At 38.3% G+C, this 72,089-nt stretch overlaps 1 protein-coding gene across 1 annotated transcript; it reads left to right on the top strand.

The window, feature by feature from the left end:
- Window positions 1-852: 852 nt before the first annotated feature.
- Window positions 853-30,942, top strand: LOC129244293 (uncharacterized). The gene is made up of 3 exons (XM_054881909.1): window positions 853-987; window positions 1,071-1,489; window positions 30,855-30,942. Exons 1-3 carry the CDS (start codon window positions 979-981, stop codon window positions 30,940-30,942), a joined length of 516 nt encoding a protein of 171 aa, XP_054737884.1. The 5' UTR covers window positions 853-978.
- The last annotated feature ends 41,147 nt before the right edge of the window (window positions 30,943-72,089 follow it).

Below are 72,089 nucleotides of genomic sequence, written 5' to 3' on the forward strand. Positions count from 1 at the left end.
CTGGTGAGTTATGTGAAAAGTATTGGATTATACATAAATTCATAAATAGAAAGAATATTTTATATCTATACCAAAATTTTATATCTATACCAAAAATCAATCATCAAATTCAACACTTTATTAAACTTCACGTTTAGTACCTTAGTTCGAAATATTTAAATTCCTACCACCTTTAAATATTTCCTTTAAGCTTTCGCCGCTAAGTGGTTTGATTAGCTCTGCAATGGCTTCGTACTTGTAAAGAAGGCTGATGTGTAATGGAATTGCAGAGCAAAAGGTAAAGGCAAAGGCTACGATTCGAATATAGCCACCCCCGTGCGGCAGCTTGCGCACGTGGGGCGAAAGCAAAACGTTTGAAATACAAGTATTTACGAAAGCTTAGGGGATTTGTTTGATAGAAGATTTATGGGGCTGGTTTGCCGTGACACCTCAATCTAACTGAGAAGACACGTGGGAAAGAAAATAGAAGGCGTATGGAATTTAAAAGGCATCATTCCATGTCATGAGCACTTTATGCTAAAAAAAAAGTTAATTGAAGATAAATTTAAATTAAGTTATTAAATCTCTTATCTTTTTCTAAAGTATTAGTAGTAAAGTCGGAAAAAGCGATAATTGCGAAATGCGAAATAAGTAGAGTCGTAATAATAGGTAAATTTGAAGGGCTAATCGATATTGTTACTTCAAATTTAATTTACTATATTATTAAAAATTGAGTATCAGAAACTTAGTACGAAACTTGAATAGCAAAAAATTATTACTGAATTAACTATCAAAATCGTAGTACTTAAACTTAACTCTCAAAATTTAGTATTAAGTATTTAAGCAACAATAGAAGGCAACTCGGATGCCTTCAATTAAACCTCCACCATGCAAAGGCTGCCTCGGCTGAACTAGCAAGGAGGTTTAACAAACAAAACTTGGATATAGCTCTAATCCAAGAACCGTGGGTACGTGACAGAGTCATTGAGGGACTCCAAGATGTTAATGGTAAGTTAATCTATGCCAACAATGATCGCCCTAGAGCGGCAATCTTAATTAGCAATAACTTAACCTTCATTCCCATTTCGCAGTTCACTACCACCGATCTCGTTGCGATCTGGACCAAGGTGCCAACAGACAAAGGCGAGCACGAGGTAATCATTGCCTCTGCCTACCTTCCAGGAGATGAGGAAACTGCTCCAACAAGGGAACTTGTAGCCCTAGTCAACTACTGCAAGGAGAACCACCTACGCTGGATAATAGGATGTGATGCGAATGCCCATCATACGATATGGGGCAGCACAAACATCAATGCGAGAGGTGAGTGCCTTCTTGAATTCTTACTTAGATATAATGTATCAATAGTAAACCGAGGCAATGAACCAACATTTAGGAATGCAATAAGGGAGGAAGTACTTGATCTTACCCTATGCAGTCCAAATGTACTATCAGAAGTCTCAAATTGGCATGTGTCCGGGGAAGCATCAATGTCGGACCACAGTCTTATCAGGTTTGACTTAGGTGCTACCTTACCGCACATAACAATTTACAGAAATCCAAAGAATATAAATTGGAATGTCTTTCACTTTAACTTAGAACAAAGTGCTAACTACTCTAAGCATCACCTGGTGCTTAAATCAGAGCTTGAGATGGAGGCAAATGAACTCCACTCAAACATTACGTCTGCATTTCATGAGAGCTGTCAGGAAAAAGTGAAAAAACCACGAAGGGATGTCCCCTGGTGGAATAGTACGCTTTCAAGACTACGCCATGAAACCAGAGTATTATGGAATAGAGCTAAACAAACAGGGGACTGGGTCTCCTACTCAAGAGCTCTAACCAACTTTAACAAAGAATTGAGGAAATCTAAGAGAGCTTCCTGGAGGGATCACTGTGATAAGATTTCAAATCTTCCTAATGCTATCCGCCTCCAGAAAGCCTTATCAAAGGATCACTCAAACGGCATATGTACCCTGAAAAAGCCAGATGGTAGCTACACTAAAAACCCAGAAGAAACTAGCCAACTTCTACTGGACACCCATTTCCCGGGATGCCATGCTTTACATGAGTCCACAATGTTGGTAGAACCTACCATTGATGCTGACAGAGAGGACCTAAAGCTGGCAAATAAGCTATTCCATGAAAATCGGGTACAATGGGTTATATCTACATTTAGCCCATACAAATCTCCTGGACCTGATGGGATATTCCCTTGCCTTCTGCAAAAGGGAAGCCAATACATTGTCCCTACTTTGTCCAGACTATATAAAGCAAGCCTATTGCTAGGTTATATCCCTACGAAATGGGCTGAGGTAAAGGTCGTATTCATTCCAAAGGTAGGGAAAAAACCCGAACAATTGCCTAAGTCATACAGACCGATTAGCCTCAGCTCATTTTTCCTAAAAACAATGGAAAAAATATTGGATCAGCACATACGGGAGAATAACTTGGTTAATTTCCCACTGCACCAACTTCAATTTGCCTACCAACAAGGTAAATCTACTGAGACTGCAATACACAGTCTGGTAACCATTATTGAAAAAGCTATTGAGTCAAAACAAATCGCACTTTGCGCTTTTATTGACATAACAGGAGCTTTCGATAATACGTCCTATGAGGCAATCAACAATGCCCTATCTCAAAAGGACGTACCTAAACCCATCAGACGATGGACTATATCGATGCTGAAATCCAGAACGATCAGTACAGAATTAGGAGGAAGAATAAAGTCTATCAAGGCCACAAGAGGTTGCCCGCAAGGGGGAGTACTCTCTCCTCTTCTGTGGACACTAGTAATAGATGAACTTCTCCACAAACTGAACAACCTAGGATTCCACACCCAGGGCTATGCTGATGACCTGGTAGTATATATAGTGGGCTGGCATGAAGAGACCATCTCTAACCGCATGCAACAAGCCCTCAACATAATCAACAAATGGTGCACTGACAAAGGGCTCTCTATCAACCCATCTAAAACTGCGCTAGTGCCGTTCACCAGGAAAAGGAATATCAACATCAAATGTCCTGTCCTGAATGAATCGACTCTACAACTCTCCACAGAGGCGAACTACCTTGGTATCAACCTTGACAAAGCACTTACCTGGAACTCGCATCTTGAGAAAGTTACTGTAAAAGCCACAAGGGCATTCTATGCCTGCACAAGGCTTTTTGGTAAAACATGGGGGCTCAGCCCCAGAATGACCTACTGGACATTCACTACAGTTGTTAAGCCTATAGTCACTTATGCTTCCATAGCATGGTGGCCCAAAGTTAAGCAACGAAAGGCGGCAAGCGATCTTAACAAATTGTACCGCCTCATCTGCATCGGTATAACAGGAGCAATGAAAACATGCCCAACTGACGCTTTGGGCGTGCTCCTAGGTATACCACCGCTTCCCATCTTAATTGAAAAAGAAGCAAGATCGAGTGCCTTAAGACTAAAAGGCAACGCCGATCTTAAAAGTGGAGATATGAGAGGACATCTAAAGATCTTAGAAGACTTTCGACACACTCCTATACTACACAGGGTGGATACAATATCTCCCAAACCCATTCTCTACAGAAACTTCCGAATTATTATTAATGAACGAACAACTTGGAGAACTAATTCTATCAATTTCAAGCCTGGATCTCAATTATGGTTCACTGATGGGTCCAAGCTGGAAGATGGTAGAGCAGGGGCAGGAATCAATGGGCCTAAATTTAAAAAATCGATTCCGATGGGACTCTACCCAACAATATTCCAGGCAGAAATACATGCCATTGAAATATGTGTGAGAGAATGCCTTCGCAGGAAAATGAGAGGTACTCACATCTATATACTCTCTGATAGTCAAGCGGCTCTAAAAGCCCTTCTATCAACAACTATCACCTCTAAATTGGTAAATGATTGCCTAAACCTTCTCAACATGTTAGGAAACCTCAACACAGTAAATCTAGTCTGGATTCCGGGACATGAAGGGCATGAGGGGAATGAAATGGCTGATGACCTCGCAAAACAAGGAGCAAATATGCAACTTACTGGTCCTGAGCCTTTCTGTGGACTCACGAAAAGCCACATTAATGAATTCCTCAGGAAATGGGAAGAAAGGAAATTTGCTGCACACTGGCTAAATTGTGCCGGTCAGCGTCAAGCCAGACAATTTCTTAGTCCCAACAAAGGAATATCAGACAAGCTACTCTCACTAAACAGAGTAGATCTGCGTCTTCTAACAGGATACCTCACAGGTCACTGCAGCCTGAGGTATCATTTAAATAACATTGGTCTATCAGAGACCAATGTCTGCCGCTTTTGCGAAATGGATATAGAAAGCTCAGAACATGTGCTTTGTGAATGTCCTGCGCTGGGCAGACAAAGACTTCACCACCTTGGTGGTATCGTAGTATCTCCATGTAATCTTTGGAACAACAAACCCACAATAGTGCTAAAATTTATAAAAAGCCTTAAACTCTAGGGTTACAAAATAGGTCTTGCACAATAGATCAACTCTGGTCGCAGTGCGTAATGGCCTTCTAATAATAATAATAATACAAAATTTGGTACAAAATTTTATAAATTTTTTAGTACAAAATTTAGTACAGAAGTTTTAGTACAAAAATTTAGTAGCAGAAATTTTGTGAAAAGCTCCATTCAGTATTAAAACTTGAGTATTTAAAGTAAACACTATTCTATAATAGCAAAGATTTAGTACTAAATTGTGTACTAAATTGAAACTTAGTACACAAATTTAATAGAAAATATGTAGTACTAAATTTAATGCCCAAAAGGTAGTGCTTACATGTAACCTAAAAATAACCTAAAAAGTATTTAGTACCAAATATTTAGTACACAAGTAAAGTATCAGAACTTGTGTCAAGAACTTAATTCAGTATTAAAAATTTAGTATCATAATCTTAGCGCTAAAATTGAATAGCATATATTTAGTACTAAATTTACTACTCAAAACGCAGTACATAAATTTAGTACTACTATTTATTATTCAAAATTTAGTTGTAAGAATTTTATTAAAAAATTTGTAAATATTTTAGTACAGAATTTTAGTACACGATTCTAGTACAAAAACTTAGTAACAGAAATTTTGTGACAAGTTCCATTCAGTATTAAAAATAGAGTATTTAAAGTCAGCACTACTCTATAATAGCAAATATTTAGAACTAAATCGAGTACTAAATTTAAACAATACAAAACTTTAATGGAAAATATGTAGTACTAAATTTAATACCCAAAAAGTAGTGCGCAAATTTAACCTAAAAAGTATTTAAAGCCTAGTACCACAAATTTAGTACAAAAATGTATAATAGTATCAGAAAGTTTGTGAAAAATTTAATTTTAATTATTAAACATTGAGTATCATAAACTTAGTGCTAAACTTTAATAGCAAATATTTAGTACTAAGTTCAATACCAACATTGTAGTACATAAATGTAGTACTAGTTTATTACTTTTATTTATTATTTAGTACTAAGAATTTTAGTACAAAATTTAGTACAATTTTTAATACACAATTTTAGTACAACACTTAAACATCAGACATTTTGTGAAAAATTGAATTCCATATTAAAAATTGAATAAGGTTACACTAGAATAGCAAATATTTAGTAAAAAAATTTAGTATTATTGTAAATAAAATATAGATTTTTTTTTTGTATTTAAAACTTGGTATTAGAAATTTTTTCAAAAAGTGAATTACCAAAACTTTGGTGTAAAAGTTGAGTAGTAAGCCTTAGTCTCAAAATTGTACATTACAAAGATAACAACAAAAACAAAAAGTGCGTGTAGCGTAGTACACATAGCAGAAGTGAAACTTTCAAGGCAGACAAAGAAAGAGGGAGAGACTCGAGAGAGAGAGAGAGAGAAATAATATGTATCGAAATAAATTCACAACATTTGCAGAGAATACAAATAGACAAAATTTACAAAAAACGGAGAAGGGTCGACCGGTATAGGTAAACGCCGGACACAAACCGTGGCAACAACGCGCACTGCTCCGAGCGTTTATCACGCGCACAAACGCAGCGGTTCCAGGACCGCAGCAACGGCACAAATTACCGCAAGGCAATACCAATAAATCCGACGCCGGAATGGATAGCACTTTATAGTACGCACAAGCACTAACCAGGAAACAGAAATAAGCACCAAAAAGTAGGCACAAAAAAAATGCCAAAAAATTGGGACGAAAAACGCCCCAAACTGTAGGAACCAAGGAAATATAACGCCAAAAAGTAGGCACCAAAAATATATTTCCTACAAGATTGCACCAACAAACAAGCGCCAAAAAGTAGGCAATGCTATTTCTCACTAGAAATTACCAACCACAAGGAAAAACTCAGGAGCCTAAAGCCTAAGGTGTATCTAAGATTTATGTAAGGTATAGCTCTCTCTCTCTCCTTTTCCTCTACGTTATATCGTTTTTCTCTCTTGTGAAACGAAAATGCCCAAAACGTTGCATTCCATTCACGCTCGTCCATCGACGCCTAAGAAGTTTCACTTCAAAAAAAGGAGGCTATGAATAATAAAATAAGAATTAATTTCAGTACTAAAAGTTTAGTATATAAAAAAGCCTTCAAGTACTATCAACTAAATAAATTCTTAATGCAACATTTTTTATTTTTATTATAAAATTATTTTAATGTTTGAAATGTTAACAAATAAATTTTACCTGAATAGCCGAATTTGTGATGAAGTTTCTAAGAATGTTGAATAATATTTTTAATTTTTCCGAAATTTGTATTTTGTGTGCAAAAGAGTAAAAAATTAAAAAAAAAAAACAAAATTTACGCAAAAGTCAATTACGAATTTCGCCATTATTGTTTTTATTTTGGCACGCAAATTATTACGCCGTAATTTATTTTCCGACCCGCAATATCGTTTTTAAAAGTTGGCAAAAAATTACTTAAAAAATGTAGTTTCTCCATAAATCGAGCGCCAACAAAAAATGCAACAAAAGTTTTTAAAATACGACTTCACGCTGATGGACGCCTTAAATTTCAATGTTGCTGCCGCCGCCATATGTCAAATAAATGTCAAAAATTGAGCAACAAAATGTTGCATTATGCCAATGCGGCGTAAGGGTGAATGTGTCTGCCCGTTGGTGACGACGCCACTGCTACTGCCACTGATGCAAATGATGATGGCGCTGCTGGTGGTGCTGATGCAATTTCACAAAAAAAAAATAAAAAAACAAAGAAAAAAGTACTTGGAGAGATGCTTCACGAGTTGCATTGCTGCAATTTTTTACCTTACATGTTGTTGTTGCTATTATTACCGCTACTGTTTTTGCTCTGTTCCGCGCATTTCACCAGTTGTCGTTTTTAATGAATTTCCATGCCATTCGAGTGTGAAATGTGTGGTAACATTTCATAAAGGCTCTTCGCGCGCCTTGCGTGACTCCCTTTTGCTCCCGACTTTAATGCGAACATTTAAATTTGTTGTTGACGACTAAGGGTGTCAATGATATTGACCGCCGTCGCCAGTGAATGCAGTGCAAGAGATACAATGCTCTAAAAATTAAATGATTCCGGAGGCACTCAAAGGCTCTAAAACAGACAAGGCTGCGGACAATAGAGGTGGAGAGGATTAGCGGTAGTCGTACTCGTATAATCGAAACTTGAATGTTGAAGGGAGCTGCGGAGAAAAGCAAGGCGGAAGAATCTAGTAAGGATGACCAATGGCTGACAGTTGAGTGGTAAGTAAAAGTGGTGATTTTTATTACACCGCTGCTCAACCATTTGGCTTAATGGCGGTGCTAAAATGGTTTAATACTTCAAATTACCAACCAACAAAAAAAAACAGAAAAAAGAAAAGCAAGTAAAAAAATGCTCATAAATGAAAATCGTAAAAAGCGCGGAAAAACTCAGAGACAATCATAAAAAGTATAATCGCAGATCGAGGTGGGGCGTTGTTGAAAACAAAAAACCGAAATAAAAATCCGACTTGCCAAAGTGTAAAACTCATAAACGCGCAAAATTGTATATAATTGCTGGACAATGGTGTTGGCGTAGCGCTGTAGCAGTGGGTGCAGCATTGGGGCATGCAACGGCGTACGAGTGATGGGCAACTTTTCCTGTTAAATCGGCTGAAAATTTTAATTTATTTCGCTTATTCGCATTTCATATGCAGAGGATTTCTTTTATTAATAATAATACCATTTTGCTGTTTAAAAGAAGTGCGGAGAAGGAGCATGAAAATACGTGTTTGATACTGATGCATGTATGTATGTATGTATGTTACAGCATTTATAATTGAATAAGGGATACATCAGCTCATATGGAACGCAATAAAAAAAAATAATTACAAAACCTACTAAGTCTTTTGTTGATGCAATTTAAGCTTTGGGATTACGCAGCAGGCGCTGAACGTGAGACAGCTGTCTAGTCTGGAGTTAAGGATACAATTTTTATTTTTATTCTTAGAGCTAAAATAGGCAATTTATAAGCAGACATTCCCATTTAAAACCTTAATACCAAACAAATTCCATAGACTTTTTCTGTACCATAAAACTCAACCCAACTTTTGGATGAAAAATTAAAATTAGTCTAACCTTCAGTTTACCTAAAAATATTCCGAATTTTGTATTTAATTGAAATATGAAATTATTAGTAAAAAATTTAGTACCAAAAAAGTAGTAATTTGGTTCTAAATTTAGTACTAAGTTTTTGGTATCAGCAGCTGAGTAAAATTAAAAGCGAGAGTTTTGATATTACTAGATACCAATTTAGTACTAAACATTTTGTACCAAAAACTTAGTATTAGAAATTTATTAACGAGAGGCCAGGACATCAATTTTAGTGCTTAATTTTTGTACTAAAAAACCTGTTCGATGTAAAAATTAGTGCTTAATTTTTGGTACTAGCTGCTCAGAAAATTTAAAAACGAGATTTTATGTAGCAGCAGAAAATTTTTCTACACCAAAAACTTAGTACTAGAAATTTATTTACAGGAGGTAACAGGTTTTAGTACTAAATTTTTGGTGCTACCTAAAGAATAAATTTAGAAACGAGAGTTTAGGTACTAACAATTCTTTTTTTCTGCACCAAAAATTTAGTACAAGAAATTTATCTACAGGAGGCTGGGACATCAATTTACCGCTAAATTTGAGTACTAAAATTTCTGCACTAAATTATTTTTTATTTATTTAAAAAAAAATTATTTTATTATTTTATTAAAAAAAATTTTATTTAAAAAATTTAGTACTACATTTTTTTATTTAAAAAATATAGAACTACATTTTTTTTTTATTTAAAAATTTACTACTAAATTCTGGTATCAAAAATTAAGTAAGTAGCTGAGTTAATTTGAAAACAAGTTGTTTGGTATTAATAGATACTTGTACTAAAAATTCTGTGTTAAAAATTTAGTAAAAGAAATGGATCTACAGAAGGCTAGTATATCAATTTAGCATTAAAGTTTTAGTGTTAAAATGTTTGCACTAAAATTTTTTTATTTAAAAGTTGAGTACTAAATTCTGGTATCGAAAATTTAGTAAGTAGCTGAGTTAATTTGAAAATAAGGATTTTGGTACTATTGGTTATTAGTACTAAAATTTTTTTTTAAGATCTAGTACAAGAATTTTATCTACAGGGACTCGGATATTAATTTAACATTAAAATTTTAGTGATAAATGTTTATACTAAACAAAGTTTTATTTAAAAGGTTAGTACTAAAGTCTAGCATCACAAATTTGTATAAGTAAATTTGAATACGTGATTTTTAGTACTAGTAGATATTTAGTACTAAAAATTCTGTGTTAAAAATTTAGTACAAGAAATTTATCTACAGGAGGCTAGGATATCAATTTAGTATTAAAATTTTAGTGCTAAAATGCTTGTACTAAAAAAATTTTATTTAAAAATTTAATACTAAATTCTAGTATGAAAAATGGAGTAAGTAGTTCGGTAAACTTAAAAGCGCGGTTTTCGGTACTTCTAGGTTATTAGTACTCAAATTAGTAAATTGACTAGATATTTAGTACTAAAGACTCTGTACCAAAAATTTAACAAGAAATTCAGTAAAGAAATTCAGGCTCGAACATCAATTTACCACTAAACTTTAAGTACTAAAAAAATTTAATAAGTTGCTAGATATTTAGTACTAGAATTTCTGTACCAAAAATTTACTACTAGAAATGTATCAAGAGAAAATCAAAATTTCAATTGTGCTTCAAAGTTTTGGTACTAAAAGTTTTGTACTAAAAAATGTGTTCCATGAATTTAGTACCAAAATTTAGGAAATTTAGTCTCAGAAATGAAATACTTAGCATTAGTACCAAAAATAAAGTACCAAAATTTAGTACGAATAATACTTTTATTGTCAAAAATTTGGTACTTAGCACGAGAGACAACAATTTTGTTATACAAATTTGGTACTAATTTTTTTTGTAAATTTTTTTAGTGAAATTTAGTACAAAAAAATGGACTTAAATTTAGTACTAACAAGTAAATTTTTACTTATATAGAAAAATTACATATTAATGCATTCAAAATTTGCGTGCTTTTATTCTCAATTTGCCTCATTTCCAAATTTCGTACTATAAGTTCCTCATTTCGAATTTTGGTCATCAGAATTTAATTCCGTACTTTTTTGAATTGTTCACCATTTGGTATCTGGCATTTTGAATTTCAAAAATCCCAGTTAAGGCTAGTAATCAGTAATGTAAGTTATCATTGATAATGATAGTAAGGCCTGATCTTCTGTAAATATTTAAATGGAATGCTTCAGTATTTAGCGGACTTGTATTTATGCAATAAAGAACATTCTTAGGTATATTTTATACTAGGGCTCCACACCGATTCAACGCTCACCTGAATTGTTATACAAGCATACATTGTCCATGAACTTTCAAATCCTTTTTTGTGTGCAATGCGGATAATAAATATTATACCAGAACTAAACAGGTTAATCGCGATGTTTCCTTTCTCACAGCCCCGCTCACTGTGATTTTCTGTGTCGACAAATTTTCACGGTTTTTTTACGTGCCATTTCTTCTATTTGCTTTAGAAATGCTTTACAATATTTCACTTGACCTCAGCAAGTTGTGAGCAAATAAACTTCAAGTGGAATATTTTCTATAAAGTCATCATCGCAATACGTCGCCGCAGTGAGTCACCGGTGTGCAGTAAATATAAAATTCATTTATTATGCAGTCAAAGGGTATCCGTTTCCGGTCATTCAGGATGTACAGGCGACATTAACAAAAATGCGCTGTCGTCACTCGCGCAATGCCGCAAATCCACGGCATATTTTGTGAAAAACTCATACACCTACCTGCATATGAATGTCATTAACTCGACTTACTTTCAAGATTTCATCGTTTATAGTCGACTAAGTTGGCCGACTTGCATTCGAAGGGCGAAAACGCAAATATTTGAATTTACCGTTGATTAATCACCGGAAAGCAACACCAAAGGACACACAAAAGTTGATGGGAATAAAATATTGGTGGTGACATTAGTGGCACCACTGCAGTGCACCGCAGATAGGCCACATCAAATATGAACTGAAATAGTTGCACATAAATTAAGTAAATGTTTGTGTGAGGTGGTAAACAAGTTGATAAGGTTCGGTGCATGAAATCGATACGAGTTTTAATTAAAAGAAATGGTGAAAAGAATATTAACCTATGAAGTTCAAATATTAAAAATAAAGTGTTATATTTCAAGCGCTTATCACATTTCTTGGGAATGTAGGACTAAGCTCAAATTGGCTTCAAAGGGATTTTAATGAGACTATTAAAATTTCAAAAACACTAAAAATAGACACTATGGTTAAAAATAAGTTTTTCTGTGCATATGTAATAATATTAAGTTTTTTTATTAATAAAAAAAATAATTAATTAATAATTTTTGGAATTCTCACGGTCATAAATGTGTGAGTCAGGCTTGTTTATTTTAACAGTAAGTACTAAATTTTCGGAACATAGTTTTTGGTACTAAAATTTTGGGTGCTCTAATTTTGTAGCATTACAGTTTAAGTAATAAGAGTTTAAGTAACAGATTTTTATATAAAACTTATAAGTACTAAATTTTGAGTACTAAGTACCAAATATTTTTACACTTAGCACTAAATTTTTAGTACTAAATTTTAAATATTTTTACACTAACTCCTAAATTTTTGGTACTGAATACTAATTTTTTTGCTATGTACCAAATTTTTAGTACTAAGTACTAATTTTTGCATACTGAGTACTCAATTTTTGGTACCTAAATCTGAAAATTTAAGTTTTAAGTACTAACACTTTAAACCGAACCATTTTGCTAAATTTTTAGTACTAAGTACTAAATATTTTTACACTAAGCACACAATTTTTAGTACTAAGTTCTAAATATTTTTAACACTAAGTCTTAAATTTTTAGTACCGAATACTAATTTTTTTGCTATGTATTAAATTTTTAGTACTAAATACTAATTTTTCTACACTGAGTACTCAATTTTTAGTACTTAAATCTGAAAAACTAAGTTTTAAGTACTAACACTTTAAACCGAACTATTTTGCTTACAAAAGAATTTAAAAATTTTTGGCTTTCATGTTTTGCTGCTAAATTTGGAGTAGCGGACACGCTCAAATTTCGGATCGCAAATTTTTAGTGCTAAATTTATAGTGGTTAAAATTTACACATTATAATTCAGGAAAGAGAGATACGCCAGAAATAATTATTACAAAACTATTTAGTACAAAAGTTTAAGTACTAAATTTCTAGTACTTCAATTTTGAAGCACTGCATTTTGTGTACAAAAGCTTTAAATAAAACTTACATCAGAAAAGAGTGTCATAAGCCAGAAGCAATTTTTACAAAACTGTTTAGTACAAAAGTTTGAGTACTAAAAATTTAGTACTTTAAGTTTGAAGCACTGCATTTTATGGACAAAAATTTTAAATAAAACTTACATCAGAAAAGAGCGTCATAAGCCAGAAGGAATTTTTACAAAACTATCTATTTAGTACAAAAGTTTTAGTACGAAAAATTTAGTACTTTAAGTTTGAAGCACTGCATTTTATCTATTCTAACCGAACAAATTTATTTAAGAGTACCTACTAAATTTTTAGTACTGAAATTTGAGGAACTACATTTCACGTACTAAAATTTTTTTGAATCGCTAAAAAAGTAGGGTTGAATTTTCAGCTAAACAAATCTTTGCTAATAAATTTTAGTACTAAATGCGCACTAAATTTTAGTACAATGTAAACTCCCGAATTTGCAGCCGCAACTTTATGTGTGCTAAATTTTTGGTGTCTAATTTTTATGAATTATGTACACTAAATTTTTTGTACTGAAGTATGGGGAACTACATTTTACGTATTCAATTTTTTTTAATCGCCAAAAAGGCATGACTGAATTTTCTGCTAAAAATACTTTTGCTAATAAAATTTTAGTACTGAATGAACACTAATTTTTAGTACACTGAAAACTCTCAACCTTTCAGCCGCAAAATTTATATGCATGCTAAATTTTTGGTAGCTCAATTTGATGAATAACAATTCAAATAAATTGTCTTTCCAAAGTAGACGGTACCTGTTTTTAGACGGTACCTGTTTTTTATATCATCTTTGACATTTATCAAGTAAACAGATATACTACTTAATAATACGATGGAGCAACGCGTGAAAATTACTGCAACTTGTTATGAAAATGGTTGATCTTTAAGAACAACATATCACGAAATTCGTGATTTTTTTTGGTGTAAATAATCGTACGAATGAGCTGAATATTCAATGGTTGGAAAAAAAATTTCATAAAACAGTTTGTATTGGAGATAGAGAAAGGCCTGGAAGACCAAAAACTGGAATATTGTTGAGAATATTACTGCTGTAGCCCAAAGTCTTGCTGAACAATTTTGAACATCGACGTTCAACATCTCGACGTTCTCAACAATAACGCATTCATGCATGGGCTGTTAGGTGGATTTTACCTGTATTGTAGATTGTTCGATGTGGACACTTAAATGATGTCAGTTTTCACATATATTTACCAAGAGCCGTATTTTGAATAGAAATAGTGAAACCTGAAAGAATCAAAATTTTGAAATGTTTTATTTTAAAACAACATCTGGGCGCATGTTTTGCAAGACCCTTTATAAAGAAAGCGTAATGTACAAATATTGAACAAGTCACAAAATATTATTACAAAAGTGCGTAGTGCTATATTTTTTGGTTTTAATTAATTATTAATACTAAATTTAAGTATACTTAAGTACTTAGGAGTACAAAGTTTTTCGTACTTAACCTTTAGTGCTGAAAAATTAGTATCATACTAAATTTTGCAGTATTCCAATTTAAGTGTTACTTTTATATCACCTACAATTTTTTCCCTGGCGAAAGCTGCGAACCTAAGAACCTAAAATCTTTAGCTTAATTTGCTTTTTATTTAAGTTGGAGAGAAAATGAGAATTCATAGAAATTCCAAACCCTAATTTTATTTCTATTCGCTAAGTAATTTGAGCAGGTGATCAACTGAATGCGTCTTTTCAATTCGTATAAATAACTATTTTCTAAAACTAATTAAGAAGTTGTTGATTCATTATAACGAGCCAAAAAAAAAAATGCTATAAAAAATGTAGTTCCGCCACTTTGGTAATGATAAATTAAAGTAAATGATTGCGGTAAGAAGTGCTCTGACTCATTAATAACATCTTACGGAGCAAAAACAAAAAAAAAAAAAAAAAAACAAAACAACAGAAAAAAAATGAAAAGAACTCTGTCTTATAGCTGGCAGATAGATGAAGAACCATTTTGCAATTAAATATGACTGGACATGTGCCAAAAAATGAAATAAGCGGAACCGTTCTTAAATGGACATCCTTGAAGCTGGCTTACCGAGGTGGTGGAGGGAAAACACATTTGTGTTTGTTGGTTGGCTGCCCCAGCAAATATCGCATTGAACGTGCTGAAACATACAAACCACAGCTCCTGAGTGCACACACATTCGCACTCATGCACCACTGTTCGTATAACAAATCAAACTAATTCCTTAACATGTCACGAATCATATTGGAACATGGCCACCAAATGTTCGAATGATAATTCAAAATAACACACACGCCAACAAATACAAGTACATGCACAGATAGTGAGATATATTCGTACATATTTACTTTTGCGAGCTCTCACATATTTACAGGCATGTGTACTTAACTACATATAAATATAAGTAAAATCTTAAAAGCAAATCGCCTTGACGGAAATTCTGCTGGTACTGGTTGAAAATAAACAGGTAATTCTTGTAGCTTTGGTAGAAGAAATTTCTGAAATTTTAGTACTATACTGTGTTTTGTAAAATTTTTTTAGTTTCAGAAAATTTTTGATAAAATTTTATAGCCCCAATTCATCTGGAGTGAAAGTGTGAGTACTAAATTTTTAGTACTTCAACATTTTTAGTGCGAAAGACTTTGAATACTAAGAATTTTGGGACCTAAAATGTTCGGGTTTGTATCAATTGGCTGAAGTATAAGTGCTAAAAATGTTAGAGTCTTAATTCCTACTAATTTAAATACTATTTAAAAGTTTTAAGTTTATACATTTGATAAAAATATAATATTATATTAGAACGAAATTTTTTAAATGGGGTGGTAAATTTTTAATAATTTAACTACTATTTAAAATTTTCAAGTTTCTAAATTTGACTACAAAATAATTTTAGTACAACAATTTTTTGGTACTAGACTTTTACAGATTTAAATAACTTAAATCGGATATTAAATTCTTAATAATCTAAGTACTAGTTAAAATTATGAAACTCGTAAATTTGATAGAAATAAAATTTTAGAACAAAAATTTTTCAGTACTAAACTTACAGATTTACAAAAATTTAAATGGGATATTAATTTATTAATAATTTAACTACTCTTTAAAGTTTTTAAGTTTTCAAGTTACATAAAAATGTACAGTAATTTTAGAACAAAATTTTTTAGTACTAAATTTTTACTGTTAAAAATTTATAGATTTAAATAGCTTAAATTGGTAAATAAGGTTTTAATAATTTAAGTACTTTTTAAAATGATTAATTATTAAATTTGATAAAAACGTCATAGTACAACGAAATCTTTTAGTACTAAACTTTTACAGATTTAAATATGTTAAATGGAGTATTAAATTCTTAATAATTTAAGTACTAGTTAAAATTATTACGCTCGTAAATTTGATAGAAATATAATTTTAGAACAAACATTTTTTAGTACTAAATTTTGACTATTAAAGATTTATAGTATTAAATAATTTAAATGGGATATAAATTATTAAGAATTAAAAATTAAAATTTTTACGCTCCGTAATTGGATAGAAATATAATATTAGAACAAAAATTTTTTTAATACTAAATTTTTACAGTTTTACAAAGTTTAAATGGGATATTAATTTCTTAATATTTACCTACTATTAAAAATTTTCAAGTTTCCACGTTAGATAGAATATACAATAATTTTATAACAAAATTTGTTTAGTACTAAATTTTAAAAGTTAAACATTTACAGATTTATGTAAAAAGCTGAAATTGTGAATGAAGTTTTTAATAATTTATGTACTATTCATTATTAAATTTGCTAAAAATATAATATTAGAACAAAAAAAAATTTTAGTACTTAATTTTTACATTCAAGTATTTAGAGGTTTGAGTAACTAAGAATTGTGATAGTAACGATTTAACAAAGTCCTAAACTTTAGTACTTCGGTTGAAGCATTTACATGAAGCATTTATTTTGAAGTATTTGAATTTTAGTACTAATTCACACAATTTTTACAATGCACGGATATCAGTGAGCTTTGTAAAAATTTATAGAAAAAGTTTACGCCTTAATCTTAGTTTAATACCGAAAGTTATCCACTAGGTTTGTGAGTACTAAAAAATTTTAGTACTAAATTTTTAGCAAGTAAAGTCACTAACATTTAAAGAAAAGTAGTATTGCTCAACCTTTGTTTAATGCTGAAAGTTAACCACTTAAGTGTGGGAGTACTAAAAAATTTTAGTACTAAAATTTTGACAAATAAAGTTACTAAGTACTGTTTGAGATTATTACACTAATATCTCCTTAGTACTAGCCGCTTGAGGAAAATAGAGAAGCAAAACTCGAGAAATAAAGTTTCACAAGATTTTAAATTTAGTACTTCAATTATCTTCAATACTTAAACGGATGCGTAAATGTTTGTTATGAAGTGGATTTTTATGGATTTTAGTATAGATGCATTTTTAGTACAGAAAAAAACTCTAAAATTTCTGAGTACTAAAAATTGCGTGCCTTAAATTAATTAATGATAAATAAATAAAAATCCAAGCACCTAATTTATAAAATATCTAGTTTTAGAATAAGTTTTTAGCACTTAACTTTGTAGCTTAAAAAAACAATTTTTTAAATTTTAAATTAGGATTTTAAATAAGTTTTTTAAGAATTTTAAGTCAAATCGGTTGCACTACAAGCTTCATTAGTTGTTCTAAAAGCCTCTTTACAGAGTTTGTGCCAATAATACAAACTAACTTAACCATTGCCTTAGACTCTATAAAAATATATGTACACATATTTTTTAGTTAGATGCATTTATCAGTCCCAATCGATTTCATCCGCCGCCGTAGCCGAATGGGTTGGTGCGTGACTACCATTCGGAATTCACAGAGAGAACGTAGGTTCGAATCTCGATGAAACACCAGAAATTAAGAAAAACATTTTCTAATAGCGGTCGCCCCTCGGCAGGCAATGGCAAACCTCCGAGTGTTTCTGCCATGAAAAAGTTCCTCATAAAAATATCTGCCGTTCGGAGTCGGCTTGAAACTGTAGGTCCCTTCATTTGTGGAACAACAACAAGACGCACACCACAAATAGGAGGAGGAGCTCGGCCAAACACTCGAAAAGGGTGTACGCGCCAATTATGTAGTATATATAGTATAATCGATTTCATCTGGATCCATCTCCATTTCAAGGACATACATGCAAGCAAACACACAAAAATGAAACTAAAAAAGTAAATAAATAACATAAAATGACGCAGGAAAATTCGAATGAATTGAAGCTGCTATAGGTGGAAGGAGGAGCAAAATCTAAAGGAGAAGGAGGGTACTAAATAGAAATAGAGAATGTATCGGTAGGACGAAATGTGAAATAATGAAACGGCAAGGGGCATCGAAACAGTGGATTGCACGCGACTTTTAGTTATTTTCTACATGAGACGCATATTAAAAAGCCATGACCGAAATGGCAGCATTGTATGTGCGAGTGAAAGAGATGGAGATGTCGAGTAGTTTGGTGGCTAATAGCAACACATATATACCATTGCACAGCGCCCAAGGACTGGGAGCAAAGTTGTAGGTTATTAAGAATGATTACCGCTAAACATTGAATGAAAGAGACACAAATAAAAAAAAAAACAGAAAATAATTGGAATGGGATACTGGGCACGAATCCACAAATGGACAAACGGATGAAAAAAGACATACGGCTGTGTAGTGACAGCAAGAACAACACACCGTTGCTGTAGAATGGAAAATATGCGCCAGCTGCTGATTGAAGAGGTCAAAGTTGATGGAATGGTGAGTGTGGGGAAAAAAATCCACATTGATAATGGTGAAAGGTCGCAAGAGGGTTGAATGTATGGTGTGGTGTTTGGAATGTTGGTTGATGTGCGGTCTAAGAAACAACTGCACTGATGACGGATGCTTAATTTCGCACTTTGGCTTCTTGTGCATTGCCAATTATGCTTTTCGACGCTTGGCCTCTGAATGCTGACATCTAAATGATGTGTGACTTTTGTACAATTGCCAAGATTTTTGCCTTCAACTTTGCTGCGAAGCCTAAGCGTACACTAATGAGAAAAATACGTGAAGACAATTTCTAAGGATGCTGCAAAGAGAAGCAACTTTAATATACCGACCGTCTGCGGAATAATTAATACTTATGGCAAGCGTTAATGGGTATTATTTTTCAAGGGATTTTGGTTAAAAATATTTTGTGAAAAGCGGATATACGCGTAATTCGGTGGCAATGCTCCTTTTTGTATAATTCCTCTCAGACTTCCAACACTTTATGATGTGATGTAGAGGAGGCTTCGTGATATGTTGTGGCGCTTCACACGTCGGAGACTAGACATCCACTGGATTTAATAGAATGCTTCCTCTTAACAAAAAATATAAAATCCCGTTGATTATACCATCCAAATTATATGCGTTATCACCAAGCAGCACCAACTAAATTCATGGGCTTCATTTGGGGTGAGAGCTGAACTGTCAGGGCAGAATACCCCAGACCAAATTACTCCAGCTGGTCGGGGAAAATAATACATCCGCGGTATGGGAAGCCTGTCGTAAGAAGCGACTAAAATCAGGCAGAAGAGGAGGGGGACTCGACTCGAAAGGCTTCACATACCCCGAAAATCTCCAGCGGCAAGGGTGCAAAGCTCATGAGGATAGAAACCAGTAAGATCCTGATTACAGTATACTGGAAATATTTCATATTAGACAGTCTCTGGGTTTCCAAGCATTTAAGGAAAAAATTGAGCAGAGATGTTCGAAATGACAACGTGGATCCAGGACCAGCTTCCAGAAGAAGTGGCCTACTGCAAAGATCCCCGCCGGGAAAAAACGCATCCGCTCTAAATGTGGCTGAAAGCGAACCAGCCCACAATGCGGCCAAAGGTGATAGTCCCGCAAACGGCAACGGATACAGTTAAAGTAGAATTAAGAGGAAGGCATCAAGTACCAACATTGAAGGACTGCAGCCAGCGTAGTATGCGCCAGCCAGCATTTGTGCAGCGGAAGAACGGATCGTCACTCTCATTCCAGGGAATGGCAACACAGAAACGATCCCCACAAAAAAGAGCGCGTCAGTCGAATCACCTGAAATGTCTCCTCGGCTTGAGCTAATGAAAAACATGAAGAGCCGGAAGCTGTTGTGATAAAACCCGTAGAAGGCTATAGTTATGCAGATGTGCTGAAGGACTTGCGCGCAAAGATTACAGCTAAGGAGTCAGTCAAAGAAAGATCCGTTAGAAAAACAAAGACTAGGACCATACTTTTGGCGTTTGGTAGGGGAAACAAGGTTACGCCAGACTTCGTGCATCAGTTGAGAGGCAGTGTGCAGGTAGGTGCGTGGGACTCTAGGAGAAAACTCGCCATCCGTAATGCCGCGGAAAACCATGAAGCGGTGGCAAGGTCAATGGGACACTGAATTGAGTATTAGATGGATGCCGAAGCTCATTCCTACAATAGGTAAATGGGATCAAAGGAACTTCGGGGAAGTGGGCTATTTCTTCACTCAGTACCTCTTGCGCCACGAATACTTCCGGAAATACCTATACCGCGTGGGTAAGGTAAGTGAGCCCGGGTGCATATACTGCGAGGCACCGAGCGATGACGCGGAACACACGTTTTTTAGTCACGACCGATGGCATGCGGAAAAAAGTGCAGATTGTACACATCGCGTCGAGCAACATAATCAACAAAATGCTCGAACGCGAGGTCAGCTGGAACGCGGCAAAGAGTTACATCGAGGACGTACTACGGAAGAAATCGGTAGACTTCGACACAGTGCAACATAGCGAAGTTTCACAGAGAGAGAAACGAGAAGACGAGCCTAGTGGAATAGAATAGAATAGGGTGGGTGAATAGGATTGGTCCATTTCATGGACGTCGTTGTGGGCCCTCCCGAAGTAATGTAGAAAGTAGTCCCCGGAAGGTAGTTTCCCCAGAAGAGGAGGAGTGATTGCTTTAGTGGCCACACGACGCAGTAGTTTTAGGTCGCTATAAAGGCGAAGGTATTTTGAGCCCTTCCTCACCCACCAAAACAAAAAAAGGGAGAATACTTCAGCGTTGCGACAAGGCCCTTTATAGTATATTTGTTACAAAATCACATGTAAGAAGTGGCGGCTAAATTACATTATGCGCTCCGGGATTTATTTCATTGTGTTCATTGCGGTTTATTCTAATTTGTTTTTTAATTCATTTTAATTTGTTTTTGTTCTTTTAATTTAATAGTTATTTTATTTTTAATAATTTATTTTTATTTTTTCAACTCATTTCATTTTTTTATAATTTTATTGTACTTTGGTTGGTTGGTGGTGGTTGGTTTAAGGGTGACCACGCATCAGAGTGCCATATAGACTGTAAGTTGGGTCCGTTGTGTTACCCTAGAGCTCATTATATTATATGATTTCCCCACCTAACCGAGATTTTTATTATAGATTTTGGTCAAAGATATTAATTCGTTTCGAGAATTTAATGAGAGATTCGATTTTCAGGTCCGACAATTCTGAAAGATTGTCAATTGTTGGAGAGCCTAGAAGAGCGAGTCGACTTCTGGCTAGGCCGGGACAACTGCACAGCAAATGCCTGCTCGATACTTCCTCATCTTCGTCCTCGCAGTATCTGCACAGGTCGTTTTGAGGAACCCCGAGCCGACGTGCGTGAGTGCCCAAAAGGCAGTGGCCGGTGATAAGAGATATTATATGCCTTAGTTCGTCTTTCGAAAGACTTATAAGGGTTTTTGTCTGTTTCAGATTGTAGGATGGCCAGATTTGTCTCGTCGTAACGCAAGTAGTTTCCACTCGCCACCTCTGATCAGCAATGCTGTGAAATTCTCGATCAATGAGTAATTTACATGTTGAGAGCGGAATGTGGATTGTGGGTAAGTTACTAATATTTGATTGCGCAGCTCCAGCTCTTGCGAGCTCATCAGCTTTGCAGTTACCTTCAAATCCACTGTGACCCGGTATCCAGATAACTTGCACAGAATTCTGAACACTTATCTCGTGAAGAGATAAGAGACAGGATCGAACCACATCTGAGTGGGTAATTATAAGAGGAGCTGAGTGCTCGAACGGCCGCTTGACTGTCGGTGAAAAAGCGGATATCCTCTAGTGATATTCTATTTTCTAAGAGAGTTTTCGCAGCATACCAGATAGCGCATACTTCCGCTTGGAATACGCTACAGTAGTCGGGTAATCTAAATGATAGACTGATGTGAGGGGAATTGGAAAAGATTCCAAATCCCACTTTGCCGTCTTGTTTTGAACCATCTGTATATATAGTCAAAGGGCCATCGATTTCGGTAAGATTTGTCTTCCATTCTTCCCTAGTTGAGAGTGAACAGGAGAATAGCAAGGGTGGTGATGGAAGACTAACATGATAGTCTATGTCGGAAGAGATAACAGTGTTCCTGTTCAGTATGGCTGAATGGCCAAGATTCTTATTCCATTTCGATATAGCATTCATGCGTGTCGCTGCTTTCGCTGCAATCGCTTTGCCAGCCAGATCGATAGGGAACAAGTGAAGCAACGTATTGTACTTTAATTCTATTAATTTAATGTTTTTTTGATTTTTTCTTATTTCACTTTATTTATTGTTTTTTAATTAAATTAATTTTATTTCAGTTTGTTTTATTTTAATTCAATTAATTTTATTTCACTATTCTATTTATTTTATTTAACTTTATTTTTGATTTGCTCTTTTATTTTTTTATTTTGTTTATAAATTAATTTTTTATTTTTATTTTTTTAACTCATTTCATTAAATTTTTTTAATTTTTTGTACTTTAATTCAATTAGTTTAATGTTTTTTAATTTTTTTTAAATTTATTTTTATTTAATTATTTTATTTCACTTTATTTATTTTTTTATTGTTTTTGTATTAAATTAATTTTATTTCAATTTGTTTTATTTTATTTCAATTAATTTCATTTTATTTCTATTTTTTTACTTTATTTTATTTTAATTTGTTTCTATTTATTTTATTTCACTTTATTTTTGTTTTGTTCTATTAATTTAATCTTTATATTACTTATTTTTTTAATTTTTTTAACTCATTTCATTTAATTTTTTTAATTTTATTGTACTTTAATTCAATTAATTTAATGTTTTTTTTATTTTTTTTATTTAATTATTTTATTTCAATTTTTTTATTTATTTTTTTTTATTAAATTAATTTTATTTTAATTTATTTTAGTTTATTTGAAATAATTTCATTTTATTTATATTTTTTTACTTTATTTTATTTTAATTACTTTTATTGATTTGCTCTTTTAATTTTATATTTATTTGAGTTATTTTTTTATTAATTTATTTTTTATTCTTATTTTTTTCACTTATTTCATTTAATTTTTTTTAATTTTATTCTACTTTAATTCAATAAATTTAATGTTTCTAAAATTTATTTTTAATTAATTATTTTATTTCAATTTGTTGTTTTTTAATTTGTTTTATTTTATTTCAATTAATTTCAATTAATTTCATTTTATTTCTATGTTTTCTTACTTTAGTTTATTTTGATTACTTTAATTTTTTTTGTGTTTTATGACACTTTATTTTTTTTTTTTAATTAATTTATTTTATTTTATTTTTTTTATTTTGTGTTATTTTAATCCAGTTTACTTTTATTTATCTTCGTTTATCTAATTTTATTTTAATCATATTTTTTTTATTTTTATTTTAATTAATTTCATTTTATTTTTCTGTATTGTGCTTCCTTTGATTTTATTCCTATATATTTTGTTTAATTTAATATAATTTTTTATATTTTTTATTTAAATTTACTTTATTTTATTTTATTGCATTTTAGTTCTTTTAATTTTATTTTTATTGCTATTATTTTAGTTCATTTCTTTTGTTTTTTATTTTTTTCGTTTACTTTAAATTTTATTTTGGTTCTTTTTATTTCATTTCGTTCTATTTCACGTTTTTTTTTCAAATTTCATTTAAATCGCTCTTTTATCTTCATGAAGCTCATTCATCTCTGTTAATAGTATCCCTTTTTGTTTGTGTGTGTGTGTCTCGTAAGTGCCCTTTGCGTTTTGATTGTTTGCCTACTTGTCTTAGACAAATAAATTATTTTTCTTTTCGGTTTGTCAACAAAAGAAATCTTGCGAAAAAAGCCGTCCAGCAAGACACTCAACCACGCGCACAGCGGCACACATGGAAGCCGAGTGTTTGTGTGGGTGGAGCCGTTTACGTATCAATTCAATACGCCCACAAAATCGTAGCTGCAGAATCACCGTTGTCGGCAAAGTTAAAAAAAAATATTTATATTTTTTACATTTTTACATGCGAGTGTATAACTTAAAGGAATATTTGTCCCACAGAGGCACAATTGGTTAAATGTTGCCACGAGTGTTGGCGGCAGCTTGGTGTGGCGCTCCAGCGCTACTCGGGCCGCTGAGTGGCAGTCACTGATTGCAATCGTGTTCCTGACAGTATTCATTTGCGTTTTCAAATGACAAACATTTACAAAGACCCCCAATGACACCACTAGCCTGCCTCCCCTTCCCGCTAGTCCTCTCCACCACCTCAACTGCTGATCTCGGTTTCTGATTTCATTTCTATTATTGGTGTTCTTCCTATGCCACTCGCTGCATTACTACTTGGCGCTTCACAGCAGTCGACTCGGTCGGTTGCGCGCGTAGTTTAACCTAAGCAAATCGACGGCGATACGAGTTCATTTGTACATTTGCCAACGACATTTCAATCCAGTTGCTTTTATTACTATTGTATTTTTCTTGTTATTGTTGTCTTTGCCACAATCAAAGCGAGTGGATCGAAGCGTAAAAGACGCCAGCAATGAAATGCCACCGAAATACCTTCAACCACCAGCAGCACTTCAATTCATACGCAGCAGCGCTGAGATGTGAGTATACAATCGAAATGCATGTGACGAATATGGAAAATTGTTGCCTACACTCAGGCGCGCATTCAGTTCAACGTTGCTACTTATAGCCAGTTGATAATTATTATTTTGCTTTTGTTTGTTGCTTATGCTATTTGTTTTTATTTTCTTAATTTTTTTTACTTGCACCTCTCGCTACTTCTTTTGGTTGGCAGAAAATTAGAAATTCTACTGCACGCATACATACATACATACCAGTGTATGGAGGCAATAAGTGGGCACTGCGGTGCAAGTGCTTAGTAAGCAAATGTAAAGTGCGAAACGAGATCCTCAAAGATTTTTTTTTATCATTCGTCTGAGTGTAATTGGTTTCAGTAGCAGGAACGAACAATGAAGAGAACTACATGGCACATTTAAATAAATGAGTTCGAACAAAGTGTCAATAATATAAAATAAATTGCATTTGATTAGAGGAAGCATAGGGAAGATTGTGATCAAAGTGAGCTTGTTTGGAATATTTTGAGTTTTGCCTGTAAAAAATTGTTATAGTGGTCCAGAACTTCAGTTTTCGCCAAATTAGTAATAATAATGCCTTCGATATACGTGGAAAAAGTGTGGACAACCGGTTTCGAAACTATTTCATTATACGAAATGTTTAAAGCCAAGCCATGGTAAAAATTGAAATACTCAACACTGCACAGCGGAAAAGATTATAGAGGTAAAAGCGGATTTGGCGTAATAATTTCTGGGAAAATGCGTAACATCTTGCACTATTGGAAGCCAATCGCAGACCGCTTAGTCCTGGCACGCTTCTGGAGTAATGCTCATCGGCACGAACCTATCGAGCAATGCTACGCGCCGACAGAGGATGCAGACTGTGCTGCTAAATACGAACAATTAACGGCTACATTCACCTCCATCCTCAGTGGCGGCATTACTTTCCTCCCTTTGGCGACTTCAGTACAAAAATAGGCAGCAACAACTCTAAAGCAAATCATGGGAGTGCATGGCTGCGGATCATGCAACAGCGACAGAAGCACGCTAATTGATGTGCGCCAGACGTTTCAGTTCGCCATTAGTGGTTCAGTCTTCTGCCACAAGAAAATCCATAAATACTCCTTTACTTCACCCAATGGGGCAACTCATAACCAAAAAGACTGGGAGCCGGCATAGACAGCGACCACGAGCTAATTACCGGCGACGTCAAGATCAAGCTGAAATGTAGGAAGAAAACCAAAACACGGCGTAGATAAAAGTGACTTAACCTCCAGCTGCTATGCTATCCTGCGACCAGAAACGATGTGGCTAGCGCCTTTCGCGAGAAGCTGCTCACCAACCAGAGCAACAAAGATTGGGAAGCCACAAACGCCACACTGAGGTAAATCACCCAAGAGTAAACTGGCACAATAAAAGCCACCAATATCAAACTACAGATTCTGATACTACTTGGGGCAACATTTAACGCACAAATGAACTCAAAGGGCGACTCATCAGCGATGGCTCCCTTCGGATAGCGGCGAAGCAAGTGAAGAAATCGGCTAAGAACTATTGATTTCAACAAACATTATTCAGAATAAGCGCTAGTAAGAGATCGTTTGTCGCTAGCCGTTTGATGCAAGCTGAACCTTCAGTATAGCCGCCATCAACCAGTGGTCCGACGCTACTAATTAAGGTGCTCGCCGTCTGGTTTTTTTCTTCAGCATAGAAAATTTTGGTCAAGTAACTTTCCGAGCATTTTCTTTGCTCTTTTGTCAGAAGACTGGAAGCTTACTTGGTTGGTTGGTTAAAGTTGGTTAAATTTCGCCCAGAATTCAGTTAGCGCTTCTACACCATTTTGTTGCCACATCCGCGTCACCAACAAGTTAAACGGCTCATTACTTTACGATTATATCCAGTCTGTGCTATTGAGAAGCCTTATAAGGTTGTTTACGTCTATAGCGGAGGTTTTCATATACTTTGAGGTTTCCAAAAAGCAGTTTGCCAAAGGTTAATATCCTCGCCTTCGATAGGGCAGGTCAGTCATAGTGGAAGTAGAATATACTTTAATTTTGCCTCGGTTGATTACAACTATGACAGTACCGATTTCGGCTACTTGCTCTCCTATGGATCAGAAGCCAGTGCCGTGAGCCTGCAGGCATCCCTTCGTTTCATATTTAGCAATGTTGACGTTTGCTTGTGGTGGGTAGGGGGTCATAATGCTCTGCGTACTTTGCATGTGGTCTGATATCTCGATGTATATTCCGCCATCCGTAGGTATTTTGAGGAGATTGCATTCTTGATTATACCCAATGGTGTGAATACCGATTCTGTAAGAATGTTATTCCCAGCGGATCCTCCATTTGCCAGTTCGTTCGCTTTTTCGTTTCCTTGCGTGTTCAGATGACTCGGAACCCAGATTAAGGTAACGTTATGATTTGCACTCAAGATGGTAAGGCTATTTTTGCGAACTACAATACCAACAATACCAATAGTTGGCATATCGATATTGCCCTTAAGGCCCTCTCACCTCATTTGAAAAGTTGTTTGATTTGTGTTTCTTTAAAACCGACTAAAATAGAAAAATACATTTTTTGAAAGGTGACAAATTTTTGCACCAACCTTGTGTGGCCTAAAAAATTTTTTTTATTTTTTAACAATGGATCAAAAAAAAAAAAAAAAATATCGAAAAAAAAATAAAAATCTTCGTTTTCGTTTCCATTTTACACGCTTTTAAAGAAACACTCAAAAAACACCATTTTAAACGAGACGAGGGCTTGTAAACATAAGTCTGCGATTATGCGATAACTTCTTTTTTTAACTAAAAATTTTTTATGTTCCGTTTGTTTTTTTAAACAAACATTTGTTTTTTTAATAAACTTTAAGCCACCTAATTGTCAAATAATTTTCAATGAAAATATTTTTTTTAATTAATTTAATTTGTTTCAACTAAAACAAGGATTTGGTTTTTGTTCTAAGCCACATAAGTGTCCGTATTTTCCGATAAAAAAATCTTACACAAAAATTCGAAAAGTTTTTTGGTAAAAATTTACTTTTAATTTGTTTTTGAGCTAAGCAATTTTTTTAAGTCAAACATTTTTTTTTTATAATATATTTTTTTTTTAAGATAAAATTAATATTTTTTACTTCAGAATATACGGGGAATTATGTGAAATTCCTTTTTAGTTACAAAATTCCTTTTTTAGTTTAATAAACATTTAAAACAATTTTAATTAAAAGATAATAAAAACACAATTTTTTATAGTTCACAAAATTATGCGACAAATATGTGACTTCAAATTCCAAGAAAAATGAAAAAAATATTTAGTAAAATTAACAAAATAAAAAAACTTTTTCATAAAAAAAAATTAAAACCTTTAGTTAGAAGAAATTCTGTTTAGTTACAAAACAATTAAATTTTTTTTTTTTAATTCCTTTTTGGAATTTTCATCACATAATTGATGTTGCGCATGTCACAGAGAATGTGAAGACACCGATACCCCAATCGTTGACGACGGAATTGTCGTTCCGCTACCCCACAATGACGAGGTGAGAATAGCGATAGCGCGTCTAAAGAACAACAAAGCCGCGGGCGCCGACGAACTGCCGGCTGAGCTCTTCAAACATGGCGGCGAGGAGCTGGTAAGGTACATGCATCAGCTCCTATGCAAAATATGGTCGGATGAAAGCATGCCTGCCGATTGGAATTTAAGTGTGCTCTGCCCAATCCATAAGAAGGGCGACCTTGCAATCTGTGCCAATTACCGCGGGATTAGTCGTGTAAATATCGCCTATAAGGATCTAGCGAGCGTATTGTGTGAAAAGCTGAAGCCCACCGTCAACCAACTGATTGGACCTTATCAGTGTGGCTTTAGACCTGGAAAGTCCACCATCGACCAAATATTCACAATACGCCAAATCTTGGAAAAGACCCATGAAAGGAGAATCGACACACGCCATCTTTTCGTCGACTTCAAAGCTGTATTCGACAGTACGGAAAGGAGTTACCTGTATGCCGCTATGTCTGAATTTGGTATCCCCGCAAAACTAATATGGCTATGCAAGATGGCGTTGCTCAACACCAGCAGCGCCGTCAGAATTGGGAAGGACCTCTCCGAGCCGTTTGATACCAATCGAGGTTTCAGACAGGGTAACTCGCTGTCGTGTGACTTCTTTAACCTGATGTTGGAGAGCATCGTACGAGCCGCAGAACTTAAGCGCTCAGGCGCAATATTTTATAAGAGCGCACGCTGTTAGTTCTGCCTTCTCCAAACTGAATAAAGAGGCAAAGTGAATGGGTTTGGTGGTAAACGAGTATAAAACGAAGCACCTCCTGTCTTCAAACAAACAGTCGGCGCACTCGCGTAGCGGCCCCCACGTAACTTTTGCCAGTTATGATTTCGAGGTTGTAAAGGACTTCGCATATTAAGAAACCAGCATTAACACCTATAACAATGTCAGCCTTGAAATCCAATGTAGAATCTCTCTTGCCAACAAGTGCTACTTTATATTAAGAAGGCGATTGAGTAGTAAAGTCCTCTCTCGACGAACAAAACTCTCTACAAGGCTCTCATCATGCCCGTCCTAACGTATGGCGCAGAAGCTTGGACGATGACAACATCCGATGAAGCGACGCTTGGAGTGTTCGAGAGAAAGATTCTGCGTAAGATTTTTAGACGTTTACACGTTGGCGACGGCGAATATCGCAGGCGATGGAACGATGAGCTGTATGAGTTTTACGACGACATAGACATAGCGCAGCGAATAAAGATCCAGCGGCTACGCTGGCTGGGTCATGTCGTCCGAATGGATACAAACGCTCCGGCTTTGAAATTATTCGATCCGGTACCAGCTGGTGGTAGTAGAGGAAGAGGAAGGAATCCTCTGCGTTGGAAAGATCAGGTAGAGAAGGACTTGGCTTCACTAGGTGTGTCCAATTGGCGCCGGTTAGCACGAGAAAGGAACGACTGGCGCGCTTTGTTAAACTCGGGCAAAATCGCGTAAGCAGTTCACGCGCCAATTAAGAAACGAATTGACATTTTAAGCGCAAGCATAATACAAGTTTTTTTAAACTTACCGCACTTTCCGATAAAAACACCAAAAATAAAAACACTAATCTAAATACTCTTCGCATACGAATATACCTAAAGTTTCAGCTTGAGAAATGTTCACGCAGCTTCGTAGTCCTACTGACTGAGCCCTTAATAATCCTTTACCTCACGTGCCAACCTCCCGGTCTAGAATTTTTGAATCTGGAGATTCCATATTTTAAGAAGCCAAGTTGTCAGGTTGTCTCTTCAGGATTTTTCAGGAATTTTCCATCAACTTTTGTATAAGTCCTTCTAAATTTCAAACTGAGTGAAATTTCTCAGCTACATCCTTTGTTGGTTGATTGGCCCAGCTGCTCCCCCATTTTGTGGTGCGCGTCTTGTTGTTTTTACGCTTTTAGGGGAACTTTCGACCATATTTCGCCTACAAATGGCAGATGGTCTTCTACATATGTGGAGAGCTTTTGTGGCGAAAATACACTCGGAGGTTCGCCATTTCCGGCCAACGGGCGACCTTCATTAGAAAACGTGCATGAAACCGGGGTTGCGAATCCGTAGACTTCCGAATAGTAGTCACGCTCCAACCATTCCGCTACAGCGGCTTAAAAATCATTTACTAAAACTTAAGTTAATCCAAAACTCAGCTGGCGCAGCTCATTTCCCGCTTGCACCTAACAAAGCAAAAAAAAAGAAAACAAACTCTGTGTCTTGTCACATTGCCGACATTGCAGCTGTCTGCCTATCTTCCCCACGGTGCGTAATGGCATTTTTCTCCCAATGATCATCTGCTGTTCTTATCCGGCGCGTAATTAAATGTCGATCTAAAGTTGAGTGGAATTGCAAGTGGAGTTAGGCTAAGAGAAGCATACAGCAAGGCACTGGAGGTGCGCAATAAACTGAGGGGATACACACATATAGGCACATACATAAACATCTATTTGAGCACATATGGGTCCGGTGGCACTACTGCATCCGCATTTCATTCGCATTTCGCACTGTCAACGCGCTTTTAATTAAACTTTTGCGACGGTAGAATGTCAGCAGAAACTTCCGCTGGCCACTTGGCTGGCAGGAGAGTAGCCCGAGCTTGCACCACTTGGCTGGCCATAAAACTAACAGCTTAGGGTTGCCTCATGCTCCTTGTGGTCTGCAACTAATATGCGCCACCAAAATACTAAGTTGGCTTAAGAGAATAAGAGAATTGGTTCAGCATATCTTCGTCTCCTTCTTCTTGTTTTTTTTTCTTTTTTTTTAACTGCAAGTTTTTTCACTTACATTTTTTTGCAGGCTCCAGACGTCTTCACAAATGCCGCAGTCGGTTTGTGGTCTAGTGCAGTTGCCAGCGAATGTGGAAGGTGTACGCGAACGGGGATGAGCACCGACTGAGCGCCAAAGGCGCATTGCACTTTTTACCATAAACTTTTTGTGCCTGCCACACTCTGGCATACCTTTGTGACACCTGTCGGGCAACAAGCTTACTCTGCGTTCATTGCACTAAATTTTCGCAACTTTTTTGCGCATTCATTAGATGAATTTACTGCTAATATGTTTGCAAAATGATAAGTAAATAAAAATTAAAAAAATATCTTGGCTGATAAATTTTTGACTCACTAAAAGTTCATCATACGCTGCGAGGGGTTCACCTCGTTGGCATTGCGCTGCAAGTGCCGCACACTAACTCACGTTGCATTTAGCACAAAACTCATTTAGCAGCCAACGAACCAAGATGTAAATTAGCTCAATATTATGAACGTCACTACAGTAACAACAGCAACAACAACAACTGCATGCATCAATAGTTCAGCGATGACTGGCTCCACCAACGACTAACCTCTGCTATTTTGCCTGGCCTCCCTCTCTTCCTCACTCTGTCACGCCCTCTCGCCCTCGCTCCCCTTCCCCTCTCTTACTCTTTATCCCTCTACACTCCTGTGCCAATGTAATTACGTGGCTACACATTTGTATTGCGTTACGCATTATTGCTGGCCATTGACGCACTCACCCGCACCCGCACACCCACACATCGGCGGAAGTGTCCAGCCAACAGTCACAACAACAACACACAATTAACAGCCTTGTGTGTGTGTGTGTAGGAGTAGCGAGGCGCGCACGCAACAGCTTGACATCCAGACATAGTTGGATGTGTCCATCTAGATGATGCCTCAGGGAAATTTACTTGCCACATACGTTCATTGCCAGGCTATTGCAATATAGGACGCACACACGCACCCACACACATATATACAGATGCATGCATACCACATATACTTATATTCGCTTATATAATTACATATCTACTCCTCTAACCATTCACTTACAGCTTGGCGTCATTTCATCTTGTGCTGGCTTTGGTCTGCGTCCTGCAGTTTCGTTGCGTTTCGCTTCGCTTGGTTGGCTTGGTGTTGGCTATAAATGCCTCATACGAGTACAGAAGCTACATGCATACATGCGTGTGTGTGCCGTATACATACATACAAATCTTCTAATGCAATTAGCTGCGTATGTTATGGCATATAATTGAATCAGTTGTTTTGCGGTGCACGCACGGCTGGCTGGTCACACATTCATAGAGGCACGCGGACTCGCATTTAGCAATGAGTGGTATTAGTGAGCCATAACTACATTAATAGCTGCTACGAAGGGATAAGCAATAGATTGGATTACTTTGCTTGGTGTTGATGATTTTGGTTACTTAAAATATTTTGCGGGCTGAGTGAGTCAGAGGTGAGGATTTTTAAAAAGTGACCAGAGATTAAATTTAAGATTGTGCAGGCAATGAAGACGTTGAGTCAGTGTGACCAGCCTTGTGAAAATGGCACGTTAATTGGAGTTTATCACATAAAAAGACAAAACGAAAAAAATTTGTAAAAAAATGTATTTGGTTTTGCGCCTTAAATGATAACTTATTAGCTGAATTTTTCTTGGGTAAAAGTAAGCTTTTGACATGTCAGTCTTTTATTGTGACAAACTCACAACACTTTGGCGAGGACTGATTACATCGTCCCGACGGTGACATTCAAAAGGAAGTTTGCCACTCTCTTGCCATCTTGGGAGATATGGAGGCAGGCACTTTCACTAAGCAAATTCGAAACTACAGCCGCTAAAGAAAGCCTGTGTTGCTGCAATGATCAGGAAAAAACACACTTACGTGCGGAAATCGGCATACTGATGGAACAGCGATATAGCTGAACTCAGAGACGCTTGCCACAAAGCTAGACGTCAATACCAAAGTAGCAGAGCAACAAGTGAAAAAGAAAGGTTGCGGGAAATTTTCAAAATGAAACGCAAGGGCCTCAAAAATGCGATTAAAAAAGCAAGGCTTCCTGCTTCAAAGAACTGTGTGCCAAAGCTGATGAAAATCCGTGCGGAGGAGCGTATAAGTTGGTGATGTCTAAGATTAGTGGTTGCAAAGGAAAAGCGCCGACTTGCCTTGTTATCTTTAAAAATGTTGTGGAAACCCTTTTCGCAAGTCAAGAAGATGAGCAAGAATACCGACTACCAGCAGACGCATCATTTATTACAGAGACCCCCACAGTCACGGAAACAGAGGTAAATACAGCCTTGGGTCGTTTTGGAAACGCTAAAGCTCAAGGCCTAGATGGAGTACCTAACGGAGCTCTACACACTGGCACTGCAAGAAGACGCCAAACCCCTCACGGAGACGTATCAAATGTGTTTTCGAGATGGTGTCTTCTCAAATATTTGGAAACAGCAACGACTTGTCCTTTTGCCGAAACCTAATAAGACGCCGGGTCAACCAAGCTCATATCGACCCCTCTGTATGATTGATATGATGGGCAAAATTTTAGAACGGCTTACAAAAAAGCTTACATCAATAGCGGAAAATGCCATTGAAGGCACAAGATGGATGCATGGTACCAAGGAGTATTGCGCCGTCATAACATTCGACGTAAAAAATGCATTTAATGCATTATGCAAACTTTAGGGAGCCTGGAAACGCCACCATACCAATTGCATTTGATAAAAAGCTACCTGTCAGATAGAGTACCACTCTATGACACAGACGAAGGAGTTAAGCAATATCGAGTAAGTAGGCAGGCTACGTCCTGGGCCCTCTATTGTGGAATGTGCTTTGCGACGGAATCATCCGCATCCTAATACCAAAAGCAGTCCAATTAATCGGTTACGCGTATGATATTGCGTTCGCAGTTGTGGCAAAAGAGTTCCAGCAAATTAAGACTACAGGGTAGCCAATATTCGACCCTGTATCTTTTGACAGAGACGTCAGATCGCTTAATGTCATACCGCGTTGGAGGCGTCAGTCCAAGCAGATTTTTACCATGCAACAGTACACGCCACGCGAGCGCTCCCAAATTGTTGAAATTTAGATTCAACAAAAGAAGTCAATTGTGAAAACTCAACGTGCGTATAAAAAATTAAATAATGTGAAAAGTGCGCCTTCTAAGAACACCATTACATGTTTGCACGAAAGGTACGACCAAGGTTTGTACGACCAAGGCGACGTCGCAAAGGACATCCCAAAATCGCCATTCTCAGCAGTTGGGCATTGCTCGGATCACTTTACAACGGATTATGCGCATTGATTTGCATTTATTCCCGTATAAGATTCAATTGACGCAAAGATTGTTGCCTGCGGACAAGCCTCTTCGATTGGAATGGGTCCAAAAAACACATGGGTCCGTCGAATATGGGCAACCCTGTATATGTAGTGCGACAGTTTGCAAACTAAAAAACTGAACCAGTTTCGATCACAAGTAGAAAAAAATGGAGAACATCACACTAAGCATAAACGGGCATAACATCAACACCCAACCGTACTTGAAATACTTGGGAGTCATGATTGATGCACGCTTAAACTTCAAAGTGCACATTGAAAAATCTTGTGAGAAAGTAGCACGGGGAAATACGGCGCTATTTCGAATAATGGCTAACATAGGCGGGTGGAGTCAGGACAGAAGGCTACTACTGGCAAAAGGTACCCAATCCATTGTAATGTATGCTGCACCTGTGTGGGGAGAAGCGTTAAAATACGAAATATACGGCAAGATTACAAAATCTCTACGGTACAATAGACAGGGCTAGTTTACTGGGGCGGCAGCCCTTGGTCGGGAAAAACCCGAGTCATTTCGGTAACATAGAACCGGCTGCTATGGGAATGTTACAAAATCTCTGTAACAAAATCTTTGTTTCGACTGAGCGCTATTAGAGTCGCAAGCGCTTTTCGCACTGTATCCCATGAAGCTATCGGGGTAATTTCTGGCCTAATGCCCCCAGATATAATGGCTCTGGAAAGTAAGAGAATATATGACCAAAGCCGAAGCTTTGGCAGGTCGTTAATAGCTGAGGAGGGCAAAGAAATCAGATACGAGAGTTTATCTAAATGGCAAAGACGCTGGGATATAACAACCAAAGGGCGATGGATACACCGACTCATTAGAAATGTGCAGGCATTTTTTTTATTTTTTATTTTTATTTTTTATTTTTATTCCTTCATATCTCTTGTCAAATTAACAATAAATAGTTTGTACATGAAATTATTTACATATATATTTATATGAAGAAATACCGCTCTTAATCAGAGCATAGGGCGGAAACAAACTCAGACCAACGTGAGCGATCTTGTGCAATTTTTCAAATTTCATGCCAGGAACATCTTGATTGGAGTTCCGCGTGTGCTGATCGCATCCAAGTTGTTCGTGGTTGTCCTCTTCTTCTGGAGCCTTGTGGATTCCATTCTAGGGCCATCTTTGCGATGACATTGTCTTCAATGCGTAAGGTGTGCCCAATCCAACGCCATTTCCTTTCTTTGATATCAGCTGCGATGGGCTTGCACATTGATATATTTAAAAGATTTTCGTTGGTGATAACTCTTGGCCAAAATATGCGAAGAATAATGCGCAGACATCTGTAGATAAATGTTTGCAGGTTATTGCATGAGGTATCTGTGACTTTTCATGTTTCGCACGCATAAAGTAACACTGGTTTGATGCTTGTGTTGAAAATTCGCAATTTTGTTTCTGTGCTGATATGTATTGATGACCAGATTCGATTCATCCTGTGGAAAGCGGGCGAGCTTTGTTTATGCGGGAACTTACATCAGCTTCCACTCCACCATTTTTTGACACTATGCTGCCAAGGTAGCAGAAGTTTTCGATGTCCTCAATTGTAACCAACGTGCCACCCACTTCAAGCGAGAGTGCGTCCTGGTTTGGAGTTTCGATACGTATAAGCTTCGTTTTTTTGAAGCTGTGCTTCAGACAATTTGTGTTTCAAAAAGCATATAAAGGGTGTTTTTTTTAGAGGTTAGGTTTTCATGTTGGCACTACTTTTTTCGTAGATGGTCTTTTTGACAGCTGTCACTTGATTTATGCTCAGTTTGGTTTGCCATTTCATAATGAATAGACTTACACCTGAACAACGTTTGCAAATCGTGTAAATTTATTACGAAAATAATGGTTCGGCTCGCGCGGTTCGAAAATAATGGTTTTTGTTCAGCGATGAAGCTCACTTTTGGTTGAATGGGTATGTCAATAAGCAAAATTGTCGCATTTGGAGTGAACATAATCCACAAGCCATTGCTGAGACGCCGTTACATCCTCAAAAAGTCACTGTTTGGTGTGCTCTATGGGCAGAGGGAATCATTGGTCCATATTTCTTTAAAAATGAAGCCGGCCATAATGTTACAGTCAATGGAGAGCGCTATAGAGCCATGATTAATGACTTTTTCGTGCCTGAATTGGATGATGTTGATGTGGACGACCTTTGGTTCCAACAAGACGGCGCTACATGCCATACAGCCAACGCAACAATCGATTTATTGAAGGAAACTTTTGGTGAGCGCATTATCTCGCCGCGCGTGGCCTCCAAGATCGTGCGATATAACACCGCTGGACTATTTCTTGTGGGGCTATGTGAAGTCGCTTGTCTACGCAGATAAGGCCGAGACGATTGACGTCTTGGAAGAGAATATTCGGCGCGTTATTGCTGACATACGGCCCCAATTGCTGCAAAAAGTGGTCGAAAATTGGGCCTCTCGGCTGGAATTTATTCGAGCCAGCCGCGGCGGCCACTTGCCCGAAATCATTTTTAAAACATAATGGCAAACCCTTATCTTTATAATAAAGCTAAATTCTTGGCCATAACATTAAATTATATACGTTTTATTTCATCTTGAAAATCTAACCTCTAAAAAAAACACCCTTTATCATCGGCATAATCCAGATCGCATAGCTTCTGATATGGGCGCCAATGAATGCCCGATGGAATATCGATATTTGTTTTTCTTATAATGTCATCAAGTACTGTGATAAACAGCAGCGGCGACGACACACCACCTTGACGCACACCATTGTGAATACAACTCGCTCGTTTCGCCTTTGAAGAGTACACTGCACACAGCTCCCTCATAAAGTTCTTGAATGATGGTGACGATTTTTTCCGGTACTCCATTAGTCCTGAAGGAAGACCAAATTGCGCGGCTGTTCAAGGTGTCAAAAGCTCGCTCAAAATCCACAAAGAGTAGGCACAGTGGCGACCGCCATTCTGCTGACTGCTCTATAATTATACGCAGCGTGTTAATATGACCTACACACGATCTTTTGGGGCGAAAACCATTCTGTTCGGTGCGCAATATGTTGTTGAGAACTGGGGCGATTCTCTCAAGAATGACAAATGCCAAGATCTTTATTACGGCATTTAAAAGAGTTATGCCACTGCCAATTTGCACAGCGACTTAAATCGTCCTTCTTCGGAATTGATATTATTATGCCCTCTTTCCAGTCGATCGGGATGGTATTTGTTGGACAGATTTCAAGTAAGAGGGGACAGAGTAGTGGGGTTATTTCATCAGCACCGAATTTTAATAACTCAGGTGGTATACCATCCGAGCCAGCAGCTTTGTTGTTTTTAAGCTTGTGGATTGCAGTTTTAATTTCCATGCTAGATGGGGCTCAGTCGAGATATCCCTGTTGGGATTCCGTCGTCTATTGCTGGGCACGGCGTCTGCTTCTTCAACGCAGGCATGGGTCGATAGAAAACACGGTAATGCCGACTTTAATATGACGCCGTAGCCGAATGGGTTGGTGCGTGATTACCATTCGGAATTCACAGAGAGGTCGTTGGTTCGAATCTCGGTGAAAGCAAAATTAAAAAAAACATTTTTCTAATAGCGGTCGCCCCTAGGCAGGCAATGCAAACCTCCAAGTGTATTTCTGCCGTGAAAAAGTTCCTCATAAAAATATCTGCCGTTCGGAGTCGGCTTGAAACTGTAGGTCCCTCCATTTGTGGAACAACATCAAAACGCACACCACAAATAGGAGGAGGAGTTCGGCCAAACACCTAACAGAAGTGTACGCGCCAATTATTTATTTTTTTTTTTAGTTCCTGACAGGGCATCGTTGTTTTAGAGGATATCTCCACAAGTATGGCCATGATGATGGAGTTATTTGCTCATTTTGTGCCAAGGCTAATGAAAATGCGGAGCATATTTTCTCTCACTGCCAAAGATATAGTAAAGAACGAGAGTGTTTGGAAAACCAAATAGCAGAATAACAATAACACCGGACACCACGCGTGCTACAATCTAAAGAGGTATGGGATTGTATCAAAAAATTGTCATGATTTGAGTCAAATGGAGAGAAGGCGAAAAAGCGAAAGCATAGCACTAAATAGCTGAAATTCCATAGTAGAAGATGTAGTAACTTTTCCTGTAGTAGTAGTAACTTTTTCCTTGGCGTATGCCGATGATATTGACATCATCGGCCTTAATAACCGCGCTGTTAGTTCTGCCTTCTCCAAACTGGATAAAGAGGCACAGCGAATGGGTCTGGTGGTGAACGAGCACAAAACGAGGTACCTCCTGTCTTCAAACAAACAGTCGGTGCACTCGCGTAGCGGCCTCCACGTAGCTGTTGACAGTTATGATTTCGAGGTTGTAAAGGACTTCGTTTATTAAGGAACCAGCATTAACACCGATAACAATGTCAGCCTTGAAATCCAACGTAGAGCATCTCTTGCCAACAAGTGCTACTTTGGACTAACTGAGCAGTAAAGTCCTCTCTCGACGAACAAAACTAACACTCTGCAAGACTCTCATCATGCCCGTCCTAACGTATGGCGCAGAAGGGTGGACGATGACAACATCCGATGAAGCGACGCTTGGAGTGTTTGAGGGAAATATTCTGCGTAAGATTTTTGGACCTTTGCAGGTTGGCGACGGCGAATATCGCAGGCGATGGAACGATGAGCTGTATGTGCTTTACGACGATATAGACATAGCGCAGCGAATAAAGATCCAGCGGCTACGTTGGCTGGGTCATGTCGTCCGAATGGATACAAACGCTTCGGCACTGAAAGTACTCGATGCCCTACCAGCTGGTGGTAGTAGAGGAAGAGGAAGACCTCCTCTGCGTTGGAAAGATCAGGTAGAGAAGGACTTAGCTCCACTTGGTGTGTCCAATTGGCGCCGGTTAGCACGAGAAAGAAACGACTGGCGCGCTTTGTTAAACTCGGGCAAAATCGCGTAAGCGGTTATAGCGCCAATTAAGAAGAAGAAGGTAAACTGACGATACCGGACATAGAAACTTATCCTTCTATGGTATGGACAGAGACATGGTGGGTGATTACTGTTATGACAGGGGTGGCTCTCTCATCAAAAGACCTAAACAGTGGGTAGTAACAAACAGATGCTACTTTGGACGTATTGCATCAGGACAGTAACGGACGTCGAGTTTAGTGCTCAAACCACCTGCTTTCGATGCTTCCTCCTCGTAAAAAAACAACAAAAACCCTATAAAGTTTATTCAAAAATTGATTGTTGCGTTGGAGCAGTTAGTTATATATTCTCATAGACTGAGAATTGAAAGATCTATACCGATGGAAGGATTGACAATAGGGGATGCTTTCGGGCTACTATTCGCAGACTTATGTTTATGTATTTGAGAAGCTACTCTTTGATCGCATAGAGCCCATTATAACAAAAATAAATTTAATTCCCCATCAGTTCGGATTTAGGCGAAAAGTATTCGACAACAAGTGCACAGAGTCACTCAGAAAATTAATAAAGACTTCAACAATAAACAAGTATGCGTGGTTGTATATCTCGACGTAGCTAAAGCCTTTGACAAAGTATGGTATCCTGGATTACTGCACAAACTCCAATCTTGGTTGCCATATGACTACTTTCTAATGCTAAAAAGTTACATCCAAGATAGACAATTTTATATTAAATAAAAGGTGGTTAAATTTTAAGGGCCGATGTTGAATGTAAACCACACCTCAACGTCAAGCTTTTTTGTGCATTTTATTTGACATTTTTCAATTTCAGATTAGTTCAATTGGAACCATGGAAAAATACACAATCGAGCTACGCGTTAAGATTATTCAGGCTTATTATGAAAACAGGCGTTCAACGGGCGTGATTTTTTCAGTCAATTTAATCGTCCAAATGTGCGTACAATCGGAAACATTGTGCAAAAGTTTGAGCAAACCGGCTCTGTAGGAGATGTGAAAACACCAGTGCATGCTGATACAGCTCGTACTGCAGAAAATATTGCTGCTGTTCGCGATAGTGTGGTTGAAGAGCTGTCCACCACAACTCGTCGTCGTGCCCAACAATTGCACATCTCACGCTCGTCGTTGATGAACATAAAGACTTGCATTTACACGCTTACAAGGTGCAATTGACTCAAGAACTAAAGCCTTTCAGTCGTCTCAAGCGTCGTCAATGGTCAGAATGGTGCCAGGAAATGGCAACAGTGAATGACCAATTTTCGAAGAAAATCATCGCGGGTAACAATGCCTCTGACTCTTTAGCTAGGATGAGCTCTGAGCCTAACTTCTTTGGCCCGGAGCCCGTTTTGCCACTTCTGCAGCCATCAAAGCCACGGTTAGCAAATGGGTAACTACCACCCACAAGCGAGCTTGGCAGGCTGAGAGAGGCTGCAAATGGACAAAGCCGATGTTACCTGTCATGTCCGATCGACTGTCGCAAACCCTTCTGTCATTAAGCAGAGGGGAGTGCAGACGGCTGGTTGGACTGATGACGGGCTACTTTCTGTGGGCGAAGCACATGGAAAGGTTGGGCATCTCAGACAGTGTACTCTTCCCAGCTTGTGAAGAGGAGGATGAGACGGCGGACCACTTCCTGTGCGTCTGCCCCGCCTTCGCTCGAATCAGGCTTGAGGTCTTTGGCACTGATGTGTTAAGAAGCGACCACCTTGGCTCCACAAGATCTACTCAGATTTCTTCGGAGATCGGGTAAACTTAAAGAAGATTAAAAGGGAATCCAAGCGTAATACAATGGACTTAATTAATGTCTGAGTGCTGAACTTGCTAGTTGTCCCGACAAAAAAAGAAAAGAAAAAAAGGCCCTCACCTCATTTAAAATGTTGTTTTTTGGGTGTTTCTTTAAAAGCGTGTAAAACGAAAACGAAAAAGAAGATTTTTTATTTTTGTTTTCCGTATTTTATTTTTTAACAATGGATCAAAAAAATAATATTTAAACAATTATTTCAGAATTAGCTCGCCTTGCTGCACTTCAACCGCAATGATTTACTACTCTATAACTCGAGTTTGTAAATCACAAAACCAACTCTCTTTAAATTTTAAGATTTCCTTATCACTGGAAGTTAAATAAGTTGAACTTTTATTATAAGAAAGAACTTGCCTGCAAACAAGTTCTTTACCGCCTTCATTTCATTGTTATTTTACTTTTAATTTCTCACACCCACCACAAGCGTGCGCCTTGAAGTATGCAACAAAAGTGCAGCACAATAAAATCAGCCATATAAAAGGACGCCAACAAAAAACCCCCTTACATACAAAATAATGCTTTAATAAACAACCACAAGCGAATGCTGTGAAATGAACAAAGAAAAACAAAACATAACAGAAATTATTACAATAAAACAACACTAACAACATAGCCACACTCCTACTAAATGACTAAGAAAACGTTTCGTCTTTCTATTATCCTGTTGTTTGTTAATACAACTCGCCATCAGTGCAACGCAGTGCTGAGGCATCTTATTCCGAACTGTATTTTACGCTGCTGCCTTCGCAGCGCAGTGACGCCGCAGAAGAGCACCTTGAAAGGAGCTGCTTAGTTGTGCCGTGAGTGTTTATAATATATTTTGTTTACACTTCTCATAAAACATGCACATACGCACACACAGGCACACAGCCCCGCTCCTATACTCAGATTATGAAAAAAATACTCGTAAACAGATATTTATGTAGTTGTGTGTGCGCCTGCCTTAGTACTTAGGTGTTTTTGTTGTTGTTGCTGTTATTTTTGCTGCCGCTGCATAACAAAAATTCATTAAAAATTAATCCTGCCGGACGCTTTGCAATGAATCCCACCACTGGCTGCCGCTACTGCTGCAGTAATTCAACGCATTCAATTACGGAACGTCGCAACAGGCCAACAACGCACACGCACACACTGAAGTACGCCCCATATATGTGTGCAAATGCATATGCTATACTATTTGTATGTGTGTATGTGTGTGTACAGCATGCAGTGAGCTATCTAGCAGACTTCTTGGCTAAACTTATAAATGTATGTGTGTGTGTGTATAAGAGGCAGCTTGAAACTGCAAGTGACCCGACACTGGTGTCCGGCTGCTTATCTTTAACACGCACACACACACACACATTCTCATATACTTGAATTCACTCACTTCCTTTTGAGTTTGCCAGTATTTGGTTTATATTTGCACTGCGCTTCATTGCTGCCGCTTATATTACTTGCTGCTGCTGCTGGCCATTGCTGTGGTGAAAATTGTGCTTCTACTGCTTTTCAGCAAGGCGTTGAAGTGAAGTACGAAGTTGGTACACTAAAAATTTTCAAATCAATAGAATGAACACTTTTGGCTAATCTAAATTTGAATTAGAAGTCCCTTTTCATCCTCTATTTTTTAGAAATCATTTTCTTTCGGAGTTTTCCGCTTTCTCTCTACTAATCCTTGCCTTTATCTCCATCTCCACACTATCGGACTTTTGCTTTTTTAATAGCTGGGGATTGGGTTCGTCCGGCTTCTTTGGTGCTATTTTTGGCCCTTACTCGCTTTGCAAATTGGGTTAACTCCACTAGTCTTTCGGCCAGCGAGACCTTCCCTCATTGTGTTGGAGTCTTGTTTTTGTCTAGTCGCCCCGTCTTTCTTTCTTGTCCATCTGAAGCATATTTTCGGCATGAAGCCGTTTTATTATGCTGCACCGCCTGATTACAAACAGAACTTCTGCAATTCAGCGATTTCTTTCCCCAGCGACATCAGTCGAACCTTCATCAAATGGGGTTGCTGGGTCACCATCTATGATCGACTAGGAACTGCATGCTGCAATAGTTGTAGATGGACTTTGCGCGCCCAACTGTAGTACTGCTATACACTGTAGCGCTTCATAGCTTTTTCCTTTGGTTACAGTAGTTTTCGGGATCCCAATGGTCATATGGCGCATATATGGATTCTTAATAGGTGATCCCAAAGTTGTTGTATTTCTTCGAAATGGAGACAGTATGTCGGTGTCCATGCAGATATGCTCAGTTGTTGCCTTCAGAATGCTCATCATCGGTTTCTGTTGTAGTTGTTGAGTGTTCTTGTTGATGGGTCAGCTCTTCAAGCCTCTATCTTAGTGCTTACGCACAGTCGCCTCTATGACCCCGTGATTATCATTGCAATGCAGGGAGACCGACGCGAGGGTTGACACAAAACTTTACGGGTATCTGTGTTCAGAGTCGGGTCAGCATTAATCGGGAGAAAGCTCGGACTAACCTGAACCACCAACTGAATGGCGAGGAATTGAGAACGTACTTCAAGGACTGCCATGGTTATACCGGGACGGGAGGAGCTGTAGGAATATCTGAACCGCAGTTTCTGTGGGGTATCAATCCACACACTAATGCACCAGCCACTACAGCTACCAGCTCACATCATCGATTTTAAATGTCGTATTGCTAAAATTCTACTGGGCTCAGATTCCGGCATCCTTTCATGTAAAGGGTTTTCTAATAACAGATGTTATTGGTGAATAGATTGCGCTATCGAGAGATGATTAACGATTTTTTATGGCCGGAATGGAATGGTATTGATCTGGCCAACGTTTATTTTCAACAAGACGGCGCTATGTGTCCCACAAGCAACGAACATTCGCTGACCGAGAGGCCGATCGTTTCTAGACAGAAGCTTTCGGATTCCATGGTTTGCTTTGCGACAGAATACTATCAGCACCTCTAAGTTGGTATTTTGCTTGTTTTGGTTCACGAGTGGTATTTTATTTCCCACTTACCCTACATGTCTGCCGATCATTCCCCGATCCGCCACCTTGGGACGCGTCCGATGTGAGGCAGGGAACTCCACACGAAAAGTAAAATATCGCTTCAATCGAGCGCTCTGATTCTTAGGCACAACCATTAATTTAACTTAGATTGGTTCAAGTCGGTCGTCTGTAGTGGTTCGCACTTCGGCTCAAGGCTTTTTGTGATAGCTTGAAGACAAAACTAAACGCTGTCGCTCAAATCAATTCTGGCTGAAAATCAAACTCAAAAATCAAAATTCAACTCTCCTTACTTCATAGATCTGTAATCAGTTTCTTAAATAAATGTTCACCAAATTTTGGGTTCATGGGTGTAGCAAGTGCTAGGTAGTGGGAGGGGTGAAGTTGTAAGTTCTCTTTTCTTTCAATGTGCGACGGCTTTTACAGAAACCATTGCAGAGACCACCTTATCCACCTAAGTGCCAGCCAACGAAGAAATGTACAGCAAGAACCGCAGTTGCCAGACAAATATTTCGCTAATCTGCTCGGCGTCGTCTCCACACCAGAAAACCTCGTAAGGCAAATGCTGAACTCGAAAGAGCAATGAGAAGCAGTAAAAAAATAGTAAAGTGTAGTAGGATCGTAGTAAAACTCCGAAGTATAGAATGGGAGCGGCGGCCGCCTGAGCCGAATGGGTTTGTTGCGGGTCTACCAACCGGAATTCAGAGAGAGCGTAGGTTGGAGTCTCGCTTGAAAGACCAAGATGAAGAACACTATTTTTCTAATAGCGGTCGCCCCTCGGCTGTCAATGACACGCGTTCGAATGTATTTCTGCCATGAAAAAGCTGCTCCTCGAGCTCCTCAAATATGACCTGTCCGGAGTCGGCTTGAAACTGTAACTCCTTCCATTTGTGGAACAACATCAAGATGGACACCCCAAATAGGAGGAGGAGCCCGACCAAACACCCAAAAAAAAAAAAGATGGCAAGCACGAACACCTGAGGTAAGCTTGAAGACGAACTCAAACCGACGGCAAGTCGATATCGAGCCACGATATTGCAACTTTCCGATGCCTTATTGGTGTCCCAAAGTATGGGATGCTATTGATAGCGTATAACCTGCATAAGCCTCGACGCAGGTAGCTGGTGTGTTTAAAAGGATCAAACAGTTGGAGCCGCTTGATGAAATGATTTTAGCCGTCCCAGGGTGGAATCAGCCGAGAGGAGAGGAATACTACAGTGTTAGTAGCAGCGTGTCCCACATACCACTGGTGTGATGGCGCCTTTGATGACGTTGCTGACATTTTCGACATTAGCCTGCTCTGGAAAAAAAGGTCCAATATCGGGTTGCCCATATTCGACGGACCCGACGGATTTCGATGACTCTTTGGGCCCATTCCAATCGACGAGGCTTGTCCGCAGGCAACAATCTTTGCGTCAATTGAATCTTATACGGGAATAAATGCAAATCAATGCGGATAATTCGTTGTAAAGTGGTCCGAGCAATGTCCAACTGCTGAGAAAGGCGATTTTGGGATGTCCTTGGCGACGCCTTGGTCGGTTTTGATTTGGCCTCTTTGGATTAGAAAGAGCATCACCAGTCGCAAACCTTTCGTACAAACGTTTAATGGTGTTCTTAGAAGACGCACTTTTCACATTATTTAATTTTTTATACGCACGTTAAGTTTTCATAATTGACTTCTTTTGTTGAATATAAATTTCAACAATTTGGGAGCGCTCGCGTGGCGTGTACTGTTCCATGGTAAAAATTTGCTTGGATTGACGCTTTCAACGCGGTATGTCATTAAGCGATCTGACGTCTCTGTCAAAAGATACAGGGTTGCCAGATGGGTCCGTCAAATATTGGCAACCCTGTATAAGTACAGATCATTTAAGTCTTGAGTGGTGGAGATAAGACTTGCTTGGAAGTCTCTAAAAAAGAGCTTTTTTGTGTATATAACGGGCTAACGAAGAATGAATCGTTAAGTAGAAGTAATTGCATACTTAATTTCATTATATTTCCTCTTAACTCAGAAAACTGTTTGGTCGTAGTACTGCCACATTTCTTCTCCCGACAGTCGGTGTTCAACTCTTTCTGGACTAAAGAGTTGGACTAAAGAGCTGGACCTTCGACATTCTCAAGTTTCACATGCATTTTGGCCTAGAAATAAATACCATTTTCTTCAAGGAGCCCTAGTACAATTGCGAACGTATCATAATGCTTCGTTACACGCACATCGTTGCTGCCACGGAAGCCATCAGCCCTTGAAGCTATCCATCAATGGCTTTTCACTCGCCTGCAACATTCCTTATACGTAAATTTTCTCAGTGTATACTATTTACCGTGTAAAATGTGATCCTTTGTTGTTGTTGTTGTTGCGTTTGGCGCATTTTATGCAGTTATCGCTGCTGTGTTGTATTTGTTTTGCTGTTTGTCTGTTGTTGTATGGTCGTTTAAGTCTACATATTTTTCTTGATGTCCTGCAATTTCGTTGCTGCTGCTCCTTTTTCTATTTCAGCTACGAAATCCTTCAATTCATTTTTGTGCTGCTGCTTATTCTTCCGCTTCTGCTCTGCACTACTCTGCTTGTTTTTTGCCAACGTCTTGTGGCAATGCGACTTTTATGTGTTTCGTCTTGCCATGCTGCATAAACAGAATAATTTATAAAACGTATACTGAAGCTGTTAAGGCTGCTCTGTTTACCTGCCACATGAGGCGCATGCAATGGAAATTGTAGCTACATATATCAGCAAGAACACCAACAACTAGGCGATACCTACACAAATAAATACAGAGCAAAACACATTGAAAATGAATGCCACTTCTTAACCGGTCGCGCTGTTGTTGGCGCATTTGATCCGTATGCGGACATTAGGTAATGCTGGTAGCTGCGGTGGCAAGTTGCAAGTTGTGTGTTTGTGTGTGTATGTGTGTGGCACCACTTGAAGGACAACAATCAGACAGACTTCATTGCACTTCACTGCTGTGGCATTTCCAAAAGGAAGACATTGAAGTTTGAAAAGTGAGAAGGCAGCAAAGTGAAGGCAGTGGAGTGACAACGAGAGTTCCTTGTCATGTGCGAAGCGCGGCAACAGTAAATGTTCGTGAGTGCTGCGCAAACAATAAAAGCAACAATTGTGCTAGCGATACTTAACTAACCAACACACACCATCACCCTTCGAGCCGCTTCTTCCGCCAACAGAGTATCAAAATTTTTGTTGCAAAGCAAATAAAAAAGGCGAGTCGAGTTATCCTTTCATATTCAGCGAAATTACTTGGCGCAAAGGTGTGAAGTTCTATTTACAGCTGCGGTTCGTTAACTGCTTCGTCCTTTCGCTAGTTCCGCCCGATTTTCGCAGCTCGTGGAGAACCAGCCCCGGCAGTGAAAGTGATAAAGTTACATTAGTTAAGCAGCATTTAGCGACTTAGAGGGGAGTGAAATGAATGTTTGACCGACGCACAAGCAAACTTGTTGAAGGGGAAGAACAAGGAGACTGAAGGGATTTAATATTTTATTTATGCACTTTGCTATAGAAGCATAAAAATGTCTATTGTAAGTACAAAGTTTCATTAAATCGTTGCAAAAATATTTATTTAATTAACGCAACACAGAGCGGTTGGAGGAAGAAATGAAATTGTCAGCTCAGCCGAGCTTAGTGATTCAGTTTAGTTGATATCAGACGTCAGTGCTTGGTTTATTAAAAATGATTGCATTGATGGAACTTTATAAAACACTTATCACCATCAGCGTATGAGTTTTAAGAGGAGATTAATTCGATTTCTCTAAGATCAATGAGTACAACCTCTGCACGTCAGTAACCTCAGAAGGGGGGTTTTCCATAGAAACAGGGGCGATGTTTCCCGGCTATAGCCATCGAGTTGCCTTGCTGGCGTCTGTAAGATCCATTATCTATTACTCAGTGGTCGCCGTAGCTGCATAGACGGGTGATGGACTACCATTCAGAAGTACATAAATTCGAGTTTCCGTGCATTAAACATCAAATGACAGAAAACATTTTTTCTATTAGCGGTCGCTCTGCGCCAGGCAATGGCAAGCCTCCGCGTGTATTTTTGCCACGAAAAAGCGACTCATAAAAAACGATTTGCAGTTCGGAGGTGGCATAAAACTGTAAGTCCCTCCATTTGCGGAAAAAAATCAAGACGCTCATCCCAAATAGGATGGGGAGCTCGGCCAAATGCCAAATAAAGATTGTAAGCGCCTTACTCAGTCATTGCAACTAAAGTGCTACAGCCAAATAATAAAACTTTATTATTGGAAACTTGAAATAAAATTTGGAGACTGTTCCAGAACGACTATAAGGAAGCTGCAGAAATTTAGTATGAATTCGAACAAAGAAGTTACAACTTCAGTCCAGTTTCCTTTTCTTTTTTTCTCTGTGACACCTTTTATTCTCTCTAAGACTCATCTTTGCTACATAATCGACCTCGCTTCCCCTCCTTCTTCCTTCAGAGTCTTCAGCCGATTGTGAGCCCTTGTGACATAGCGGCTCTCAGACCAATTGGCTAGCACTTGAAAAAACTACATCTAGAACCAAATCAGAAGGCATGCAATGGGCGGTATCTATGCTTGGTGGACAGCAGCTGGAGAACTGCCCTTTACCTTTATCAAGGTTGTAGGACTTGCTCTGATTTTTCATCTTCTTGTATGGCAAACTTCAGGAGTTGAAGGATCGCTTTTCTAGTCTGAAGGGATCCTGTGTTTGACTACGCCAAAGCTCTGGAAGCTACTCCCCTCAAACTTAAGCTAGCTAGACTATGCTATGCCATGCACGTGCCTGGAAAACACAGGAATACCTGAAAGGAATGAATGGTAAACTTATCGAATCTGGAGCTAGCACCTACAACCATACTCGTCGATATCTCCGATGGTTCAAAGCTTGATGAAAAGGTTCTTAGTGGGCTCCTTTTCTAAAAAGCTCTCAAAGCTGCGAGAGACTTGAAAGGGTTCTCATCTCAGCAGGTTAGGTTAGAATAAATGGCTGCCCTCGCGACTGACCCACTTGGACAAATATTCCAAAAAGTTTTTCCTTGTGATACTATACAGGGGGAGGGGAGGGGAAAGGAGAAGGGTAGGAACCAGGCAGAAGCGAAGGTTCGCGGTACTTTGCATGTTTGCGCACTAGACCTGTGCTCGCTGAGTTGACGCAAGGCCCATCTTTCTCAAGGGAACCACATCGTCTCATTTTGCGATGAAACCAACATAGACCTACACTCTCAACAGAGTGTACGATATCCAGTTCGCAGTTATATGTCGACGTTGCAGTAGAACCTCATTAAAATTAGCTCATTTAATGCGCTGATGGCGAAGTGTGCTACGAATGGGCCCTCGGACATAGGAACGACCATAGAAACTTTACCGCAGATGAGGTAACAGTCGTTAAACTCTGTCTCTAGCTCAAGCATTTCTCTACCTTCCTATAAATTACGGCTTAATTCGCTTGCATGGAACAGGAAAATAATAAACCCACGTGATGGGTGGTTACATAGCTCTGTCCAATATTTGGTGAAAGTAGATGTAAACGGATAATCTCGCTTGGCCGATCCTCCATCCTTGGCTCCACTATTACTGAACGTTGACTAATTGCAGCTCGCGACACGTGAATGGGTTTCTACTCAAGCTACCATTACCGTAGTTGCAGAGAAGAGAAGAGCATGGAATCCGGTAAGTACTATCTCTTTCACTACCCAGTGCCGGCAAAGTATAGTCGACTCGGAGTCAATAGAACTTCGGATTCTACAGCATTTCATAAGAGAAATTCATAGCTTGCACCAAATGGGTATGGGAAGGGATGTTTTTAAAGTCTGTTTGTGTGACATCACAATGGAAAATTTGGACTAAGTGTGTCTCACAATTCTCTGAGAAGAGTCAACAATTCCACGTGGTACTCAAGATATCGGCTTTCTGAAGACTTCAGACAGGCCTATTGCCCGCAGGAGCTTGTATCCTTACCTGTGTATGCAACTATTCCAGGTGTTAAAATTTGGTGATCATAGACTATCTCTTTTGTTCGCTAACTGCGTTCGAGTTGTTTAGAAAAGTACCCCAAATTTGTCAAAATCATATAAACAACGAGTCGGATTATCGGATCGTTGACAATATTAACAGAGTAACTTAAATCGATTTGTATGAAACAGCTCCAACTCACATGAGATTTACAAGGTGGTAGTGTATCCATAAAATTTGCGAATTTTGCGGCAACTGCGTCATTGCTCCGTACTTCTTCAAGAAGACAAATGTTTTCTCTGTTAGCCAGTCAAGAAAAAACTCTAAGCGCTCTTTGCTGGTAAGATCGTTTGCGGAATACCTAACTCTTCTCTGAGTCTCAGCTGATTATCCCACTGCCACCGCTAATGCGGTTGGGCAAAACACTTTTGAGATTCACTCTCTTTGCAATGGGGGGTATGTCTTTTGCCATTCGTTGGCTGTGTTTGAGTTGGTGTATCGTGAGTCAGGTCTGCGATCGCTAGGCAAAACAGTTGATTTCGAGAGATGTCGTGGTCGTTTATGCCTTCAAAAAAGCGAAACCTCCTTTTAGTGAGAAATTGTTGTAAACGAACACTGCCCACTGTACATCTATATTACGAAACTCAACGTATCTTCTAGGCCCTTCTGCAGTATCTGCATGGTGGACAATGAAGTGAAATCACCTCAGGAGTGCCTTTTTAATCGCACAGCTTCTGCAGAGCTAAGACTCAGACCATTTCGTTGTGATTTTTTACACATGTCTAAGGAGCTGTATGCTTTAATATTCAAGTTTGAGGTCCTTTCTTAAGCACCTTGAGCGGGTAAATGATGTAGTCTATGATCACCCACTCTGAATTCTTTTGGTAGTTTGATACTGCACAGGTACATATGCAAGCCTCCATTATTGCCAATTGTTCCAATTCGAACATTTTTCTTGTCTTTATATTTTATTCCCTGTTGCTGTTGTTGTTGTTGTAGCAGCATAACATTCCCCGTGCATATACGAGGAATGCTGTTGAAGTGACCGTCCTTGGCCGGATATAAATCCGGGTCATTCCGGTTACGTAGAACCGACTGTCGTGGGAGCGGTTCCCTCGCTATCTTCTTTTTTTATGGTACCAAAAAGGAAGAAATAATTAAAAGAAATTTGTTTTATGTTTCTTTCCGTACAATTTTGTAACAAATTGAAGTAAAGGAAATTAACGTGACGAGTTGCATTTAATTAATTAAAATTAAGTAAATTAAAAATTGATAAAAAAACCTAATATCTAGACAAATGAAATTATGCGTCATCCGGTATTCATAAAACAGATTATCCTTCAGTGATTCACCTCCACAATTTTACAATCGAAACACTCAAAGTGACGGGAGCGATAAGCATTGCACTCAACTCGTGCGAACTCACTTCATAAAATGCACTACTAAAAGCACATAAATCACTTTTAGTGTAAATTGTGGCAGAAGCAGCAGCGGTAGCAGAGCAAAAGAGCCGCCGGCGCCAGCAACTTCAACGCTTCATCATCATTATGAGGACAAGTAAGTGAATTTTGAAATGACTGAAATCTCGACAAAACGTTGTTACCATAGATTAATTACCAAAGCACTTGGCAAGCGAGCGTGCAACAGCCAATGTGCAACTACCTGGGCCAAGTGGGCTATAGAAGGACGGAGAAGGGTGCTGCACTCATGCCACTGAGAGGCAAACATATTTGCATTTGTGTTTTTTCCTTTCATTTCGTGCTTCGAAAGCAGTGAAAGCGACCAAGTTTTCCTTAGAAATCTACCACTTTTGTCTTGTTTTTTGCGGCTGCTGCTGCTGCTGCTGCTGCACATCCGTTTCTACACATCCTTCAAATTATCTGCAATCAGTGCGACAGTCAGTCAGTAGTTGTTAGTTGCTGGTAGGCAGTAGGTAGTAGTCATGCCACAAAAATAGAGAACAGAAGAATGATACTGCAGTTGCTGTCAGCCGCATGACAAGCACTTTCATGCACTCACTGAGCCGTGCCCCTCTACCAATAAGGTACGCTGATGTGTAGTAGTTGTTGTTGTTGCAACACTTTTCTTGATTTATGATGCTAAATATGACACAATAGCTCAGTGGGCCTCGTACATGGGATAACATTTGTGTAAAATGCAACAACAACAAGCTAGCATGAGACGTTTGCCGCTTAACGTTTGCTTGTTTGCATACTTAAGGGCGCACTAGAGTGATTATCTACTTTTGCATGTGAGCAATGATGCGCATAAGTACTTATTTAGTTCTCCTGCTTGTGGATTTTCGTGCTCGTCGTATGTGCGCTGGTGTTTCATGTGCAAAATTACCGCACTAAGATAGCTCGCTGGCGTTTGATTGTGCCGCCTTCTCTGCGTCCTTGTCTCAGTTTCGCACATTTCCACATCTCATTTTTCTTTCCTCTTCTGCCCTTCGTCTCAACCTGCTACCGCCTTTTGTTGGCTCTTTTGTTGACCGCCTGTTTTCTTTGTAAATTATGTAATTAGCATCAGCTGTTGTTGCTGCTCTTCTGCAGCCTTAGCATTACTCAGCACAATTACGTGCTCACATATGTGAGTGTGTGTGAGTATAGCGCCTAAGCTTGACAGCTGCTAGTAGTCACCCACCCAAGCATGCTCTTAAATACTTGATTAAGTGCCGCTTTTCTTCGCATGGCCTTTTCTTTACTACCCCAACCTCAACTTTAACTCGCACCTCAATCGCAGCCTCAGTCTCAGTAGCAGCCTCAGCTCAGCGCTTTTTCAGCAGCTCTCGCTTAAAGCTCGCGCGCTGCTTTTATGTTGGGAAGAAAGCTTATTTTGTTTGCAGCATTTTTACTTCGCTGGTCGTAAATTTGATTTTGAGTTGCCACTTCCAGATTGTTGATACTGAGCGGGTGTGGAGAGAGGAGCTCCCGAAGCTTTTACTTTTCGAATAAAGGTGTAAATCTGACGAAAATTTGAATGCTGTTATGTGTTTAGATATAAATTTAATAGTAGGTGATAATTTTCGTAATGTTAACAATTTTTAAAAAGATAAAAAACCATAGAAAATCCATGAGAATTGAGAGTAATTGGCTGCTTTCAGAAACTCCTAATAAGAGATGACAAATGACAGACGAAAAAATAATAGATGGCAGTTGTCGAAGGATCACAAGCTGTATTACGATTTGTGAAGAATGGTAAAGTGCAAACGCGAAGGCGATGGGAGAAAGTATTTTTTATAAAATTTTTATTGAGTTATGAAAAAATGTAGGTCACTAAATTCCCATTATATAAAGGGTGGTTAAATTTTAAGGGCCGATGTTGAATGTGAACCACACCTCAACGTCAAGTTTTTTCTGCATTTCATTTGACATTTTTTAATTTCAGACTAACTCAATTCGAACCATAGAAAGATACTCAATCGATAAACGCGTGAAAGTTATTCATGCTTATTATGAAAATGGGCGTTCAAATCAAAATGCATATCAAAGAAAATCATCTTCAGTGATGAGGCACATTTTCACCTCAGTGGATTCGTCAATAAGCAGAATTGCCGCATTTAGGCGAATGATAATCCAAGAGTGATTGCCGAAAAACCAATGCACCCACAAAGAGTGACTGTTTGGTGCGGTTTATGGGCCGGCGGCATCATTGGGCCGTATTTTTTCCAAAATGAGACCGGTCAGGCAGTTACTGTGAATAGTGTTCACTATTCTGAAATGATAACGAACTTTTTATGGCCCGAATTGGAAGATATGGATGTGGACGATATGTGGTTTCAACAAGACAGTGCCACTTGTCACACAGCTAACGAAACAATGGCTCTTTTGCGCGAAAAATTTGATGGTCGAATAAACTCACGTCGCGGCGATGTCAATTGGCCGCCAAGATCATGTGATTTGACACCGTTGGACTTATTTCTTTGGGGTTATTTGAAAGAAAAGGTATACGTCGATAAGCTAGTAACAATTCAAGAGCTAAAGGATGAGATAATTCGGCACATTAACGGCATAGAACCTTAATTATGCCTCAACGTCATCGAAAATTTGGACCATCGGATGGAGGTGTGCCCCCGAAGCTGTGGCGTCCATTTGGCCCGTATTTTGCTCCATGCGTAATTGAATTATATCAGTATTATCATAATAATGAGAAATGACAATAGTTTTTTAAAAATTGTATTTTATTTAAAATCAATACCGGCCCCTGAAAATTAACCACCCTTTAGTTAGCCGATTTAGATTTTGTTTTTGAATGACACTAAAATAAATAAATAAATAATTTGCGCGCATTCATCTGTTAGGTGTTTGGCCAAGCTCCTCCTTCTATTGCGGTGTTATTCCACAAATGGAGGGACCATCAGTTTCAAGCCGACTCCGAACGGCAGATATTGTTGTGAGGAGCTTTTTCATGGCAGAAATACACTCGGAGGTTTGCCATTGCCCACCGAAGGGCGACCTCTATTAGAAAAAAGTGTTTCTAACATTTGGTGGTTCAAGCCCAGAGATTCGAACCTACGCACCCCCGAATGGCAGTCACGCACGACCTCATTCGGCTATGGCGGCCACCAACACTAAAACTAAAAGTAGAATATTAACCTATCAATAGTGTATGTAATACTTTTCGATGAGACTGTCTACTTCGGTTCAATTTTGAATTTATCGAGAATTTTTCATCATAAGAAAAAATAACAAAAAAATGTTTTTTGTTTGATTAAATTGTATCCAAATTGATCATAGATAAAAATAAGTTGGTGAAATCATTTCCTTGGACAACTGTTGTGCTTTCACAATATCTGACTTCTTCATATTCGGTTTCCAAATTTTACATAATGAATGACAGTGAAATGTTGCCAGAGAAATTGTTTTTTTAATTTGCAAACTGTAACTTCCGAGATACGCTTGCGAGATGAGCTGGTGTATGAACTTCTTAAACTCGGCCGAATACCCTGGCAAAATGTTTGCGGGGGAAGCGACAATCAAAAGAGGTTTAGGAATCTGATAATGAAGGAAGAATTGAGAATGCTTATGAGGCATTGCAGATTGCGCAGTCAATTGCCCATAATTGGGATATGGTCCACTGGTTCTTGTCAGTTCTGCGACCATTTCGCTGAGACTCCAACGCATCTTTTCCTTGAATGCAGCGCTATAGCGCGGAGAAGGTTGAGACATCTCGGCCAATTGTTGGCAGAAGAAAGGCACATACACCCAGCCCAACCCAACTCTATCTTAAGTTTAATAAGAAAACTCCAGTTGGTCGGAGAACAGTCAAGGATGCTCAGAGTACAGAATCGACACGAATCGACAGTGCGGCTCAATTTTCTTGTTCCCCCGCTAGTTGAGTTTGCGTTACCGGAGCGACGCTTATTTGTATTCGACCAAGAATTTTTGGCTCAGCAGTATTTCCAATGCGATAATTATCGTGGTATCTCACTGTTTAACATGGGGCACAAGCTCTTTACAAATATTCTCTATGAACGAATCAATGAATATGCTGGAATATGCTACCAATGCGGATCTCGTAGAGGCAAGTCTACAATCGACCAATGTTTCGATCTTAGCCAAATGTTTGAAAAACACTATGAATCCGTGCTAGATGTTCACTGTCGGTTCATTGATTTCAAAGAAGCGTTTGAAAATGAGATAGGATCCAGCACATATTGCTTATTCTTGGAATACCTGCCAAACTAATAAGGCTCATTAGCGCAACGCCCACAAATACACAAGCAAAAGTGATCATTCAAGGGAAGCTCACAGAGTCGTTCCCTATTGAAACAGGTGTAAAACAAGGTGATTTCTTATCAACAGTCATATTCAATTTGATGCTGCACTTTGTCGTAAGGGAAGTCAACAAAGGTGGTACCTTGATGACTAAAACAACCCAAATATGTGCTTATGCAGATGACATCGCTATTCTCTCAAGAAATGAGAATGACTTAGAAGAAATTTTCTTAAAAATTAACAAAATTGCGAACGATATTGGCCTTTTTGTAAACGAGGGCAAAACCAAATATCTGTTGAAATCGAGGCGGCCTGCACAGATGCCAAATTTCCATGTGGGAGCCTATACTTTTGAAGCAGTGCAGCATTTTAAGTACCTAGGAGTTATGTTCGCATGTAGCGGTGATTCAACTTCCGCCGTCAGGGATCGCATCAACGCCGCCAACAAAGCGTATTACGCCCACCTTAACTTGTTCAAGTCCCGACTTTTGTCTAAAGCTACAAAGTTCACTATGTACAAGACTCTTATTCGACCAATCCTAACATATGGCTGTGAGGTATGGACTCTTAAGGTTGATGATTGTGCTCAGATTGCTCGCATGGAAAGAAATATTTTAAGTAAGATCTTTGGCCCAATAAGAATGGATGATGGTACCTATAGAATACGATTGAACTCGGAACTGAACGTCCTAACTCAGAACGAGATAGCTGTACGTCTGGTTAAAGCGCAGCGCATAAGATTTCTAGGTCATGTGATCCGTATGCCTGTTGACTGTACCGTGAAGAAAGCCTTGACAGGAACGCTAATGGGCGTGAAGGCCAAAGGCAGACCGAGGAACCGTTGGATAGACGCAGTGGAACACGTTCTTAAGAAGCTGGGAATACGTAACTACGAAGCAACAGTCAAGATAGACCGCTTTGGGGGAGCATTTTGAAGGAAGTTTTGACGCACTCCGCGCTGTAACGCTATGAAAGAAGAAGAAGTATTTCCAATGGGGAAAAAAGTGTATGGGGAATATTTTTGAGCCGCTAGAACAAAAATTACTCTATCTTGAATCTGTCAGTGTTGCATCGAAGGTAGTTATTGGGCTGTGGAACTCCTTCGATTTACATATAAGCCTTTACTAGGTTTTACTAAATGCTACTTTTTGTTGAAAGCAAGCACTGACACGGAAAAGTCTGTTGAATTTGTAGGTGTTGATTTTCAAGTATGACAAGCTAACCAATTCGAGCTACTTTCCAACCATAGTGTTTATGCGAAAAATACCCAGTGTATTACCACAGTTATGGGTATATGGCGCATATTTTTAGCGTTTAACTTCCTTCAGGATAGTATTAAAACAGGGCTTCAGTTCACCAGCCTATAGCTGGGCAATCTGTGAGTTCATTGTTAAACTCCGCAAGGCGGTTCCAGATGCTAGTTGGCATGGAGTCCAGCAGCTTTTGCTTTGAGAAATATGCGGTTTTCAATCATCGAGTTCATCAAAATTTCTGAATACAAAATGGGTAGCCTTTGCATATTCCAAAATATTGTGATTGATTTTTAATCTTTAATTCGTCAAATATTATTTTTTTCCTCCGCACTATTTCAGCTTAAAAATTGCATTCAATATAACCCCAGACCCACTTAAAGTTGCACGACAAACATTTTGCCACATCAGCATCTTGCTTCCCATTTTTCAGCTCACTTCTCACTGAATTATACCTGCCACATCGAACCATTCACGTTTAATGTACTCATTAATATGCAAAAAGTGTTAATATTTCAATATGCGCACATTTATCAAACACACAAACAAACGTGCACGCAGAGGTAGCAGGTCAACTGCAATGCGACACTGCCGGCGTAAGAGTGGGCAGTCGGCAACTTGCAACAAACAGGTGACATATTGCAAATGTCTGCGGAGGTACCACTGTGCCGAGTCAAGGAGGTGTGGAAAGCAGCATTGGTATGTATGGCGGGGTATGCCTAGCTATGCATTATAATCAATACACACATACACGCACACGTTTACATTTACAAGGCATGCATTGAGGCGCGCAACATATTGCGGTAATGAAGCTGCCATATGACAGGATGTATTGATGTAAATGTGAGGGTAATTAATGAGATGCAAATAAATGCAGGAATGCTAAACAAAAAAGCAAATAATAAAGGTCAGATAAGGAAATATTTAAAAAAAATAAATGAAAGATAAGAAATATGACAGTTAATATAGGAAACAGTGAGTGGTATATGAGCGACAGAGCAAGCCTGTTGATAGAAGTTTACCTTGACGGAAACTGAAAGTGAGTAACTTTTTAAATCTTATGAACCTTATTTGTACCTTTCGATGACAAAGCTGAGTATGGGAAAGCTGCCATAGAAGAAGTGTTTTGAGAATTACTGAAACGACCTCTCTACTCTACAAATCCAACACCCAGCTACTGCTGTCTGTTTCTTATCTCAAAGGGCAGCTCAGAGGCCGAGAATTTGATGATGATAGCGGAGTGCTACCTAGCGAGATGGAATCATTTTTCGTGAACCAAGATATGAATGTTTTAAAGGTATGAAAGATTTGGAGAACATTTGGATAAAATGAGTAGACATATTCCTAGGTGAGTGACAAATTGCTGAGAGTCAAATTGCAGATCAAAGTAACTTGGCTTATGGTTTTAAGGGTCAAGGTGTATATTTCAACAAGTAATTGACTTTTTGCACTTATACTAATTGTAATGTGCGTATATATGTATATGTATCAAAATCGTATGCACTATTTGCACTTCTCTTTCGCATCCTTACTCCTGAACTGTTTAATATACTGGCCCCCTTCTATTCGTGCATCTGGGTTATTGAGAGTTTCTACTCAAGATAAAATTATAGCACCTCAGAATTTTGACAAATTTTAGCTATTTATTTATTTATTTATTTCTTCACTCAAGTTATTTTTTTATAAAAATATAATTTATTCCAGATAAGAGGCCATATTAATGCAAGTTACAAAATTTGTACAGGATTTATAAGTAATTTATTTTTAACAAAATTTCAAAACTTTTAAGGGGGTATTCTGGTCTAGAAATTTGAAAAAATCGATTTTTGTTTCTTTTGCATATTTTCAAAGTTTAGACCTTCAAAAACATACGCTTCAACGGATTTTTCAAAATTCGAATTATTTTCGGAGATACAGCGGGTTTTGTGATGTGGCGTCTAAGCCGGCCGAGTAGAGCGAATCGCACAATGAACAGGAGATGTTACCGGACGATTTGAGGACTCGTTCTTTCCAGAAAATCTTTTGTATTCCACACAACCTTTATTCATTCTATACATTAGGCCGGGTCGATTTGTGGGGAGGCAAAAAAATCGCCTATTGCTCTGTGAAAATCATATTCTAGGGATCAAAATAAGAAACTTTGCCGAAGGAACCATACTTCTAAAACGAATTCTGATGTCCCCCAATTAGGGTCGAACTTTTGGGTAGGGGCCTTCTTAAGAAATGCGCGTTTTTTGCAACAATTTCAACAATTAAGGTATCACTGGAATGCACCGCAACCCTTTTAAACAATGAAGGTATCACGGTGACACAATTGCAGATCGTAAAATTGCTTGTGTTGCTTTTTTTAAGCAACCACAAGACACAGCAGGTAGAATTGAAATTACCATTTCATTCTTATTACCTCGTCTCGTAGACTATATATAATGCAACAGTTTTTGTGAATGCATTAAGTCGTTGTGAAGAACTCAAAGTGTGAAGTGCTAATTTCAGATAAAAAATATTTCAAAAAAAATAATAAGTGAAGAGACCATTCCAAATCAAAAAGTTTACAATGAATCCACCATCCTCTACACCGCAAGTTGAAGCAACTACATCAATAACTATCGAAAACCCAATGAGTCTTATACCCAAGCGTGATGTGACTGTGTTTGGTGTGTCTACTGATTTAACTGGAAACAATTTTTTACATTGGAATATGTAAATGCGATTTGAAGGCAGCTCCATGTGCATGCGGCTGGGTTCCCGAACGCCTCAAAGAGGTCATGCACGATCAACATAATCAGAGAAGAGTAACAATGGATGCATTTGTGATGGAAACTGAAGAGCAAAGAGCAACGTCTATGTCATCAATGCCAACATACCAATATCCCGATGATTCAACATACGCACCGCCACCGGTTCAAGAAGATATGGATTGAAGCACAAGTTCACAATACACAGAGAGATACGATTGTTTTAACTTTGCCTTGGTATGTGCCAGATTTGGTGTGCCTGACAGAGTAGCATCAGCATAGGGAACCGCTTTTTTGCAAGATTTTAAAATTAAAGATAAGCATGGGAAACCTCTCATCATAGATAAATCGCAAGTTCGCAGAGAAAAAGAGAAATGCAGACAAGAAGTGCTTCGCAAACGGTTAGATGATACCAATTTGTTAGCGTTTTCATTCGATGGCAGAAAAGATGATACTTCAATGATAGATAAAATTGATGAGAAGTATCATACTAGGATGGTAAAAGAACCTCATCTTGTTATTTTGAGAGAATCCAATTCTGAATTGATTGGGTACGTAAGACTGTAACATGAAACCGCTGAATATAAAACAACCAAATTAAATGGTTTTTTCAACGATAAAAATATGTCACTGGATGCAATAATTGGAATATGCACAGACGGTGAGCCAACAAACACTGGACCACACGGTGGAACTATACGACAATTCGCAAAATTTGCCCCTACCCAAATATTCGACCTAAATTGGGGGACATCAGAATTCGTTTTAGAGGTATGGTTCCTTTGGCAAAGTTTCTTATTTTGATCCCTAGAATATGATTTTCACAGAGCAATGGGCGATTGTTTTGCCTCCCCACAAATCGACCCGGCCTAATATATATATATATACCCTATACTTCTATAATATACACCTGGAAATATATCGCCGATTAATCCAGAGTGAGTAGTAAATAATATGACCTAAGTTATTCTATTGGAATTGTTGCTCAAACTTCAGACGCGATTTTCTCCAAACTACTTTTTTTGAGATGATCGTCATGATATCTCAAGTTCCACTTGACCGATCGCTTTGAAGTTTGATACGAATTTTTTACTATACATCTGTCTATCGCGCCTGCCTCAGATTTTGAAAACTTTAAGTTTGCAGTATTTTTAAAAAATTTGAAAAGGCAAAAAAAAGAGGGTAAAAAAATTTTTTTTTAAGTTGACGCCAGTTTGTGAATTTTTTTTTCTTTGATTGGTAAGACTAATGAAGAATTTTTTTAATTTGTTTGTTCTAGATCAGATCAAGGGTTGGAATCATGTCAACCATGGAGCACCGATTTTATGTAGACCCCAGTCTGCCGGCCTGTAATTCCACAATTTTTTTTATTTGTTTGTTTTCATTAATTGTTTTTTATAAAGGGTGGTTAAGTTTCAAGGGCCGGTGTCATTTCTCTTTATTATGGTAATATTAGTATGACTCAATTACGCATAAAACAAAATATTGGCCAAATGGCCGCCGCGCCTCGGCGGCATACCTCCATCCGATGGTCCAAATTTTCGATGACGCTGAGGCATAATTGAGGTTCTATGCCGTTAATGTGCCGATTTATCTCATCATTTAGCTCTTGAATTGTTGCTGGCTTATCGACGTACACCTTTTCTTTGAAATAACCCCAAAGGAAGAAGTCCAACGGTGTCAAATCACAGGATCTTGGCGACCGATTGACATCGCCGCGACGTGAGATTATTCGGCCATCAAATTTTTCGCGCAAAAGAGTCATTGTTTCGTTAGCTGTGTGACAAGTGGCACCGTCCTGTTGAAACCACATATCGTCCACATCCATATCTTCCAATACGGGCCATAAAAAGTTCGTTATCATCTCACAATAGTGAACACTATTCACAGTAACTGCCTGACCGGTTTCATTTTGGAAAAAATACGGCCCAATGATGCCGCCGGCCCAGAAACCGCACCAAACAGTCACTATTTGTGGGTGCATTGGTTTTTCGGCAATCACTCTTGGATTATCATTCTCTCAAATGCGGCAATTCTGCTTATTGACGAATCCACTGAGGTGAAAATGTGCCTTATCACTGAAGATGATTTTCTTCACGAAGTGCGCGATATGCATTTTGATTTGAACGCCCGTTTTCATAATACGCCTGAATAACTTTAACGCGTTGCTCGATTGAGTATCTTTCCATGGTTCAAATTGAATTAATCTGAAAGTGAAATATGTTAAATAAAATGTAGAAAAAATTTGACGTTTAGATGTGATTTACATGCAACAGCGGCCTTTGAAATTTAACCACTATTTTTATTTTTACAATATTAGTAAAAACCATAAAAAATGGATAGTAAACATGTTTTTTTTTTAAGCCGTCGCGGTAGAACTGTACATCTTTTGAGGCTATCCACGGATCAAGCCATTTTTTGATGTTTTCATATGAATGGAACTGTTGGTCTGCCAGACCATTTGCCATCGAGCGGGAAAGGTGATAACCGGGAGGGGTAGGATTTCACATTTCAGTGTTTGCAGGCAGGTTTCAACGGGTTTGACAACGTGAGGCCGAGCGTTGTCATTCTGTAGAATCATGCCATCTGTTTTCATGTCTCAATCCCTAGTGATGGTTTCGCTTGGTTTTAACAGTTCGTAATAAATAACACCAACTTGGTCGCATCAAATACATAGCTTAACCTTTGCAGCGTGAATATTCGGCCGAGGTGACGACGTAGAAGCATGACCGGGCCATCCCCATGAGCTTATTTTCTTTGGATTGCTGTAATGAATCCATTTTTTATCACCGGCCACGATGCGATGAAGAAAACTCTCCCTTTTTTGCCGCTGGAGTAGTTGTGTACAGCCCAAAAAACGACGATCAACATCCCTTGATTTTAACTCATAAGGAACCCAAGCCCCCTGTTTTTGAATCATTCCCAAAGCATGCAATCGCTTGAGAATGGATTGGTGGGTAGCTCCTAATTCTGAAGCAAGCTCTTCTTGCGTTTGACCTGGATCCTCATTGAGCAATGCCTGTAATTCAGCGTCTCCGAAGGTTCTAATCTTCCTTCACGCGGACGGTCGTCAGCAATAAAATCGCCGCCTTTGAAGCGACAGAACCAATGTCGGCATGTTGTTTTACTTAAAGCAGGATCTTCATAAACTTTTTGTAGCTCTCGATGCGCTTCAGCCGCCGTTTTTTTCGAATGAAAGAGGAAAATCAACACTTCCCACAAATTACGATTATTCGGCACAAAATCAGACATTTTCACAAAACCAAAAGTATATGACACCAAAACAAAATCACTAATGTGTCGAAGCAGTTTGTTAACCCTATATCTAAGCTTGGTTTATGACTTTTAGGTTATGTTAGAATCGACTAGCACACACTGCTGGCGGCATCTATTGACAAACAGCCGAAACTTAGTTGCGCACGTAATATTAAAATTTAAGAGGAAGGGAAATAGTCAAAACTGTTAAAAATATTTAAGTGCTACAGTTCTATTCACGAGGCACACATATACATATATACAATATATATATATAGATATATATAGACATTTGTCTGTACATATTAAATCAAGAAAAGCTTTAGTTTTCGTGTCACCAGGCATGAGAGGAACTGTTTCCCATACCCATCTATAATCTAATCACGGTCTGAACTCTGTGGTTTCTACGTGGAACATAGGGCCTTAACAAATAGAGTTTAAATTGATTTGTGTAAATACAGACTCCAGGAATGTCCTGCTTTGTGTGCTTCTCTTTCAATCAGTGGTATCCAAGTGTTGGCTGGTGTTTTGCCTCCATGGTTTCCTTGCTGATTCCAGTCTAAGCAGTTCTTGTAATATCCTCCTGGGGTTTACGCAACGTATGACCGATCCAACTCCATTTGCGACGCTGCACCTCGAAGTGGACAGGCGTTTGTTTAGTTGCGGCCAAAGGTCGCTTTGGTTATGACGTTCGGTCAGAATATCCACATGATTTTGCGAAGACAACGATTGAAGAAGGGCTGCAGCGCTTGTATGACGCATGCAGTCAGGTTTCACGTTTCACAATCATATACTTATAGTACTACTGACTTCACGTTGGCTTCGAAAATCGTTAACTTCGTACGTCTGGATATGTGCGTCGATCTCCAAACTTTATTCAGCATGTCAAAGGCAGCTCGCCCATTTGCTGTGCGATTGTATATGTTTGGTGCTGACCCGCTGTTTTTTGCAATGATGCTGCGAGATAACAGAACTCGTCTACTTCATCTGGGGGAGTGATGGCAGCAGTAATAGCTTACAATGCTTGATGTTAATTCTCAGGTGTGCCTGCGTCGCAAAATCATTAATCAAATGCATCTTCGCTGATATATGCGAGTGTTTGTGCACCATTAAACAAATATATCCCGCATAGACTAGGTCTTCAAGAAGACCGTGCAGACCCCAGGATATACTTCTATTATCCGTACAAGCGCGTCGTATTCCTTTGTCGGAGACCAAGTTGTATAACTTCAGCGTTACTACACAGCCCGGACGTAGTCTGACGCCGATTTGGGCTTCAATGCAGGCATTACTAGTATTTTCCTGCTTCACATGGCAGCTATCATCCGAGTACTATTATTTTCTGAGGCCAAGAGGTAGAGATGAGTGCGCTACTCAGCCGACTGTTCCGCAATCCGCCTTAATTTGATCGATGGAGAGGGCGGAGAGGGCGAAAGCCAGCTTGTTCGTTGCATAGCCTCTGCATCTACCCATTGGAAAGCCTTTGCAAATTTCTCTAGTTTTTGCACTCTGATAGATTGCTTTTTTTTGACAGAGGAGTAATCTGTCATTCTTTCAACTCAGATGGCATCATTCCTCAGACCCAGTTGCCTTTTATTAACGATAGTAAGATTCGAGCGCTTATCTGAGAATTAGCTTTGATCTGTTCCAGGAGCTTTGTTGTTTTCAGCGATTTGATGGCAGTTATTAATTCGCTCTCAGCAGAACAAGCGGTGAGTATATCGCTTCTTGCTTGATGACGTTGGCAGCCACTCGACTGGTTAGGTTGGGAAGATGAAGCTGAAAGTAAGTTTTGAGAGATTTTAGGTAGTATCAGCCATACATGTATTTTAACCACAATGAAACAATACCTAAAATGATTGGCAGGTGTCTGGTGGAATTTGTTGAAAGCTTCTGCTACCTCGGCTGTACTATCACGACAGACCGCGGCGCAGATGAAGATATGAACTAAAACAAAGTAATGGTGGCGGTCGGGCGAATGCATACAGTATAGGCGAGTTCGCAGACCTCCAAGTGCTTTAAACTGCGACCAGTTAGCTTACGTGTGAAGTCGGCATTGTTGTATGGAAGTGAAACACTTCACACAATCACACAGAGGTTACAATCTTTCGACAGCAAATGCCTCCGCATCATTTGTAGAATACTCTGGTCGAACACCATCAGCAAAGACGCGCTGTGCAGTTCAACGAATGAGGAGCCCGTCCTATGGCAAATCAAACGCAGAAAGTGGTGATGGATAGGTCATAACGCTCGGGAAACTACCAGATAGCATCACGAGGACGGAACTGGACTGGAAACAGCGAGGGAGCAGAGGTCACGGTCGGCCAAAGATCACTTGACGTAGGTCGATGTTGCGAGAACTAGCAGATGCCGACATCACATGGAATGGCGCAAAAACAACAGCCCAGAACCGTGCACGATGGAAGAGTCTTGTCGAGCGTAGTAAATAAGAATATAAAAAAAAATATTTCGTAAAGGATATCATTTTATAACAGATTAAGCAAAAAAGGGGTAGTCACGAGTATTCAAATTAAATGAGTGTATGTGGCCGCCGTAGCCGAATGGGTTGGTACGTGATTACCATTCGGGATTCACAGACAGATCGTGAGTTCGAATCTCGGTGAAACACCAAAATTAAGAAAAACATTTTTCTAATAGCGGTCCCCCCTCGGCAGGCAATGGTAAACCTCCGAGTGTATTTCTGCCATGAAAAAGCTCCTCATAAAAATATCTGCCGTTCGCAGTCAGCTTGAAACTGTAGGTCCTTCCATTTGTGGAATAACATCAAGACACGCACCACAAATAGGAGGAGGAGCTCGGCCAAACACCCAAAAAGGGTGTACGCGCCAATTATATATATAAATATTAGGGCGGGTCGATTCAAAAATCGCTCATTGCTCTGTGAAAATCGTATTCTAGGGACCAAAATAAGAAACTTTACCGAAGGAACCATACCTCTAAAACGAATTCTGATGTCCCCCAATTTGGGTCGAACGAAAAATCACACTTTGACCCATTTAGAGTGCTCCAATCGAGTCTAAATGTATGACCGACCCCCACTAACTTTGGACGGCCGATCCACCAATGCCAGTGGCACACCCCCTGGAACTCCCCTGGGGGGTTCCCCATACAATCATTTCAAAATATTACCATTTTTGGCCTTTACATGAGAAAAGAAACTAAAAAGTTCGACCCAAATTGGGGACATCAGAATTCGTTTTAGAGGTATAGTTCCTTCGGCAAAGTTTCTTATTTTGATCCCTAGAATATGATTTTCAAAGAGCAATGGGCGATTTTTTTGCCTTCCCACAAATCGACCCGGCCTAATTAATATACCTATATGCGCTGAGAAATTTCTTCCTCCACATATAGGTGACATTCTATTTTAATAGAGACGCATAACCCTTCCAGATGCAAACACAGTTAATTATAAATGGTTAGGTCACCTGTTGGCAACCAACCGATCTAGCCCATTTCTATCCCCACGGCACACAAAGGCTGAATGAACTCTTTGCTACCTCACGGCTTTAAAAAAATATAAATTATTTGAGAACCTATGAAATCAAGTTTTTTTGTAATAAAATTTTATACTACTGCGCACTTAGTATACCTTCATCGATATGGCTTTATAAAATGGAAGCTATGCCTCTTGTTTACTAAGTTACCTAAGGTGCTTAAGCGATTCCAGTTAAGTACCCACCTAAGCCGCTTAAGTGTCGCATTATGCCTAATGCTTTGTATGAGACACGTAAGCGGGCTTTACTGCATATGAATTTTTATGCTGCTAGATAGGCTCAAACAACAACAATGACCTCGAAAAGTACACAACTTCATTTGCATAGCTGGCTGTTCAGACGATTTGGCATGAAGTGAGCAACTGTAAAATATGCTCGCTTGCTGTTAAGCTCTCGCGCGCTCTCTCTCTCTTTCGCCTATCTCACATATGCTCTCTGGCGTGCAAAACGTTATGACGACATTTACCGTTCCACCGCTGAAATTAACTATTATTGTTGTTTTCTGTGTTTGTTTTTTTATGTTTCTTTTTTTGCTTGTTTGCGAATGCTCATCTTCAACGTTCGCCTACTTGCCTATGAGGATGAATGTTTGTAGGCGTATGTGTGTGTGTGTGCGCGAGTGCTTGCTTCGTGCCTTTACACTTTCAGTTTATATCCTTGCTTTCAGCTTTATACTCTTCCGCTGCTTACGCTGTTATTCCCATACGAAAATTAAATTATAGAAAAAAATTAAAAAATTCAAAAATCAAAGCAAATGCAATTTTTTGGCAAATAAAACGTAAAACAACGAAACTGAAGTCAAAGAAAGAACGACAACAAACAAAGTTATTGAATGCAAATCTACTTCATAGTCCAAACGACGCAAGCAGTGCAAATCCCGTTATAATATTTGTGTGCCGCTGCTTTTTGTTGTACCGAGCCCATCGCGCTATTCGCACGACATATTTTTGGTTTTGTTTTTATTTATTGTGCGCGCTCGTAGCATTGTTGTTTGTGTTTCGCGAACTGAGCAGCTGTGTGCTGAGTCATTTCCGAGGCGCCGCCAAAAGGGGCAATCTGCTACAAAAACAACTGTAGGTGATTGAAAGTGTTAAGTGGGGTGATTGTGACTTTTGTTTCAACAACTTTTTGCCGAATAAACCGAACTCGATTGAATAATAATAAGTTGAAAGTTAGAAAGGTGAACGAAAATTGTTGTAACTCTTCTCCACAACAGCTGGCATTCTTGCAATCCGGCTGTGTGCATAGCGTGCCGCCAGTTCTGCATATCCTTCACACGCTTCACTTTCCTCATTGCAAATTACGCTTACTCACGCTCTATTAACTTCGTTTGGTTGCCAACGAGCCAACGAGCCACGAGCAAGCGGGCCGACGAAGCCTACACTTTGGCAGTCAAAGACAAAACTGCGATAAGATTCGAGAGAGGGACAGTTTGAGTGAGAGATAAGTAGGTAGTGCCGCTCTCTGTTGCAGAAAGCGCTTTCAATGAATTGTTTGCTATATTTTCCAAATAAGTTTCGCTCGTTTGAGGACAGGCGAGCTTTTGGCAAAAGCTTTTGAAATAAGTAGCGAGCTGTACGAAATTCCCGCGCAAATGGCGAATGGTATATGTAAATAAAATATTTCGAATATTTCTTTAAACCAAAAAAAAAAAAAAAAATCAAAATTAAATCAAAAATATTCAAATATTATGAAGAGTTTTTTTCAGGAAGACATTTTTTCTAACAAAAAGAAATTCAGAAAAATTAGGGATTCGGGTATTAAGCAGGGTTATTTATAGATTAAAACATTGGATAAAAATAAAATAAAAAAGTTTACTGTTGTTTTCAGCAGAATTCTTTTTTATTAAAAAACGAAAGTTAAAAAAGTTTGGATGTTCACAGGATGGATGTTTTTTAACAATAAAAAAATAAAAATAAATATAAAATTTAAAAAAACAAAAATAAAAATTAAAAAAAAAATGTTAAAAAAAAGTTAAAAGGAAAAATGTTTGGATATTTTTGTGAGTTCCGTTACAGTTAAAAATTTTAAAATAAAAATTAAAATGATAAAAAAATAACCTTTAGCAATTTGGTTGCGTTAGAAAAAACAAAAATAAAAGAATAGAAAAGAAAGACAAAATTAAATTAAATAAATAAATTAAAAAAACAAAAAGAAAAGGTTAAAAAAAATTATAAAAATTTTAATATTAATGTAATATTTTGTTATTTTGTTGTTTTTATTAATCCTACAAAATCAAAAAATTTCAAATAGAAGAAAAAATAATAATGAAATTATTACAAAATGGTGTTAGGCATAACAAAAAATAAATAAAAACAAACAACAATAAAAAAAATATATATATGTAGTTTTTAATGTATGTACAGGGTTGCCCATATTCGACGGGCCCGACGGATTTCGATGACTCTTTGGGCCTTTTTCAATCGACGAGGATTGTCCGCAGGTAACAATCTTTGCGTCAATTGAATCTTATACATTGAATCTTATGTAAAGTGGTCCGAGCAATGCTCAACTGCTGAGAACGGCGATTTTGGGATGTCCTTGGCGACGTCTCAACACTGGCCCGGTCGGTTTTGATTTGGCCTCTTTGGATTAGAAAGAGCATCACCAGTCGAAAACCTTTCGTACAAACGTTTAATGGTGTTCTTAGAAGGCGCATTTTTCACATTATTTAATTTTTTATACGCACGTTGAGTTTTCACAATTGACTTCTTTTGTTGAATGTAAATTTCAACAATTCGGGAGCGCTCGCGTGGCGTGTACTGTTCCATGGTAAAAATCTGCTTGGACTGACGCTTCCAACGCAGTATTTCATTAAGCGGTCTGACGTCTCTGTCAAAAGATACAGGGTTGCCAGATGGGACTGTCGAATATTGGCAACCCTGTATATATATAGCATACTCGTATCTGTATATAATTGGCGCGTGCCCCCTTTTTGTGTGTTTGGCCGAGCTCTTTCTCCTAATTGTGGCGTACAAATGGAGGGACCTACAGTTTCAAGCCGACTCCGAACGGCTAATGTTTTTTTTATGAGGACCTATTTCATGGCAGAAATACACTCGGAGGTTTGCCATTGCCTGCCGAGGGCGACCGCTATTAGAAACAATTTTTTCTTCAGTTTGGTGTTTCATGGAGATTCGAACCCACGTTCACTCCGAATTTCGAATGGCAGTCACGTACCAACGCATTCGACTACAGCGGCCATGAAAAAACTAATAAATAGCTACGAAAATATACAGTTTGAAATAACGATACATATTGCTACATATTGTTTTTATGCGAAACCCAAAAACAGTTCATTTATAAATAAAATTAAAAAAAATTATAAATAAAAAAAAAATCAAGTATTATTTGGAGTAGTTTTCCGCTTACAAGAAAACTTGTTTTTTAATAAAAAACAAAAATAAAGAAAACAAAAATTGAATATATTTGACAGATGTTTTGAGGACAAAAAAAAAAATTATAAGAAAAATTAAAAGTTTCGAAAATTCCATGCACTAAAACCTGCTTACAAATACCTACATAACGTTTTCTGAAAATCACTTGAAAATCATAAACTCATGCAATCCTTGAACTACTCAGCACACTACAAATTGTATACGTGATGGTGTAATCCACGCGAAACACCGTCCGTCTTAACGAATCCGTCTAATCCGAATACAATAATCTACCACTCGAAAAAAAAAACAAAAAAACCATAACAAAAATAAGACTATTGAAAAATAAAATACCTGTAAAAATAAAGTCAAGCTGCACAATCAATACTGCGAACAAATCTTTATCCAGCGCATTGTGAAAAATACAATAAAAATAAAATTACCTTCCAATTCGTGCAAATTTTTAAACAGCTTTGAATTCTCTAAACGCTAATTGTACGAGTTTTGTTGTGAAATCGAATATTTAAAAACCTTTTATAAAAACTATAAAATGACTTAGTAATTTACCTATGCGACACAGTTTACGCGCAGATAATCATTGCCGCAACAGCTTAGAGTTTTGGCAACAGGTAAGTTTAAGCTGCGTATACGACATGGGGTGTGGGTGAATGCATTGGGTGGCTGTTGAATTTGGTTACATTAATTGACTTAAATTATTTTATTGTTTTTGTCATAAAAGGTATGATTAAGTGTGCTTTTGCACCAGGTGCAGTTTAAAGAAATTCTTTTTCGGTATAGCTGGGGAAACCAAATTCCTGCAGGAGTTCTAAATGACGTTGCCTACAAAAGGTTTTCTGCTAAAAAAAAAGTCATGCATGGACAATTAGAAATAAAAAAAATTGCAATACTTCATGTATAGCTTGTTTTAAGCGACTTTGGGATGACATTTTTGAAAAATCCTATAGAAAAGTATTAATATATCGTATCTGAATAGAATCTCAGCTGGTCTTGCCAGAGAATTACTTATAATTTCACTTACAGGCTTTGACTTCTATGCAAGTCTAATGCAGATGTGTTTTGTTATAGGCGCTTCTTCAGCAACATCCTGCCAGAGTGGTGTAAAAAGGCAATGGAACCTACTGATTCTGGGTCAAAACTTAGATTCTGTAGCTGTATTTCACTCTCGAGGAGTATGACTCAATGTCCCAAGTCAAGTAACCTGTAATCCATGAGCTGCTTGTCAAGTAGCAAAAAAGGGGGAAAATACCCTAGTCTGCTTAAAAGGCATTCTAGATAGCGTTAGATAGATAGATTTGATTTCAGGCACACACTTCGACTCCTTGTTTTTTTGTGCCCTCTATTCATTCTAGCACCTTATTTAAAACCAATTGCTTTATTAAACTTAAGATAGAGCTAAGCTGGGCTGAGCGTATATGCCTTTCTGCTGGCTGCAATTGGCCGTGATGTCTCAACCTTTTTCACGCTATAGCGCAGCATTTAAGCAGAAGGTGCATTGAAGTCTCTTGAGATTGGTCACACAAGCGACAAGAGTCAGTAGACCATATCGCAATTCTGTGCAGATGACTGCGCATTCTTAGGGAGGGTTATGAGTTACGTAAACCTCTTTTGATAGTAGCCTCCCAGTAAGGATTTCTCTTGATGTAACCCCATAATTTGGTACCAGTTAACCTTTCTTAGCCTAAACTCTCTTACTCTTAAGCTTCTCGTTGATGGTATTTTGTCCCACAGCAAGGAAGAGCTCGGTGCCATTGGTAAATTGGTAACAAGGCCGCAGCTTCTCTAGTCAATGCGTTCGCTACTTCGTTCCCAGGAATGCCTCCAGACAGCGTTAAGTTGAGTCGGCCCATAGGCTTATAGACAGTTATTTATTTTTATTTATTTTTAATAATTTAAGTTTTACTAAAAAAAAATTATAAATCCAATTTAAAAATCTAGTATGGAATGACAAATTTTCACCAAATCAAATTTTTTAGGAACATTTCGAGTACGCAGAACTATCGCCTTGATTGGCCATGTGCTACTCAGAGGTTAAAGACTTAACAATGGACGCCACTGACTGGAATCCCCCCAGACGTGGAAGACCAGCGAATATTTTAAGATGACTGTTGGAGTGAGAAACCCGCGTCATGCAGCTTAGCTCGAATGAAGTGAAGAGATTGGCCCAACACCTGAACTATAGGAATTTATGATGAATTGTGGTGAAAGCGCAAGTTTGAAGTGGCTAAAATATTGCATTTTTTCCAATTTTTTTTGCTGATGATGTTGGGGTTTTTTTTTGCCTCAAAAGCTTATCAAAAGTCCCTGTATTATAGTTATCAAGTGCAAATAATAGGCTTTCAAATGTTACCAATCTCTATTTCTCTTTAAATCAGTCACTCCTTGGAGTCACAAAACTTTGGTGCCTGCCGTACTTCTCACCTTATCGTTGCGCTCAATTCACTTTAATAATTTTAAA

This window comes from Anastrepha obliqua, chromosome 4 (genome assembly GCF_027943255.1).
Source record: "Anastrepha obliqua isolate idAnaObli1 chromosome 4, idAnaObli1_1.0, whole genome shotgun sequence".
In the NCBI taxonomy this organism is placed as follows: Eukaryota; Metazoa; Arthropoda; class Insecta; order Diptera; family Tephritidae; genus Anastrepha; species Anastrepha obliqua.

Excerpts from the sequence above, each read along its gene's own strand:
- LOC129244293 (XM_054881909.1), top strand. Across the intron at positions 1,490-30,854 it reads TCGGACCACAGTCTTATCAG|GCTCCAGACGTCTTCACAAA; the intron begins GTTTGACTTAGG and ends ATTTTTTTGCAG.